We start from the raw sequence: 72,089 nt of genomic DNA on the forward strand, positions 1-72,089 counted from the left end.
AATACAGTTTTCTATTATTATTTCTCTTAGATTAAGAATGAGAAAAATAAAATGCTAATTTCATTTTCATTTATTTTTTCTCCAATGTTCTTTCTTTATAGAGATCTGAGTTTCCAATCTATATTATTCATCTTTCCGAAGGTTTCATTTGACATTTCTTGCAAGGCAGTTCTGCTGGTAATAACTGCCATCAACTTATTGTTCATTTGAGAAAGTCTTTATTTATCCTTCATTTTGAAAAATAACTTCACAGGTTACGAATTGTATGTGGATTGTTTTATTCTCTCAACATTTTAAGTATTTTATTCCACTTTCTCCTTACTTGTGTGGTATCTGTAGAGAAGTCTAATGTAATTCTTACCTTTGCTTCTCCAGATGGCAAGGTGTTTTGTTTTTTTTTTTTCCACTAGATACTTCCCATATTTTTTCTATGATTTTCTATGATTAAAATATGACATGCTTAGGTATAGTTTTTTTTGTTGTTGTTTGTTTGTTTGTTTGTCATTGGTATTCTCTGAGCTCCTTGGATCCATGGCTTGTTACCTGACATTAATTTGTGAAAAATCTCAGTCATTCATGCTTCAAATATTTCTTCTGCTGTTTTCTCATTCTTCTCCTTCTTGTATAGCCATTATGAAAAACTATACCTTTTATAGTTATCTCAGAGATCTTCCATATAATGTTCTGTTTTTTTTCAATCTTTTTTCTCCTTGTTCCTCAGACTTGGAGGTTTGTATTGAGATACACTCAAGCTCATAGAAAAATTTCCCAACTCTGTCTAGTCTATTAATGAACTGTGAAAGACATTTTTCATTTCTTTACATTTAATGTATAGAATTTCTATTATTTTTTCCCCAGAATTTCTATCTCTGTGCTTACATTGCCCATCTGTTTAAAAACCCTATGTATTTAATTGTTTTCTTTGTCTAAATTTATGGGTGCAAGTATTGCAGGAAACTTGGGATGTCACTTTTCTGGACAGAAACCTGTGGCCAGTGGTGCCTTTGCCTGAGTTTTGCTTGGGCCCACTGGGCTCCTTGTGCCCACTCAGCCTGGCAAGCTGTGCTCAGCTCACACTACCAGCCTGGATCCCAAGCTTCCAAGGGCAACTGCTGGAGAGTGAGCAGCAGCCTTCATAAGCTGGAGCTCCTTGCTTTTATTCAGTACAGACATAATGCCAAAAGCCTGGAGCCAATATAATCTGTGGGTAATTAACATTATTGTTCCCCCTTTCTGGGAGCAGTTGCACCGATGATCAAAGATGTGTTCCTGGTTAACGTAAGTAAACAAGCCTGTTTACACTCAATTCCCCTTCCTTGTACCTACTCCTTGCCCTCTGCCTCAGGGTAAGAGAAGAGCTGCCTTCAGCTTATTCTCCACTGAAGCTTTGCAGAGCCTTCTGACCTTTCAAAAGGCCTGCTTCTTTCCTTATAGCTTTTCCCACCACTCTGACCAATCCCCCACTGCTCAGGTCTGGGTGGGGGCAGCAGGTTGGGGAGTCCAGTTCCAGTGCCAGAGGCTGGAGTGCATGTTATGCTGACTTCTTAGTTCTGGTGCAGAGCCCCACTCCTGCTCACGCCTGAGTTCCACAAACTGCAGCCCAAGTCTCCCTAATACCAGAATGGCACTGCTAGTTTTCAGGACGGCCCACAGTTTGTGGGACCTAGGATTGAGAATGGCATCTTAGTGCTTCTGCTTAGACCTGAGAGACTGCATTGGACACTCCCTGGAGAGGTTCTTTTTCACACTCTGAGGCTGCTCCCTAAGTTAGATTCAGGACTTGTGAGAACCAAGGTGCTCTCCTGTGGCCTGAATTGTATGATTCCCCAGTGGAAAAGTGTACCTCAAAAAGATACTCATGCAATCTCTTCTATGTTGGGGATTCTCTCCCAGTTTTCTTTTTGGTTGGTCTTGGTCACATGTGCTGCTTGTTTTCCTTCTCCCTCCCAGAATTTGAAGTTTCCTTTCACTTTTCTGTGAACTCCTGTGTTCCATCTTGGGTAATGAATTTAAAGTGTGATTATCTGCATGCTATTTTGGTTCTTCTAAGTTGATGAGGCCAGCTGGAAATGCTTCTAGTCAGCCATCCTGGAAAAACAAAAATCCTGTGTACTTTATTTATTGGAGCCAGGCATATTAATCATGGTTATGTAATTTTTTCCAGCTTAACTTAAGCTCATATTAAGGGAGGAGACCACCCCTCACATTGTCTTATGCCCAATTTCTGCCCCAAAGAAAGAAGTAAAAACTAAAAGGTAGAAATGAAATCCATAGGCAGACAGCCTGGCGCCTTGCCCTGGACCTGGTAGTTAAGGATGACCTGACCTAACTGGTTATGTTATCTGTAGATTCCAGACATTGTATGGAAAAGCACTGTAAAAATCCCTGTCCTGTTCTGTTTCGTTCTGATTACCGGTGCATGCAGCCCCCAGTCATGTACCCCCTGCTTGCTCAATAAATCAAGACCCTCTAATGTGGACCCCCTTAGAGTTATGAGCCCTTAAAAGGGACAGGAATTGCTCACTCGGGGAACTCGGCTCTTGAGACAGGAGTCTTGCCTGATGCTCCCGGCTGAGCAAGTTCTTTCTTTAACTTGGTATCTGAGGAGTTTTGTCTGCAGCTCATCCTGCTACAATATAGTTACATTAAATTTCCAATCTATTAATTCCAACATTTCTGCCATATCTGGGTCAAGTTCTAATGGTTGGTATGTCACTTCAACTATGTTTTTGCCTTTTGTCTTGTAATTTCTTCTGGATTGTTAGACTGGGTAAAAGAAACTATAGTAAATTGTAAGAATTGTGGTGGTAAGGTGTCAGGGGAGGGGAAGCATTGTATGGTTCCATGATTAGTTTCAGTCTCTTAGCAAGCCTGTGCCTCTAGACTGTGAACTTCACAGGTGCTGTTCAATTACCTCCTTCCCTCTTAGGTGTGACCAGATGGATAGAATGGGCTGGAGTTGAGTATTTCCCTTCCCCCTGATCAATTAGACTCTGGGGAGAAAAACCCAATAGATTAGGCTCTTGTACTATAATTTCTTTTGAGAGCAGGCTTTGTTAAGAGAACAGAATGTTCTGGCATCTTTTAAAAGGCTACATTTCTTCTCCTCCAGCCAAAAGCACAAGATTTTTCACTGATGTTCACAGTGGAGTCCTGGCTGAGCTCTTGGAAGTAATGATGTATAAAGTGTGCAATACTCCCTAAAACTAAGATCCCTTGGAGCTCTTAATTCTCACACTTGTGCACACTGAACCTCCAGCAATTCTTCAATTAAAGTTGAGGTTTCCTACCCTAATACCAGTTCCCCTGGAGGTGTCTGCTCATGGGTTTCTCCTGTAGTAAGTTAGTAAGTAGTTAGTAAGTTAATCTCCATATTTGCCTATCAGTCTCTCCAGTTCTGGGAGATAGCAGTTTGTTCTGTAATCTCACTACTCTGACAGATCTAAGAGGAGTAGCTTTTTCAATGTCTTTGTTTTTTTTTTTTTACTTGTTCTAAGGATGGAAGGATGACTTCCCAGCTCCTTATATGCCAAACCAAACACTGAAAATCTCCAAAAAGAATTTCTTAAAAAACAATTTTAATATAAAATGGAGATTTACTTGGAAATTCAGTTTTAAATACGTAACCGTTTGTTATTCAAGGTTAGTCACTCCTTGTAAATACCATGCAAACCTCAACTCTGAGAAGCCTCTCCCAAATACGGAAAATATCCAAAAGCACTGACTCCAACCATCCCCTAGATAAGACAAGTACTTAAAGAGTTACATGAGGCCCAGGGTTTGTCAAATGACGACAAGGCCCTCTTCCAAGTTGCTGAAACTACGTGGTAGTTTTCATTTGGAACTCAAGGTATTTACTAGTTTATTTCAAAAGTGCTTGGTTACATCAGGTTCTAGGGCTTCCCTGAGGGAACAGAACAAATATGACTAGATTTTGAACACAACGAATCAAGTTATAAACATGTGATCTTATTTGCAATTAAAAGTTCAGTGCATAATTTCATAGTTATCTACAGGGACCATTGCCTAGAAACCTGTATTAATTTGTTTACAATTGTTGAAACAATAAAAATTTATTCTCACATGCACACAAAAAACAAAAAGAATACAGGAAAGTGATTATAAATGTATTAATTATTTTGAAAGAACATATGTTACCAATATACTCTCTGCAGATTGTGGGATTCTACTGCTTTTTGCTTTACAATGACTGTGTGTGTGTGTGTGTGTGTGTGTGTGTGTGTGTGTGTTTTCTGTTTCTAGAGATACAGAATACAATCTCAAATTAAAATATTCATGTGCTAACAATCAGCCATTCATCCAGAGGAGTGAAAGAGTGAAAGAAATGTAAGTAATTGGTAGAAACTGAAAAAATCTGATATCCCACCAGTGTAAGAAACCTATAGTTAGTGCTCTCTGAAGACATGTGCAGCAACCATAGAGGATCCTGAGTTTTCTCATCTTTGTCAGGATCTCTGGAGAGCAGATATAAGTACCAACATTTACAGTTTCCACTAAGCTTAAGGTTCCAGTTCTGCGGTATTGAATGGGACAGTGTGGTGTAAATTTAAACATTATTATGTGACCCTAAAGTGATGTTATTGGGAACTTTAATATTTTTTGCAGGGTGTGATTCAAACATCATCAGTTTTCTTTTTATTTAGCAAAAAATTTATCAGTCCACCCAACTCAATATTATGAATGAATACATCAGGTACTATATGAGTGTAATTATAATCTCTTAATGTTTTGAAGAAATATAAGTAAATGTAAGAAGAGTCAAAGGAAGAAACAGAAGTTTATACAGTAAGTATTAACCAAGATAAACTCTAGAAGTATAAAATTTGTTATTTTTATAACAAAATTATATAAAAATCAGATTTATATTTGTTCACCTATATTTTCTATAATAACAATGTCATACTTTTGAGATTTAAAAAAAAAAGCTCCCAAAAGATACAAATATTTGAGTAATCACAAAAATATTTGTAGTGGGGGAAAGGCCTGGGAAAAGAAGGCAATTCAAACTTTAATACAAGCAAAGAGTAGAAGAACATTGGGAGCATGAAGGGACATGGGACGTGAAACTGGAGTCCTGAGGGAAAATACAGCCGAGGGAAAACATTCTGTGGAGGTAGGTGCGAAAGGGGTGAGCTGGGACCATTGACTCAGGAGCTGACTGCTAGCCCAAGGGATATACAAGTCTCATTGAGCCAGGTAGGGGAAGCAGCCTCAGGTCCAGGATAGGCACACAGGCTCAGGTTGATAGGCAACAGCAGCAGTAGTCCCCAGAGAAAGGCTGAAAAGCCCAGAGCAGGAGAGACCAGGCCCTGGATACAGCTCCTGTTCTTGTCCAACCTGCTAGGAGTCTTGCTGCTGCTGAGCCACTCCCCAGTGAGACCTCAGCAAGCTCTAAAACGTCAGCCTAAATGCTTATTTAATGACTTGATTGTCAGTAGCCTAGATTCCCTCTGCAGGAAAGTCAGGAGGATTTCCAAAGTCCAGGACGAACTCTCACTGGAACCTGTACCACTCTCAGATGAGAGCTCCCACTGCCCAGGTCATGCTGCACTTCCCATTGGTTGTCATCAGAACCACTGCTCACAGGCTCAACTAGGTATCTCATTGGCTGCCAGCTTTCAGTTCCCAGTCTGCTGTGGCTGGTGCCCAAAAGTTTAGACTTTTCCTTTGTAACTTGCCTTTAACATTTAAAAAACATTTTTGTGGGTACCTGGTAGGTATATATATTTATGGGATACCTGAGATGTTTTGACACAGTCATACAATGCGTAATAATCACATCATGTAAAATGGGGTATCCGTCCCTTCAAGCATTTATCCTTTGTGTTACGAACAATCCAATTATACTCTTTTAGTGGTGTTAAAATGTAGAATTGAGCTATTATTGGCTATAGTCACCCTGTTGTGCTATCAAATACTAGGTTTTATTCATTCTAACTATTTTGTTGTACCCATTAACCAACCCCACCTACCCGCTCACCTTCCTACTGCCCTTCCCAGCCTGTCATAGCCATCCTTCTACTCTCTATCTCCATGAGTTCAATTATTTTGATTTTTAGATCCCACAAATAAGTGAGAACATGTGATGTTTGTCTTTCTGCAACTGGCTTATATCATTTAATATAATGACCTCCAGTTCCATCCATGTTGTTGCAAATGACAGGATCTCATCCTTTTTATGGGTAAATAGTACTCCATTGTGTATAAACATCAAATTCTTGTTATACTTTCATCAGTTGATGGATACTTAGGTTACTTCCAAATTTTGGCTATTTATTTATTTATTTAGAGACAGAGTCTTGCTCTGTCACTAGGCGGGAGTGCAGTGGGGTGATCCTGGTTCACTGCAATCTCCACCTCCCAGGTTCAAGTGATTCTACTGCCTCAGTCTCCCGAGTAGCTGGGATTACAGGTGTGTGCCACAACACCCAGCTAATTTTTGTATTTTTAGTAGAGACGGGATTTTAACATGTTGGCCAGGATGGTCTCTATCTCCTGACCTCGTGATCTGCCCTGACCTCTCCTGACCTTGTGATCTGCTTGCCTGGGCCTCCCAACCAAATTATGGATATTGTGAACAGTGCTGCAACAAACATGTCTCTTTGATATTACTGATCTCCTTTATTTTGGGAATATATCCAGCAGTGGAATGGCTGGATCACATGGTAGCTCTACTTTTAGTTTTTTAAGGAACCTCCAAACTGTTCTCCATAGTGGTTATACTAATTTACATTCTCACCATCAGTGTATGAAGGTTCCCGTTTCTCCACATCCTTGCCAGTATTTGTTATTGCCTATCTTTCAGGTATGAGCCATTTTAACTGAGGTGAGATAATATCTCATTGTAGTTTGGATGTGCATTTCTCTGATGATCAATGATGTTGAGCACTATTTCATATGCCTATTTACCATTTGTATGTCTTCTTTAAAGAATGTCTACTCAACTATTTTGCCCATTTTAAAATCAGATTCGATTTTTTTCCTATAGAAAAATCTATGTTTGAGCTCCTTGTATATTAATTCCTTGTCAGATGGATAGTTTGCAAATATTGTCTCACATTCTGTGGGTTGTCTCTTCACTTTGTTGATTGTTTCCTTTGTTGTGCATTAGCTTTTTAATTTGATGTGATCCCATTTGTCCATTTTTGCTTTGGTTGCCTGTGCGTATTGGGTATCACTTAAGAAATTTTTGCCCAGTCCAATGTCCTGGATATTTTCTCCAATGTTTTCTTCTAGTAGTTTAATAGTTTAAGGTCTTATATTTAAGTCTTTGATCCATTTTTATTTGATTTTTGTATATGGTAAGAGGGATCTAGTTTCTTCTGCATATGGATATCCAGTTTTTCAGCACCATTTATTGAAGAGACTGTATTTTCCCCAACATATTTTCTTGGCATCTTTGTCGAAAATGAGTTTACTGTAAGTGTGTGTATTTCTTTCTGGGTTCTCTATTCTGTTCCACTGGTTATGTGTCTTTTCTTATGCCAGTACCATGCTGTTTTGGTTACTATAGCTCTGTAATATAATTTAAAGTCAGGTAATGTGATTCCGTCTGTTTTGTTTTTGTTTTTATTTTTTGGCTTAGGACAGTTTTTTGGCTATTCTGGGTCTTTTGTGGTTCTATATAAATTTTAGGGTTTTTTTTTTTCTTCTATTTCTGTGAAGAATGTTATTGCATTGAATCTGTAGATTGCTTTGGGTAGTATGTACATTTTAACAATATTGATTCTTCCAATCCATGAACATGGAATATCTTTCCTTTTTTTTGTTTGTTTGTTTTCTTCAATTTCCTTCATCGGTGTTTTATAGTTTTCTTTGAAGATCTTTCACTTATTTGGTTAATTCCTAGGTATTTATTTTATTTGTGGCTATTGTAAATGGGATTTTAAAAAATGTCTTCAGATTGTTCACTGTTGGCATAAAGGAATGCTACTGATTTTTGTATGTTGATTTTGTGTCCTGCAACTTTACTGAATTGGTTTATCAGTTCTAATAGGTTTTTTTTGTGGAGACTTTAATTTCTTCCAAATACAAGATCATATCAATTGCAAACAAAACAACAGCCTAAATGTCTGCTTTCTTTTCCTTTAGATGTCCTTTATTTCTTTCTCTTGTCTGATTGCTCTAGCTAGGGCTTCCACTACTATACGGAATAACAGTGGTGAAAATGGGCTTTGTGGTGTTCCAGATCTTAGAAGAAAGGCTTCCAGTTTTTCCCTATTCTGTAACTTACTTTTATTGGAAGAGTCTCACTGAGAATGTCATCAGAGGGAGAGAGAGAAAACACTGCTGAAATAGCAAACAACCTCACTTGACAGGCCCTTCCCACTTAGTAGCCAGGACAACAGGGTGGAGTGAATGGAAAAGCATCAGAAGACATGATACTAGACAAAGGCCTGCAGGAGGCACTCTGCTGTCCTGCACTGTTTTGATGTTGCATTATATTGAGGGAATGCTGTCATTTTTAAATATGAAAACATAATTTTCCTGACTCTCCTTGACATTAATACTTTTTTCACACCTATTTCCCCCTCACTTTTTTTAACCTAACAGAATTCCTGTAATCCTCCATCCACAAAAATGCAGAAGCCATAAATATTTTGGTGGAATTCATTCCTAATTTGCCACAGGAAATTAATATACTTTATGACAGCCAGTTATTATTGAGGAACCTGTAATATTCAAGGGGATTTCTGCCTTTTCTTCTCCCATTTGGTTTAATTTTCTGTACAGTAAATTGTGTCAGAAATTTTAAAAATAAATTATGTAATGATAATTCATCATAGTAATTATTGATTTCTTATATATTTTCCCTTTGCAATCTCTATTATACTTTGCGTGACATCCAAGTCAGTCACCACAGGTTATTAGAAATATGAAAAATCAAACCTACTGTTTGCATTTTCATTTTTCTGTAGGAAACAGTTTTCCCCAAAGCATAATTTGTATCAACACTTTTTGCTGTAGTGTTTTATCTTTTTAATTAAATGGTACAGTGACATTAATCATTTTTAATTATATTTACTTAAAATAATTATAAAGTCTTTACCACATTAACCAATATAACTTTTATACACCTAACACCAGGTACATAAAATGGAACAAAATTATTTCATGGACCTTTTGAATTTAGACCATATGGACATAAAACTACAAATCTTGCAATTTTCTACTTGAGTTAGATACATGGTGTTATTCACATATTCTTTGCAAACAATCCGATTGGACAGAAAATCTATTTCCTTTGGATTTTGTGCCCAAGTAAACATGATTGTCAAAATAGAATTCTTTTATGCGTCTAAGAGATCCAGATATGCATTTTAAGTGATAAACTGATTAGTCCCAACAGAGTATTTCTGTGTGTAATAAGCATGAATTTATTAGCAAAGTCTCTGCTGTGCAAAATAAAAATAAAAATTCTACTTCTTCATTTTTAACAAATGAACAAATACGAAACTCTGCCACTAAATGGGAAATTAATTCACAGAGATTATTTTATTACAGTTATTCCTTTTGAGCTGTATGTTGAATCCTGGGGTCTTAGCACCAAAGCATCAAAGCTCTCAGGGCCCATAGTGCTCAACGGTTCCTACTGCAACACACTGAGGGCTAGTCTGCATGGTCCTCTCATTTGCGGCTTTCTCTTCCTGGGTGCAGGGAAATTTTGCCAAAAGTTGCCATCTATTCTCTAGGGTACTACACATCTCCCACCCTGGAGTCTTCAACTCTCAATGGCACCACCACTGAGCAGTGTACAGCGGAAACCAAGACCTGAACTAGATATAGATATAGATATAGATAGAAAAATCAATCCCTTTATCTGTACTCTCTCTTCCTCTCTTTTTCTTATATCTTGTTAGAGATACTTGGATAACCTTTTGGCTTATCAAGTGTTTGTAAATGATGGGAAAAGTGGCTTTAAGAAGATTCTCTTTGACTGCTCTGTGTTAGTTTGCCCATTTGTGCTAATGATTGGTGTATGTATAAAGGTTGTAACTTTATCAATTCTTGAGAGATGTATAGGCAACAAAAACAATTGAAGTACTCTTAATACATTGCAACGGGGTCATTGGGCTGTGGCTGTGCATTGGCTTTTTGACTTTCAGTGTACTGGAGACAACTGGGGATCTTTCAAAATAATGATGTCTGTCTCTGACACCAGGACATAATGATTTGATTATTTTGGAATGCAACAAAGGCATTGGGATTTTGTTAAAAGCTTCTCGGGGAATCTAATGTGCTGTAACACTGGAGAATCCCCTGGGCGGGAGTAGTGCTTAGTATGGGAGGGGGGACAATGGACCACTGAGGAAGAGTGTCCAGGTTCACAGGATGGCCTTTACTATTTTGTTTCTAACAAATAATTGTGGATCAAAAATCCGGTGAGTCATTCAACAAACTGTTATATCCATATCATGGAATGGTAGTCAGTGATTAAAAAAAAAAGTAACCAATTAATTAACCAACTAATACACACAACTTGGGAGAACCAACATAGAATTGGCTGAGTGAAAAAAGCCAGTCCTCAAAGGTTACATATTTTATGATTGCTTTACAAACTAGTATTCAAACAAAACATTTTAGAATTAGAGAACATTTTTGCCATGGGTTAAGGCTAGAGGATGGAGCATGGGAATGAAGTGAGTGTGACTATGAAGATTCTTGTGGTATTAGGATGGTTTTATATCATGGTTATCATTGTCAATAACCCAGTTGTTATATTTTAGTAAGTTATCATTAGCAAAAAACAGGTAAAGCATAGATATGATTATTTTGCATTATTCCAGATCTTCACATGTGTGATTCTACCTTATCTTAAAATTCAAAAATTAATTTCAAAACTTCCTCAAAGTCCTAAGAGGCACTGGGATTAGGTGTTGGTTAATTGCTGTTGGCAGTCACATAATATAGTAGGAATTCATACAAGATATGAGGTAGTTGGAGAGATATTAATTGTGACATAAAAAAGAGAAGCATACTCACTCTTTAGAACATAAAATTCAAGTGCTACTAAACTATGCCTAAGACTGTCACAAGAAACTGATACGTGTAAGCTTAATTTATTTCACATATAAAACCCCACCATTACCATAACTCTCAATGATGAAGAACTGAAAGCTTATCCCCTCAGATCAGAAACAGGGCAAAGGTGTTCACTTTAACCACTTCTATTCATATAGTATTGGAAGTCATAGTCAGACAAACTAATTAACCAATTAATCAGAAAACACACGAAAATTAGAGAGAAAAAGTAAAATACTGTCTGCCTTCAGATGATATAAACTTATATGTGAAAAGAACAAAGGCTTTGAAAACAAGTGTTAGAACTAATAAATAATTTCTGTAAAGAAGCAAAATAAAAAATCAGCATGCAAAATTGATTGCCAATGAACATCCAGAAACAAAATTAAGAAAACAATTTTATTTTTAATAGCATTAAAAACAATAAGATACTTAGGAATATACTTAAGGAGAACCTACAATGTATTGCTGGAACATACCAAAGAAGACATAAATAGCAGAAAACAGATATATTCACAGATTTTCCTGAATTAAATGACTTAATATTGTTAAGATGTCAATACTACCCAAAGCAATGTACAAAATTAATGTTATCCACATCAAAATTCCAGGGATGTTTTTCTGTAAAAATAGGAAAACCCTTCCTAATATTAATGTGCAATCTCAAGAGACTCCTAAAGAACCAAAACCATCTTGATAAAAAAAGAATAAAGTTGGAGTACTCACCCTTTCTGTTTTCAAAACTTTCTACAAAGATCCAGTAATCAAAAGAATGAACTATTGGCATGAGGACAATTATATAGACCAATTGAATAGAACAGAGAGAATAGAAATTAGTCGCTGTTATTTAGTAAAATGATTTTTGAGAAGGATGTCAATACCATTATGGGAAAAGAACAGTTTTTCAACAAGTGGTGCTGGGAAAACTGGATATACACACACAAAAGAAGGACTTGATCCTCACCTCACACCATATATAACTTTAACTTAAACTGTATCAAAGACAAAATGTAAAAGCTAAAAATAAACTTCTTAGAAGACTCCATAAAGGAAAATTATCCTGACATTGGATTTGTCAATGATTTCATGAATATGACATGAAAAGACCAGGAAATAAAAGAAAACATACATATTTGACAGTGTCAAAATTTAAAACTTTTGTGTCAAAGGATACTACCAAAGAGTAAAATGAAAATTTACAAAATGGTGAGAAATAATAATAAATTATATCCTGGAGAAAGGTTGAATATACTGCACATATAAAAAAGAAAATAATTTTTAGAAAGGAATAATATGAGACACCTAGAAATTCATTTTTATGTAATCCATTATGTTGTAGAACAGCATTGCACATAGAGTATTCTCCAAAGTTCATCAATCTGTATAAAGAAATGTGAAACACCAGTTTTGAGAAGCCTCTTGCAAGCACCTTTTCTTAGTGAAAACACAGCTAAAATCACTTATTCTGACCATCGTGTAGTCCTAGCAGGTGTTGTTTGAAGAGTTATATAACATCAGTGTTTGATGGGTAATGATTGAGACTTCCTCCAATATGAGGAGCATAGATCATGTTTTTTATTGAGAAGAAAGAGGATTTATTAATTTATTTCCAAAATACCATAGTGTCCATCAATCCCTCAGGCTTACTTGAATAGAACAGATCTGGTCTGACTAGGTTTTGTTTTCAAACAATGCATATAATCAAGTGGTACTATTTGCATTTAATATTTACCAATACTTTGAGAGTTTTCTAATAAGCTGATTGCCCCAAAATTGTGTTGACTTGTTTTTAAATTTAAAAAATAAAATTTCTGTTCATGAATTACCACACACAGAGTATGTAGTAAATCAATCATAGAGATAAATTTTTGTGCATGAAAATGTGTATCAGTAATAATTAGATTATCAAATTAAAATATTTAGATAACCAAAACAATTCACCAATCACCAAGAGAGTTCAAAGAAATAAATTGGTAGAAACAGTCCAATTTTCCCCAACTTTAAGAAGACTTCCATAGGTGCTCTCCCAAGACTTAACAGTCAAGCCTCTGTGGTCTCTGTGTTTTCTCAGCCTTGACAGGATTTCTAGAGGGTAGATAAAAGTATGGATCTTTGAAATTCCCTGTAAGTTGAAATCTTAAAGTTTATCCACAGTGAGATGCCATCTCAACCAGTCAAAATGATGATTACTAAAAAGTCAAAATACAACACGTGTTGGTGAGGCTGCAGAGAAAAGGGAATGCTTATTCATTGTTGGGGGGAATATTAATTAGTTCAGCCGCTGTGAAAGCAGTTCAGAGATTTCTCAACGAACTTAAAACAGAGCTACCATTCAACCCAGCAATCCCATTACTGGGTATATACCCAAAGGAAAAGAAATCTTCTACCAAAGAGACACATGCACTTTTATGTTCATTGCAGCATTATTTACAATAGCAAAGATATGGAATCAACCTAGATGCCCCTCTGTGATTAACTGGATAAAGAAACTGTGGCAAATATACACCACAGAATGCTATGCAGCCACAAAAAAGAACAGAAATGTCCTCAGCAGCAACTTGGATGCAGCTGGAGGCCATTATCCAAAGTGAGTTAACGCAGGAACAGAAAACCAAATACCACATGTTCTCACTTATAAGTGGTAGCTAAACATTAAGTATACATGGACATAAAGATGGGAACAATAGACTCTGGGGACTACAAGAGGAGGTAGACAAGTAGGGTGGCATGGGCTGAAAAACTACCTTTTGGGTACTATGCTCACTACCTGAGTGATGGGATCATCCATACCCCAAACCTCAGCATCACACAATATGCCTGTGTAACAAACATGCACGTGTGCCCTCCGAATCCAAAATAAAAGTGGAAAAAAGAAGATTTCAGGTTTATACAATTGTGAATGGGAAATTGCCTTGTAAACCTTAAACATTATTATATACAAGCTTAAAGTGATGTTATTGAAATTTTAATAATGTTCACAGGACTTGGTTTAAATATCATCAGTTTTCTTTCTTTTTTGAGCAGTTGCTCCATCCACTCATCACAATACTGCAGATGCATAAACAAGGCACTATAGAAATCGATCTAATTATAATCTCTAACTGCTTCGAAGAATAAAAACAAAATGGGGGAAGTTAGGAAGAATAGTAAATGTTATACAGCAAGTGTTAATGGAGACAGTCTCTATCTGATGAACTTACATTCCAATTTCACTTTTATTTTGCCTGAATTTTCCATAATGACCAGGACATACCTTTAAATAAGCAAATGACATTTAAATTACAAATATTTTGGTAAACATAAAAATACTCATGGAGGAGGAAAGAAAAAAGAAGTAGAAAATTTAAATTAAAATCGAGCAAAGGGTAGAAGTTGGGAGCATGGAGATGACAAGGGATATGAGGAGTGGAGGTAGGGAGGGTGCATAAGAACTGAGGGAGAAAGTTCTTTGTGGGTAGGTGGAAAAGTGGTAGAACTTGGACCATTGACTCTAAAGGTGAGTAATAGCTCTAGGAAGACATATAGAAAGTAGTCTGAAGCCCAGGTTGGTACATAAGCACAGGCTGTTAGGCAACAGCAGTGACACTCCCTAAAGAAAGACTGAAATGCCCAGAACAGGACAAACCAGCTCCAGCATGCTTAACTGTTCTGGTCCTGTATGCCAGTATTCTGGCTACTGCAAAGTCAGCTTCAGAAAGAACCCCATGAAGTGGGTGAGTGATGAAAAGGTGAAGTTAAGTGGCATTAAATTCCAAGAGACCACAATGTACAAGGATCCCCAGGACAGAATCTCGAGCATCCAGGAGGAGCTTCTGCAGGTATCTGGACAACCCACAGGCAAATGGCCCCCCAATCCCTGGCCATCCCACACTTCTTATTGGTTGCCTTAGGGCAAACAATCAATTGGAACAGCGGCCTGCAAGGCCTGGCTCCACAGCTCTGTAGCTGCCCTTGCTCAGTCCTTACTCCACAGATGTTGATACCTGAAGTTTGGGCTTTTCCTTTGTAATGTACTTTTATTGAAAGGGTCTCAGTGGGACAGTTGGGAGGAGGTAGGACCTGGGTAGGGGGCAGGGGAAGGTGCTGGGAGAGAGGAGGACAGGCACCTGGACAGCGAATTTCGAAAAGTGAGCAAGCAGAGAGGTGGTGCACTGGTTATCAAGCTGCTTTACATGCCAGACAGGCACAGGCACTCTGAGACCTGTTAGGGTCCTCGAATGGAAGACAGAAAGGGCCTTAGATTTAATGACTCTTCTTTTGTCCAAAAGCTAGACTGTGGCCTAAGCAATTAAAAGCGTCTTCCTTCTCTCTCTCTTTTAATGGTTTTAAATGCACTCCAAGACAGCCTTGCTTCACATATTTTTAAATGGGTCTTACAGGGTGTTGAGAGACAAGGGTTGTAAGAGAAAGATGCCTGGATCATTAAAGGAGAAACTGGAGAGGACCAGAGACAAGGGAAGCTACCCCTTCAGACCACTGTAGCTGAAGATCTGATTAATGTTTTCAACATTTGAAGCTGCAATGGATTTTAAAAGTGAAATTTCAGAGTTGAGAATAGTTCAATACCAGAATGGTGTTTAAACTTTACCAAGTCATAGGGTAGTCATAAAGATAAATTGCAAGTTAAGTTAGAATTAGCAAGGGCATCTTTCAAAAGCTATAGAGGCTACTGTAGTCGGTCTAATAGGTTGTATTAAATTCTGAGAAGCCAAGGCAAATTACTAATTATTGTTTTACATTTAATGTAGAGGAAACAGGTTTTGAAGAGGCAATGTGTGAATCCAAAATTACATCTTGTAAGTGCATTGGTGGTATAGTGGTGTACATGGATGCCTTCCAAAATTACATCTTGTAGACTATATGCATAACCTATATTAAATCACTAAATGACCCCATTAAAAGTCATCATGGACAGCAAACACTTGCTTCCTTTTTATAGGATTCACAGCGTGATTTCAAAGTTATTTACTTTTCCTACATTGTTGGTCAGAGTTTGTTTATCTTATTATAAAATAGGGAAAAACAACACAGTTTAGGAAAATTACTAATGCAAATCAAGAAAGAGTAGATTATAGTACAATTTGTGTTTAATTTTCACTTTTTCTGAATAAATTAGTAAAAATGCTCATTAAAAATCTTTGAAAACTAGATGAATTTAACAAGAAAAATGGGAAGTACACATAGAAAATCAATGTTAAATGTCTGGCATTGGGGTGGATGTAGATATAGATGTAGAGTTGTATGTGAATAGAGACTTGAATATGTAAGTCTTTCTACTGGAAAATTTTTGATTATGAAAGAAATTTCCTTATCGTTATCTAGTCGATAATGCAGTTGGAAGTTATCGATCAAAATAGCATTAGAGAGAGTCAAAAGTGCCATGATGCAAGCATTTTGATTGTCATGGAAAGAGTCCACAGACAGGAGAGTGAAGTTAGCAGATCCTTAATAATACTGTAGTACTTCAAGGTGCCCAACTCTAAGTAAGCTAAGTTGTTTAGATGTTAGGATACTTGCTGATTGTCTTTGGTGTTTAATTACATTGAGGCAATGGTTATAATGTGATCCAGGCAAAATTCTGTAATTTTTCTAATCCTCTTTGACATGAATAGTTTTCCTCACCTTCCACCCCTCCTTTTTGACTTCACAGAGATGATGTCATCCACCATTAACAAAGATGCAGAGACCTTAGATATGATGTTGGGATTCATTCCTAAGTTGTCACAGGAGCTGAAGGCAATTCTGTCTGAGGGGCAGCTGTCATTGAGAAAGGTACTACTTTCCTGACCAAAGAGAAGTGAAGCTGATGATGCCAGTAAACTATACTGTGAAGAATGTTGTGACAAAGGGACTTTTCTGCACAAAGTAGGTAATTGTGAACTTCTCACCTAACCTCCTATGTATTCTCCACGAAACATTCACTGATGTCCAATTCAGTCACCACTGATTGTTAGAATGTGAGAAATCATTATTAATGCTTACATGTTTCACTTGCTCTGTAACAATAGTCTTTCCACTATTGTACTTCTATGAAATTGATCTTTTTTCTGCTGAAAAAGTCTTTTTCTTTTTTATTAATAGTATATTTAGATCAATTGCTTTTGAATCTTATTAACTATATAATGTTTATAAAAGCTTTATTACTTTAACCAACATAACTTTTTATACACAACTGACACCAACCACATATAACAGTTATACATTATTGAATCAATTTTGTCAACATACACTACATGAACACAAAACCACACACATTGTAATGTTTTACTTCATTGGAAGTGGGAGGGTTTGGGGCTTAGTGAAATATTATTTGAAAACAATCTGAACTGACAATAAATATATTCAGATTTTTGTGCCCAAATGAACTCAACTGTTTCTTTAGTAGGGCTTTTTTATGCTTCTAAATAAATATATCATCATATAGATAACTGAATAAATAACTCATTTTTTGGTGTTAGAACTGGTAAGGAAATGGATTCAAGTCTACCATTTTAGAACTTACAGAACATTTATGTAAGTAAAATAAACCATGAAATAATATGAGCATTTCTTAGAGTTGGTAAAGCATCATGGTATCATTTTTAAATTTAGTCAGTTTCTTCAACCTCTGTATCCATACATTTTAACTAGCCTCTACAGAGAAAATGCACTTTAGAAAAAATTTACTTTAGAAAAGTAAATTGCTTCAATCAAATGTCTGTAAACAGAATTATAGGAGATGAACACAGAAGTTCCTATATTCCAAAGTTCCATACATGGTCAATCATAACCAAGGCTCGGAGGTTTATCATGTCCTCTCCTAGTCCCTCCTGGAGAGCTTCTTCTCACTGAGAGAGCAAAGAACGACAGAATGTAACTGTTCGCGCAGATAGCCAACATGTTTTAAGAGTTGTGCTTTCATGGTGGAACCCTTGTTGCTCATTGTAACTCTTGCATTCAAACTTACTTATCCACAGTATGCAGCTCACTGTCCATTACAGAACACATTTTCTCCAAGTTTGTCCTTAACTGATAACACTGAGGACTATCACTATTATCTATCTATTATCTACTGACATAGTTGCCTCAATCTGTACCAGTATATACTCCTACTACTAGCCTATCTTTCTCTCCATTTTTCCCTCTCCTTTCCCAGTTGTGTCATGACCCCTACCTTTCTTATTCCCAAAGACTGTTTTTGTGCAACAGGTATGAATTTTAAGGCACGGTCTCTCACATGCAGAAAATATCCACCTTTCTTCTTTACCAAATCAATAGCAATCCCAATTCTGTAACCTAGTAGAGAATTCAACAACATCAGACATTGTTCTAATGGGGACACCCATGAAGGTGTGCACTGAACCCATGGTCTTAGCACTAAAGCACCAAGACCCTTGGGCTGCACTATCCTCAATGGCTACCACTGCAACACTCAGTGCAATCCCACATAGTCCTCTCACTTCTGTACCTGTGTCCCTCAATGGGGACAGAAAGAATGCTGACAAGGATGATATCTCTTCCCTTGGATAGGGAAGTTTCAACCCCAGGGTAGTTTAAAGAAATAATCATATTATCTCCCTTCTGTCTCTTTTTCTGTGTCTGTCTCTGTATTTCTCTCTCTCTGGCTCAAGTCCTATCAGGGTTACTTGCATAACTTTTTACCTGTCTTTGGGCATTTATAAACAATTGGCCGTGCAGTGTCAGGCATCTCCTTTCTAGTATAGCCCTTCAAAAGTAAGCTAGACAGGCAAAAACCAAGGCCCAGGCAGCCTGCTTGAGCTGGGCTAGGGAATGGAAATGTGAGATGGAATAGTATAGTATCACGCCAAACCAGGATAACATCTCAAGAAATTATCCTAACACACACACTGATCACTAACCTTTTCAGCCTTTCCTTCTCCCTGGCATTAGTCCTGGTTTTCTAATATTTTTTCATAAACAAACACCAATCATTTCCCCACCAAACTCTAAAGTATCTCTGAAATTCTATACTTCTCATTACCGCTGGGTCCCACTGTAAATGGGCTTCCCTCTCACACTCTGACTCTGTCAGATGCCACAATGGCCCCCACTGCCCAAATCCAGTGGTGACTCTTGCCTCTTGTTCTCCTTTACTCTTTCATATTTCACCCTGTGTTGCTAATGATTGGTGTACACAGTATATAAAAGTTGTAACATTACGAAATGCAAAGGGATAGACAATAAATGCGATTGAATTACTCCTAAAATCTTCCTACAAGGTCTTTGGGGAATAGCTAGGTAATATTTCTCCTACTTTTAGCACACTAGAAACCACTGGGGATCTTCACAAATACTCGGGACTGGCTCCACACCCAGAGATATGACTTCCTTGTTTCAGAGTGCAACAGCGGGAAAGGGTGTTCTTAAAGGTTCCCATGTGATTCCAATGTGCTGCTATTAATACACCGGAGAACTACTGGGGCGGGGTGTGGGGTGAGTTAGCACAAAGAGTGCAGTGGGGGCCAGAAATGACTGGCTGATTTGAAGGAACAGTCACTTTTTTTTTTTTTTTTTTGAGGAAGAAATGTCAGGATTATATGTGATAAGACTTTATTGGAAAGTTAATTTTTGCTCATCAGGATGTATAGTTCCTAAATCTTGTGGAAATGTGACCATTTGATTATGAATGTGGACAAAATATGCAGGAAATAAGAACCAAAAACTACTAGAAGGAATTTTTTGAAGCCCTAAACATATTCACAAACAGGTAGATCTCAATATATTCCGCCCTCTTTAAAGTAGAAAGCAGGCAAGAGCTAAAGGAGCTACCTTCTCTAGTTCAACACCAGACTAAAGATTATAAAAGGAACTAAAAGATTGGTTTGGTGGTATGAGGAATTAGGCATGATTACCTAGGAGAAACCCCATACACATCTTGAAAGCCCTGCTGCCCTAGATTTTGCCCATAAAAACCCTCTAACTCCCTTTCGGTCCCCCACCTTCTAACCCACAGTCCTCTGTGAATTGTACTTTTATCCATAGTGACTATACCAGTTAACTTCATCAAAGAGGTGAATCACCCTAGGATGGGTCGGGTCCTCCTGTTGCATCCCTGACCTCATCCCTGTATGGCACAGGATCACTAATCATAGAGGCTTTGCCTTTTTCTAGTTCTACTAACCTGAGCACTCAGTGCATTTTTTACTCTGTAGCCAGGTTCTATGGTTCCACCATCCTCCTATCCTCCAGCCCCAGAGTCTGCAAATATCTTGTGATGAAGTGCAATTTCCTTTAACTAATATGATGTGTTGAGCAGCTACCATGTGCGTGCAACTGACCTTACAGCGAGCTCACAGAAGCTCATAGTCAGTCTAGTGTGGGAGGCCAATAAGTAAGGGGGAATAAGGGCTATGATATCAGTAAAGCATCACTGAGAATGTAATGAACACACAGGGAATGGGGTCTACTTTATTTCCATCATGGGAAGGAGAAAACATAGAGGAAGCAACATAAGGGAAGAGAGTTTGTGGTAATTTCCCTAAAGGAAGTAATGTTGGATCTGAATCTTAAAAGGTATCTGAGCAAATGAGAGGGCAACAAGGGACAGGGAAAGACATAGAGAACAACAGAAAGCACAGTATGTGTGAACCTGCCCAGAAGTCAGTAGGATAGGAGGCCAGTTACTGTAAAGGGGATTATCAAGGTATGGCTGGAGATGGAGGCAGGAAGAGGGATTCGTAACTCATCTAGTTCATCCTGGATATGGAGTTTAGATTGCATCCTTATGTGTTCGGGAACCACTCATGATTACAATTTCTCTTGCATAGAAAATGTTTTCCATCAATACTGGACACAGAATGAGAAGGAATCTTGGGACCATTAGGGCAGAGAACCCAGGAATCATAGAATATATTGCACACTTTGAAATAAATCCTCTGGTTTGCCCAAGTTACTCTACCTTCTTCTGTGAGAATAAGGAGTAGGATCAGATATGTTATATGATTTGACATTAATAATGATAAATAAATTATCAATATTTGGGGGATCCTATTCATTTATTCAGCAAACAATTATCAACCTCCTCCTCTTACATGCCTAGCAGTGTCTTATGTCCTTAGGGTTTAATAGTTGGGGGGAAACCCACAAAATTGCTGCTCACATGGAGCTTCTACCTAGACACATAACTGTTTCTCAACTTTCCCTTGCCATATGCACTCTATATATAACCCTGCTATTATTATAAAAATAAGATGTGAGGGAAAATAATAATAGATGAAGTTTCATAATTTTACTAGTGTATATAATTTTAAATCTCTTAACCAAGAAATGTTCAAAGCTTTGCTTCCTGGAGGACATTTGTAAGATATAAATTTCCCTTTATTCTTAGTTTTAATATTCCTTATAAATCAGTGTGACAAATGAAGTAAAAGGACAGACTCCTAGAGTAGCTCTAAGGCCCTACTGTGAGATTCCCAGGTTGGATGTAACCAAGAACCTAAACTGGTTTAAAACAAAAGAAATTTTTTTTCTCATAGTTCTGAATGCTGCAAGTTAAAATCCAGGTGTTGGCAGTGCCAATGTTGTTCTGAAACCTTTGGGGAGCATCCTCTTTTCTTCTTCCTAACTTCACATGGATTGCTGCTGCTTTTTGGCATTCCTTCGTTGCAGCTGCAGCTCTTCAATGTTATCCCTCTTTACACATGGTGCTCTCTGTTCCTTTGTCTTCACATTATCTTTGTGTAAGGATATCCATCCTACTGAATATAGGGCCCAGCTCCAGAGGGACCTCATCCTAACTAACTACATTTGCAGTCACACTAGGGTCTATAAAGGTCCCATTCTGAAATACAGGTATGTATGGTTTCAGTGGATCACTTTGGGGACACAATTCAATGCATAACAGAGCCTGAGGAGAAATCCAGACAGGACAGTCAGGGTGGCTGAAAGAATACACTCATTTACCTCTCTTCCCTCCCTTGATACACAGAAATAAAAATAAACCACTCTTCTGAGAAAACATAGAGGCAAAATTTTCTCCTGGGACTACAAAATGGTACAGCCACCCCAGAAAATATTTTGGTGACTTTTTAAGAAAAACTAAAATGTAACCACCTTACAAAGCAGAGATTACATTACTGAACATTTTCCCAGGAATTTAAAATTAATGTTTATGTAAATTCTGTGCATGAATGTTTATATAGGCTGATTTGTAATTGCCAAACACTGGAACTAAACAAAATGTTCTTTATGCGTGTTAGTTAAACAAACTGTGGTATATCCACGCCATTGAATAAGACTCAACAATAAAAACAGCCAACTAGTGACAAATGCAATAAGCCACATGACTATCCAGAGAATCAGGCTGAGTTTTTTCAATAACTCCAGAAAGTTACATGCTGTATGATTTCATTTATAAAACATTCACAAAATGACAAAATTTAAAAATGGAAAATCTCTTTTTCAAAATTTAAGGACTGGGTTAGGGAGCAGGTTGGAAGTTGGTATGACTTTAAGGAATCCTTATGGTGGTGGAACAGATTTATATCATGACTATTCAACTGTCAATATCCTCATTTTGATATATGCTGTAGTTTCATAGCTGTTACCTTTTGGCAAAACTGGAAAGGGTCTAGTAATTATTTATTATATTGGCATGTGTCAATCTGTAATTATCAAAAAATTTAAAATTTAATTTGTTAAAAATCAGAAACTTCAGTTTTAGAAGTTGTTAGGGATTGAATGTAAATTGTTTGCTGTTGTCAAGTCAGGCAAAACAGTGAGGAATTCACAGAAAATATGAAGTTGTTACTAAGAAATTGGTCATGAAATTAAAAGAGTGGCAGATATGATCTCAAATCAAAATGAGTTTATCTAAGAACCTCTGACTGGATGAAATGGAGACTGGAAGATGGTACAGATAGAAGGCTATGAGCAACAGAATACAAAAAAGAGCTTCAGAACCTCAGAGACCATCAGCTACCTGGGATAAAGCCAGTGAGAGTGCTGTCTGAAATACTGATTCTAATCCAAAAGGATGAGAACAATGCCCAGCAAAGTTAATGCTAGAACAAGACAAACATGCTGCCCTAGAAATAAAAGGCAGCTTCCTAGATCGAGCCTGTCCCTGGCCCATATCCCTCATCTCTTCCTCTGCAAAGTTATAATTCAAGATGATATTTGGGTGGGGGCACAGAACCAAACCATATCAGCAGTATTAAGTAAGTGCACCTTAAGTAGGTAGAAAGAGAAAAAGCCAGAAGAAGGAAGAAAAAAAAATGAAGACTACAATGGAGCTAAATAAAACAGAAGATAGGCAAATTCCTTGAATCCCGGAGCAGCCAAGATGGCGGAACAGAAACGGCTCCACTCTGCAGCTCTTACCTAGAAGGATGAAAATGGAGAGTGAATTCTGCATTGTCAATTGAGGTACCAAGGTTCTCTCACTGGGACTGGCTAGGTAGTTGGTGCGACCCACAGAGGGTGAGAAAAAGCAGGGTAGAGTGAGGGCCCACCTAGGAGCTGCATGGGGCAAAGGGAACTCCCTCCCCCAGCCATCTGGGGCAGTGATGGATTGTGCTACCCTACCCTGAAAACCACACTTTTCCCATGGATCAATGCAACCTGCAGATCAGGAGGTCCACTTGTGAGTCCATGCCACGAGGGCTTTGGGTCACAAGCACAAAGCTGTACACACTCATGATGGTGGCTGGGGTGGGTGGCCAGTAGAGCAGGCACTGAGACACAGGAATATGTGCATACTTCAGCTTTGGAAACTCCCGCGATGCAGGAGGTCCATCCACTCCCATTGGAAGGGAGCGGAAGCCAGGGAGCCAAAAGGTCTTGCTCCCACAGAACCCCACAAGCTAAAACCTGCTGGCTTGGAATCCTCTCTGGCCAGCATGGCAGGCTAGAGACTGCCTAAAAAGACTGAGTTCTTGGGGGTGCTGCCATCACTGTGGCTCCAGTCCACAGTTTTCCCATGCCACTGGTGCCAACGAGACTCAGCAGTCTGAATTGGGAGGGACTCCCCAGAGCACAGCACAGCAGCTGGGTCAGTTTGTAGCCAGACTGCTTCTTTAAGTAGGATCCTGATCCACTCCTCCTCACCAGGCAGGGACCCCCTGTGGGAATCTCAGCATCCCAGTCAGTGGTTCGTGGACAGAACTCTGATATCCCCGAGAGGAGCCCCTGGGAGGAGAAGTGGCTGTGGTATTGTGGATCAGCGATCTTAGTCTTTTCTGCCTGCTGGCTCTGAAGAGTAAGGGCAGCCCAGACGAGGGGGATTCCCACCAGTGCAGCACACCCACCCTGCCAAGGGGCAGTTAGATTGCTTATTTAAGTGGGTCCCTAATCCTGGTCATCTTTTCAAAGAACCAACTTTAGTTTTGTGAAACTTTTCTATTGTTTTGCTAGCCTCTATTTTTAAATTTTTTTGTCTGACTTTTGTTATTTCCTTCTTTCTGCTAAATTTGGGCTTACTTTGTTTTTCTAGTTCCTTGAAATACAATGTTAAGTTGTTGATTTGAGATCTTTTATGACATAGGTGCTTATTACTATAAACTTCTCTCTCAGCACTGTTTTTGCTGCATACCATAAATTTTGGTATGTTGTGTTTCCATTTTGGAGTTTTTGAGATGGAGTCTCACTCTGTCACCCAGGCTGGAGTGCAGTGATGCAATCTCAGCTCACTGCAACCTCCGCTTCCCAGATTCAAGCGATTCTTCTGCCTCAACCTCCTGAGCTGCAGAGATTACAGGTGCCTGCCACCACACCTGACTAATTTTTTTGTATTTTTAGTAGAGACAGGGTTTCACCATGTTGGCCAGGCTGGTCTTGAGCTCTTGGCCTCAAGTGATCCACTCGCCTCAGCCTCCCAAAATGCTGGAATTACAGGCATGAGCCACTGAGCAGCCTGTCTCAAGATATTTTTTAAATTCCCTTTACATTTCTTCTTTGACCTATTGGTAGTTAGGAACATGTTCTTTAATTTCCACATATTTGTGAGTTTTCAAAAATTCCTTTTATTGATTTCTACTTTCATCCCATTGTGGTCAGAAAAGATATTTGATATTATTTTATTATCCTAAATTTATTAGGACTTGCTTTGTAGCATAACATATGATCTATTCTGGTGAATGTTCTGTGTGCATTTTAGAAGAATGTGTATTCTGTTGCTGTTGGATGGAATGTCCCATAAATATCTGTTAGCTCCACTTGTTCTAAAGTATAGTTCAGGTCCCTTGATGAGTCTCTTGTAGGCAGTATATAGTTGAGTCTTGTTTTTTAAATCCATTCAGCCCTGTTTTTTTAATCAAATAACATAATCCATTTACATTCAAAGTAGTTATTGATGGGTTAGAATTTACTACTGCCATTTTGCTAATTGTTTAGTGGTTATTTTGTAGATTCTTTGTTCTTTTCTTTTTCTCTTGCTCTCTTTGTGGTTAGATGATTTCCTGTAGTGGTATGCTTTGATTTCTTTTTTAAAAATCTTTTATATATCTACTATAGGTTTTGCCTTGTGGGCTTACATTTTTTACGTTTTGCCACTATAGTGGGCTTACATTCATCTCAGTATGATTAATATTTTCCTTTCTCAAAAACTTTACCTGATAAAGTTCTGACTAGGACTCATGGCCCACTATAGTTCGGACATAAGTTGTTTTTCAAGGAAGGTGATTAAATTTTACTAATCTATATTATATCAACCATTTAAAAAATCCAATGGGCAGTTAATATAACAGCATTCATAGATGCCACTGGGAAGCAAGGAAAAGATGGGGAAATGGAAAATGAAGAAAAAGACAGAGTCAGAAGACAGAAAAGAAAGGGAGAAAAAAATAAAATTGTGTAGGGAAATGGTAAGATCACTGATAAGCTGGCACCTGTAGCTTCAGCATCCTGAAGCTTATTCCTGAGACAACCCCGGAATGCCCTCTTGTGGCCGATAGTACATCCTTCCACGCCAACACACTAATAACGCAGAACTTCATTTAAAATGATAAAGCTACCTATGCCGATTGTGCTTCGCTTCCATGCCCCTTCCCTACTGAGCAAAATTATCTCACCTAAATGAGCATTTCATGCCGCATGCTGTTATTCTTACAAGGCAAATCCTCTAGGGGTACCTGTCACAAGTTAATTTGGTAACAGACAATCCTCTACATTCTCTAACCGAAAGAACCACATTTCTATCCCAGGTACCTCAAGACAGCATCCCTACTTCTTTTTTCCGGAGATTGAGGCTAAGGCCTATGCCTCCCTGTGAACCAGTAGGATTTTTCTGAAGAAGCTTTGAACCTGACTAAATGCACATGCCCATATGCAACACACAAACGTTTCACCACATATTTGATTGCCAGCTAAATGCTAGCCCCCGGGGTACAGTGGAAAGCAAGAACAGACGCAGGCCCTGCCTTCATGAAGCGGGGGGTCTCAGGAAAGAGGTCACACGCCCACAAATGGAAACAGGTCGATTAACACCGTGAAAGAGATGAGAGGGGGTTTCTGTGAGGGAGACGAAGCTTCATTAACAACCCGGCAAACAAGAACGGGAAACGCAATCCAGGTGGAGGGAGCAACACCTTTCAACGTACGTTATCAGGTCACAGGGGTCCTATGCTCTCTCGCTTGGTGAGGAATCTCCCATTGGGGAACGAAAGAAAAATGAATCAAACCGGAGGGTAGCGGGGTAGTGAGGGGATTTTGGCTTTCATTTTAGGAGCCAGGGCCTGCTACCTTCGACCACCTGAGACCCCTGGGAAGGCGGGAAAGCCTCGGCGCCGCCAGCGCGCGCCTTCCCTTGACGTTCTCGCGAGGCCCCCACGCGCTCGGAATTCCGCAGGGTTTGTGCGCGCGGCTCGGCCTGGCGCAGGCGCAGAGAGGGAGCAGGGTCAGGCTGACCGCCATTGCACAACGCGGAGGACTCGCCTGCGGTCACAGGAATGCTGAGGCGCTTCTGCTTGTGCATGCTGTGGCTTGGACTCTTGCTGGTTCGGTTTTCCCGTGAACTGAGCGACATCAGCAGTGCCAGGAAGCTGTGCGGCAGGTACTTGGTGAAAGAAATAGAAAAACTCTGCGGCCATGCCAACTGGAGCCAGTTCCATTTCGAGGAGGAAACCCCTTTCCCACGGTTGATTGCACAGGCCTCGGAAAAGGTCGAAGCCTTCAGCCCCTACCGGTTCGAAAGCCCGCAAACCGCTTTCCCGGCCCGGGGAAGAGGCACAAACCCAGGTAAAAATCTAAACCGAAGGCATGTTTGTTCACCTCTGTACATTTCTTATTCCTGTATTTGCTTTGCCAGAAGGTAAGCTTCCCCAGGAAGTGGAATTTGTGCCTAGTATACAGCTTTTTTTAAAAAATGTAAAAAACAGTGTATTGAAAATATACAAGACTTAAGCGAAGCCCTTTTTTTTTGTTTTTTTAAACTTAGAGGAAATAAGTGTACACTTGTAAGTCTACAATTTATGTAAGAATGTTGTTCCTTTCAGGAGTGCCTGTCATCTGGCAAACTCCTTTTTGTCCTTCAAAGCCCAACTTAAGTATCATTTTCCCTGTGAAGTCATCATTGACCTTTTCATATCCAATAGCTCCATTGTCCTTTCTACCAAAGTATCTAGCACATAGTTCTATTTGACTGTCGTCACTGGCTACAGAATGAGCCAACCTTGTGGAAGATAAAAATGCAGATACCTTGTTCAAAAAAGCAGGAAAGGGCCATTAAAATAAAGGTGGTAAAATATAAAACTGTTTTGTTTACTTGTTCATATCCCCTGGTCACGCACCAGGAGATAGGCCTGGTTCATTCTATCAGGCTTCATTTAAAAGTTTACGTACTTGTATTTCATTCACTTACAGTTTCAAAGGTAAATTTATTGAGAATTTATACTACAACAACGGAACATTTAAACCAAATGCAAGGCCTGTGTGACTACACAGGTTTCAGTCCCATGAAGTCAGCCTTATATACCATACTATATTATAGGGACTATTTCATGCATATTTTTGTCTGAAATGCCTGGCAGATGGCCTAGCACGTAGCATGTGTTTAATATGTGTTGAATTTATACTTAATGCTTTCAAGCAGTCTGCAGGAAGAATATTCTTGTTTCAGATTCATTGGTATCATCTTACTGTGTTTTTACATTTGTGACAACATATTTTAGTCCCAATATGATTTGCCATTTTAAAAGAAATTGCACTTTGTTTATAGTCTATCCATAGGAAGAAAATTACTGCCTTTTACAGTAATTCAGTTTATTTGATTCGGACAAAGGTTGCAAAAGTGAATATTTCTGAAATTAAGGAAACGAGTAAACTATCATGCCAAAAAGAGACCCTAATGTAGAGTACTGAAAAAAGTCAAACAGTGCACATTGTAGGCACTCATTAACTTTTTTGAAATAAATGAATACAATTTATAAAATCACTGTTGCTGAGAGAATGAAAACTTTTAAAGACAGAAACCATGAGACTGATTCTTGATCATTTTCAAACTGACCGTCAAACTAACCCACATACAAACCTCACCTTGTCCTTCTGTTAGAATGAAGGAAGTGTCTCTCCCCAGTCTTCTACTTTTACTTTAGTTCAGTGACTCTCTCGCGTATGAATCATTTGGGAATCCTGTTAATTTACAGCCTCTGAGTTGGTAGGCCTGGGGTGGGGCCTGAGATTTTTCATTTTTAACTAGCTCCCAGGTGCTGCTTGTTGGTGGCCCACACTTTTGAGTAACAAGGTCCAGCTTACTCTCTCTCTCTCTTTTTTTTTTTTTTTTTAACTCCTCTTTCTTATTCTTTTCTCCCAGGAGTGCAAGAAGAGCCTTCCCTTTCTGCTTTATGTTGGGTGGGCATTTCTCTTACATCAAATACTGTGCTCTCACTACCTGTGCTATAATACTGTAGTCAAAATTTTATTTTTAGACCTCCAAGCTTGAGGCTGTTATTTAAATAGAGGTTGGAATGCCTTTTCTCAACAAAGTGCTCTAAAGACAATTTTCTTAATAAAAATGTTCAACTTTAAAACTCAGCTTGTTAATGATCCCTTTGTTTTAGGTATTATTCACACTCCCCTGGAAGAATAAATGTCATTAACAATGAGCAGGGAGCTGCAATGAAACAAGACTTGTAGAAAATAAAAATGTGTCTGACAATATTTGAAAATTGTTATACACACAAAACCTGCTACTATGGAAACTATGTAAAAGACAATTTGCTGAAGTGGAAATACGGTGTAGCAGTAAAACCACAGTTGTATTGAAATATGTAGAGAAAGGAAAAATGAGTTAGGTTATCAATATGAATTGTATTATTTTAATAAGGGAAGATGACATTTATTCTGTCCTGTTAATTTCTAGGAAATAATTTAGAAGTTGCAGAGATGTATGTGTTTCTAATATAGAATACATAATTATGCCGTCATTTTTATATATGAATGTGGCTGGAAAGTTGGTTACTTTTTATTTCGCTTTTACCAGCAGGACAAGTTGTTGTGTTAAATCAAGTCAGTTGTCTGAAATTTTAATATTCTGATGATCTATTTGAGTCTGACACAGAAAAATATAATTTGCTACGCCGCTATTAAAAAATGCTTTTTTTCAAAGCTACTCATACATAACTTGAATCTGTAATTGTGTGCTTCTTGTTAATGAACCCTGAAGGTGGAGGCAGTATCTCCAAGACCTACCCATAATGTGGCACCATGAAGTTGACAACATATTTCTAAATTACGACTGAGTATTGTGCTTCCCAGATATTAGTGCCAGGTGAAATCATTAATGTTTCAAAATCAGCTTTTCATAATCTGTAACCTCTATTCCAGTTAGATTAATCATATTCTCATATTCTTGGTCTTCATGTCACATATTCTTGTTTTTTTTGTTTCTTTATGTTTCAGATATCACAACTAATCTGTAAACGGCCTTTCCCTTTATATATTAGTTTAACAAAATTTGAGTGCCTATTATGTGTTAGGCATTTTTCTTGGTGCTTGGGATGTTAAACAGTGAAGGCTCCTACCCTCATGAAGCCTACAGAATAGTAAAGATAGACAATAAACATAAGTAAATTATAATTTACAGAAGATGATTGTCCTCTCTTAGCCCCTCTCTGCACTTCCATTCTCCTCCTGTCATTGACAGTTGTAATGTGTTCATTATATATTTTTTGTCTGTATAAGTTTTTGCAAATTATGCTTCTTTCCTGTGCGTATGTTTTTAAGATATATCTAAATGGCATTTAAGATCTACATCTTATTGTTGCCATGTGAACATTTAGTCCATTGCTTCTAACTACTGCGTAGTACTCATGTGCATTCCTCACATTTTACTGATTTATTCAATTATGAACACCTAATCTATATAGCCTTGAACTCCCTACCACTATAAATAACACTGCCATGAACATCATTGTATGTGTCCCCTTATGAACCTAGAAGTGTTTCTAGGATACACATCTAGAGTGGAATTACGGTGTCATGAAGTATGTGTATGTTTAATTTGCTTGAGGAGTGTCAGATTGCTCTTCAGAATGACTACACCAACGTATAGTTGTACCACTAATCCTATGTCCTCGTATCTATGTCAACAATGAGCATTATACAGTTATTAACTTTTACCAGTGTAATAGACATAAAATGACATTATATATCTATTTTAACTTGCTCTGGGTCTGAACATCTTTTCATATATATGTTAGCCTTTTGGATTTTCTCTTAAAATTTCCTGTTTATATATTTTGCCCAATTCTTGTTGGAATTGTTATCATTTTCCAGTTGATTTGTAGGAGTTAATCAAATCTAGATACAATAATAACTAGTTGTTGGTTTTAGATGTCACAAATGTGTTCTCCCATTTTGACATCTGTCTATTGGTATTGCTTGACTGAAAGCCTTAACTTTTATATAATTAGGCAGTAAGTGTTTTGCCTTATGTATTAGAGGTCCTTTTCTGTCCTTCTGTTAACTTTTCAGTTTTACTTTTCACATTAAGTCCTTAATTATTAGGCCAGTTTTTAGTTCTGGTGTAGGTAGGAATATTACCTCAGTTTCTCAATAAGTCTTATTTTTCTCTACATAGGGAGCTAGTTTTCTGAACACTTTCTACTAATCAACTATTTTTCTCACTAATTTGTGGGATTACCATTATTGATAAGTTTGAGCTTCCTATTTTAATTGGTTATTTATTTGACCTTGTATCATTACTATTTTTGATACTGTGACTCTGTAGGATGTGATTTATCTGGCAGGACAAGTCTTCAATGTTTATTTTTTCCCTTAGGATTGACTAAGCTAAATCTTCAACCTTTATTCTTTCATATATATTTAAAAGTATGCTTATTGAATTTCTTTTTAAAAAATCCACATGGTATTTTATTTGGGATGCATGGAATATTATCGGGGGAAACTGCCCCCAATATTTCAATGTAGGTTCTGTTTTCCATAAGTGTTGGCCAGCTGAGAAATAAAGAGAGAGAGTATAAAAAGAGGAATTTTACAGCTGGGCCGCCAGGTGTGACATCACATATTGGTAGGACTGTGATGCCCATCTGAGCCTCAAACCAGCAAGTGTTTTATTAAGGGTTTCAAAAGGGGAGGGGGTATAAGAACAGGGAGTAGATCACATGCTTCAAAGGGCAAAAAGCAGAACTGCTAATAAGGGTCTAACAAAGATCACATGCTTCTGAGGGAACAGGACAAATGGCAAAAGCAGAACTACTGATAAGGGTCCAACAAAGATCACAAGGCAAAGGGCAAAAGCAGAACTACTGATAAGGGTCTATGTTCAGTGGTGCACGTATTGTCTTGATAAACATCTTAGATAACAGAAAGCAGGATTCGAGAGCAGAGAACCGGTCTGACCATAGATTTACCAGGGTGGAGTTTTTCCCCACCCTGGTAAGCCTGAGGGTACTGCAGGAGACCAGGGTGTGTCTCAGTCCTTATCTCAGCTACGTAAGACAGACATTCCCAGAGCAACCGTTTATAGACCTACCCCCAGGAATGCATTCCTTTCCCAGGGTATTAATATTAATATTCCTTGCTAGGAAAAGAATTGAACGATATCTTCCCTACTCGCACGTCCGTTTATAGGCTCTCTGCAAGAAGAAAAATATGGCTCTTTTTGCCTGACCCCGCAGGCAGTCAGACTTTATGGTTGCCTTCCCTTATTCCCTAAAAATTGTTTTATTCTGTTCTTTTTCAAGGCGACTGATTTCATATTTTCAAACACACATGTTTTACAATCAATTTGTACAGTTAACACAGTTATCACAGTGGTCCCGAGGTGACGTACATCCTCAGCTTATGAAGATAACAGGATTAAGAGATTAAAGACAGGCATAAGAAATTATAAAAGTATTATTTGGAAACTGATAAATGTCCGTATTAAAATGAAATCTTCACAATTTATGTTCCTCTGCCGTGGCTCCAGCTGGGGTCCCTGACTTCCCACGACATCTCTCCCTTTTTATATAAATGTGTCATGGTGATGAAGGCTTGTTCGTTCTCTTGGTTTTGACGCAGGATTCTTTGACTGGTCCAGCACACTAAAAACAAGCTGATTAAACAGAGAAACATGATTCCAAAATTTACTATGATGGAGCCCCCAGTAGACTTAATCCAAGTTGTGGGGTTTAGTCCAGAAAGACTTTCTGCCACCCTATCTAACGCCTCAGCTCCAGGCACAATGGATAAATGAGCTGAGAGACTTCAAAAATTTGTTTCTTTAATTTAGTTAGTCCAAAGATAAATTATCTTCCCTACCTAGAAGGTGTCCTTTGACCATTTCCCATGAATGGTCAGTCTCATTGTAGGAATATGGTGTGATACAGAAATCAAAAGTATTCCAATTGCACTGCATTTGCTTGCAATGTTCGAGACTCATTAGCCAGTCTCCAAGCCAAATAACAGACTGTCTTAAATCATTAATTTGATTAGCTAATATTTGATCGATGCCCTGCTGAGAATTCCACATTTGGGTGGAATTGCCTTGCCATTCCTTAACAAAGTGAGCCATTTGAATAGATTGGTGTAATGCCACTCCGGCAGTGGTGGCCAGCGCAGTCACTAGGCCCATGATCACAGCAATTAAAGTGAAAACAAATCTCTTGATCTTTTGAGAATTTGTTGTAACACGTCATTAATTAAATTACTGAGGGGGAATATTCCTAAGGTCTGGGTAAAGTTACCAGTATCCAGATTCCTTCTTAAGCTTGAACCAACATTACAGTTTTCCTGAAGTCAAAATGGGAGTTAACACAAGTGTATGAATGACAATTAATGTATTGGACAGTTTGATTTTTCGTCCAAATTTTGATATTTCCCACTAACAGCATGTAAGGAGGCTTAACACAACTCTGTATAGGAGTGGTCAGGCTGGAGGTAAACAAAGCAGAATGTTTGAATCTACATTGATACTGAGGGAGAGGAGCGGCGGTGGCAACACCCAATGTTCTCCACCGTAAAGAAGCAATCCGAGGTGCCCGGGGATGCCAAAGAGGTAGAGGGGCATACCTGGGTCGAAAAGAATTATAAGGCCAATTGGAGTCCCATAAAGGAGGATCGGCATCAAAAAGAGGGTAAGAGTTCAAAGGGGATTTATCATGGGGTTCAGAATCACGTATGTGAGGGGCGATAGTTGGGACAACAGACAGAAAAGCTTCCAATTCCCATACTCGCAGTCCAGACATGGCAATAGCCAATTTCCACAGTTCTGGATGTTCTGGACTCAGAATGGGGAATATCATATGAGGCCTTGGCGGGGGTGGGGGGTGTGTGGGTAATGCCATTATCTTCCCGTTTTAAGGGAAAGAACGAGCTGAACCTTCTATGCAAAGTAGGATGATGATCCTTGTCCTCCCAATAAGAAATAAAATAAGTAGCCTCTAGGCATTCCTTTCAGCCAGAGGAGCAACTGTTTTTAAATAGCCCTTTAGTGCCCAGTCTATTACTAAACCATATGAATCATTTTTTAAATACTACTGCATGTGAACTAACAGTCTTCACAAATTAAAGTTTTAGATAGGCTTTCAAAATTTTTAGAACATGGTTTTCCTACAGGTTTATATTGAAAATATGGGGATCTCCTATTACTCCCCTTTTCATTTGTCTTAAAGGAGAAAGGGAGAGGCCGGGGACCAAATGTCCCCATTCCCCTGTGGCTAATCTCTCTGGAAGATAAGCAGCCCAGACTTGAGTTTCTAGATGGATACAACCAGGTGCATTTCTGAGGCACAGATGAGGGTATTTATAACCCACAGTAACATTAAATGCAGTGCCTTCTTCTCCTCGTTGAGCAGGGCAACGGTCATCTGTAGCTCCAGGCATCCACACACTATTGTTAGTATACCTTTCTGCAGGAGCATCCATCCAGGTGAGAGGTTGGATAAGTGGAGGAAAAGGCACATAAGCCCAATAAGAATAATTTTGTGTAGCAGGTAAATCAGTTTGAGGGAAAACTGGTGAGACAAAGGATAAGGAAGAGAATTATTAAGTAAAACCTATTGTAAGCGAGATCTAGTGCTGAAGGAGGAACAGAAGAACAGGGGGATATTATTTTCAGGCTAGTAGAAATGGTGAGATTTTTTAGGTTCGTAAGGAGAAAAAGGGAATTAGGAGAAGTGGGATTAGTTAGAGGGGTCTCTGTTGCCATTAGGGAGGATTGAACCAGACCCATTTTGATTTGGTGTGCCAGTTTATGAGGAGTTGGCACAGATCTCACCAGGTATGAGGGTGGTCTCTGATGCAGACGTCTCTTCCCTGTGGTTTTCATTGTCAGTATTCACACGAAGTTTAAGTCTTTTAGTGGGCACCCAGACAGGGGATTGATGATCTCCTGGTGAAACATAAGCATACCCTCTTCCCCACATTTTAATTGTTCCAGGTTCCCAGGTATTGGTTTGGGAGTTTTTCCATAACACTGGCTTGCCTTCATTTAGGGAGAATATTTTTGCCTGTATAATGGTGTTCAGCTGCAGTCAGAGTATTGTATCCAGGAACATTTAGAAAGTTTAAACAATGCTAAATGTAATTGAGGTAAATTTTGTCATTGGAAGCAACACATGGCCATTTTACACTCACAGTTCGCAATCTCAAAAGCTAAAATATGAAGGAGAAAACCTTGAGCGTGCTCATCAGAGACAGATTTTTCAACAGCATCTTGTAATTTAGCCAAAAAATCAGGGTATAATTCATTGTGACCCTATTTAACAGTGGTGAAAACAGGAGCTTGGCCGGAGGTGTGTAATTTATCCCAAGCTCTCATACACACCTTTGTTACTTGTTCTGTGGTGAGAGCATCGAAGCCTAATTGGGCAGTAGTGTCAGAGTAATAGCCAAGCCTGTGAGCTGAGCCTGAGTCATTGGAATGCCATCAGCCCGATTTAGCTGAGCCTGCAGATGGGCCTCCTCTGACCACCAGGTACAGAATTGTAAATGCTGAGATGAAGTTAGAACAGCTTTTGCCAAAAGGTCCTAGTCTAAAGGAAGCAAAGTGACCTCAGTACAAAGAGTCTGTAATACCATTTTAGCATATGGAGAAGTAGGACCATACTGAGTACAAGCATCCTTGAATTCTTTTAAAAAGGTAAGATTGGCACATATCAACACACTTGTGCTCCTTGAGCATTGGGAGGTTCCAGTGCGACGGGATAAGCCCATGCCTCTAATCCACTTGTTTCTTTGTTCTGGTGTAATAAGTGTTGCATGGTAGTTTCAAGAACAGGCACATGAGACAGAGTCGGCATAGAAGTGACAGGAAAAGTATATGTAGATAAGGGAAACTGAGGTTGAGGAGGTCAGACCGGTATGAGAGTGTGAGAAAGGGGCATTGGGGGAGAAGAGGCAGATGCATACTGATGATTATTGTCCCAATCCTGTGCAACCAGAATGGCAGGGGCATCCATGTGTGAAGAAGGGTAGAGGAGCAGGTTGAGTGGATGGCAAAGTGACCGGTTGAGGGACTGAAATGACAGGAGGGTGAGGGGCTGTGGAGGATGGGGGAGGGCCTGCAGAATTACAGGTAAATTGTAGTTTGGTCCCGGAGCCATTAGATGGCTCTGGAGGCAAAGGCTGCAAAGGTTTGAAGAGGGAAGAGTTAGCATAGTTATGGTCCCGGGCTGTCCAAGTCAGGGCCATGGGAGCCCTTATTTCTTTCTGAAAAGAAATAAGGTCATCAGGGGGTGACGTTAAGCCAAAGTCACCAGAGTTAGATATTGAATCCTCAATATCCTCAGGTCGGGGAGGAGTAGGTGAAGGGAGAGGCTGAGCACATAACGAAGGCCGAATGGGAGAGGAAACCTGAGAAAGAGGTAGAGGGTCACCAGATTCAGAAAATTGTAACTGCAGGGGATCATGGGATTGGTATGTCATTAGGATGGCACGTACCAAGGCCCAATCACTCCAAACAGTGACAGGAACATAATTCCCTGTTGGGACCAGTTCCCGGAATTTTGTACCAACACGATCCCATAGTTCCACATCTAATGTTCCCTTTTCAGGAAACCAAGGACAGTGTTCCTCCACCGCCCTGAATAGGGTGACCATATTTTCCATGGGCTCTTGAACTCCTGCCTGTTTTAACAGGAGGTTAATATAGCAGAGATAAGCATAATGTTTAGACTCTTCATGACCCATAGTTACCCCGGACAATACACAGACAGCTCACCAATTGTCAGGGATCCAAACAAGCATTTCTGTGGACTGGACTGATGAATGTTTCTAGGCTCTCTGCAAGAAGAAAAATATGGCTCTTTTTGCCCAACCCCGCGGGCAGTCAGACCTTATGGTTGCCTTCCCTTGTTCCCTAAAAATCGCTATTTTTCTGTTCTTTTTCAAGGTGCACTGATTTCATATTGTTCAAACACATATGTCTTACAATCAATTTGTACAGTTAACACAATTATCACAGTGGTCCTGAGGTGACGTACATCCTCAGCTTACGAAGATAACAGGATTAAGAGATTAAAGACAGGCATAAGAAATTATAAAAGTATTATTTGGAAACTGATAAATGTCCACATTAAAATGAAATCTTCACAATTTATGTTCCTCTGCTGCGGCTCCAGCCAGTCCCTCTGTTCAGGGTCCCTGACTTCTGGCAACATAATGTATACACTAATTTGAAGAGGATTGACTTCTTTTTTTTCCTTCACCTTTTAAGTTCAGGGGTACATGTGCAGGATGTGCAGGTTTGTTACATAGGTAAATGTGTACCATGGTGGTTTGCTGCACAGATCATCCTATCACCTAGGTATTAAGCCCAGCCTCTATTAGCTATTCCTCTTGATACTCTCCATTCCCCCAGGCCCCCTGTCAGGCACGCCCCATTGTGTTGTTCCCCCGCATGTGTCCATGTGTTCTCATCATTCAGCTCACACTTACAAGTGAGAACATGTGGTGTTTGGTTTCCGTTTCTGCATTAGTTTGCTGAGGATGATGGTTTCCAACTCCATCCATGTCCCTGCAAAGGACATGATCTCATTCTTTTTTTATAGCTGCATAGTACTCCATGGTATATATGTATTGAGTTTTCTATATTCAGTCTATCATTGGTGGGCATTTAGGTTGATTCCATGTGTTTGCTGTTGTGAATAGTGCTGCAGTGAACATATGCTTGCATGTATCTTTATAATAGAATGATTTATATTCCTACACCCAATAATGGATTGCTGGGTCAAATGGTATTTCTGCCTCTAGGTCTTTGAGAAATCACCACACTGTCTTCCACAATGGTTGAACTCCACCAACAGTGTAAAAGTGTTCCTTTTTCTCCACAACCTTGCCAGCATCTGTTGTTTTTTAACTTTAATAATAGCCATTCTGACTGGCATGAGATGGTATCTCATTGTAATTTTGATTTGCATTTCTGTAATGATCAGTGATGTTGAGCTATTTTTCATGTTTGTTGGTCACGTATATGTCTTCTTTTGAGAACTCTCTGTTCATGTTGTTTGCCCACTTTTTAGTGGGGTGGTTTTTTTTCTTGTAAATTTGTTTAAGTTACTTATAGATGCTGGATATTAGAGCTTTGTCAGATGGATAGACTGCAGAAATTTTCTCCCATTCTTTAGGTTGTCTGTTCACTCTCATGATAGTTTTTTTTTTTTTTGCTGTGCAGAAGCTCTTCAGTTTAATTAAATCCCTTTGTCAATTTTTGCTTTTGTTGCAATTGCTTTTGGTGTTTTTGTCTTGAAATCTTTGCCTGTGCCTATGTCTTGAATGGTATTGCCTAGATTTTCTTCTAAGGTTTTTATGGTTTTGGATTTTACATAAGTCTTTAATCCATCTTGAGTTAATTTTTTTGTAGGGTGTAAGAAAGGGATCCAGTTTCAATTTTGAGCCTACAGCTAGCCAGTTCTTCCAGCACCATTTAATAAATAGGGAATTCTTCCTTCATTGCTTGTTTTTGTCAGGTTTGTCCAAGAGCCTATGGTTGTAGGTGTGCGGTGTGTGGTTTTGAGTTCTCTATTCTGTTCCATTGGTCTATGTGTCTGTTCTTGTACCAGTACCAAGCTGTTGTGGTTATTGTAGCATTGTGGTATAGTTTGAAGTTGGGTAGTGTGATGCAGAAAACCACAGAGATGGTGGCTGCCTCTCCCCACAGGAGCTTTGTCCGAGAGTGAGATCAGAGTTCTGTCTGTATAACCCTGGCCAGAGTGGCTGAAGCCTCCACATGGAGGTCCTGCCCAGTGAGGAGTAATGGATCGGTGTCCTGCTTAAAGAAGCAGTCTGGTCACAATCTGCCAAAGCAGCTGTACTGCCTTCTGGGGAACCCTTTCTCATGCCAACTGGCAGGCTGGAACAGCTGAGTAAAGGGAACTGCAGAGATGGTGGCAGCCCCTCCTCCCCAGGAGCTCAGTCCTAGGGAGAGATCACGTCTCTGTCCCTGTGCCCCTGGCTGGAGTGGCTGAAGCCCCCACAAAGAGGTCCCACCCAGGGAGGAGGAATGGATTGGGGTCTCACTTAAAGCAGCAATCTGAGCGTGGTGGCTCACGCCTGTAATCATGGCACTTTGGGAGGCCAAGGCGGGCAGATCACTTGACATCAGGAGTTCGAGACCAGCCTGGCCAACATGGCAAACTCTGTCTCTACTAAAAATACAAAAATTAGCTAGGCATGGTGTCACGTGCCTGTAATCCCAGCTACTCGGGAGGCTGAGGCAGGAGAACCGCTTGAACCTGGGAGGTAGAGGTTACAGTGAGCTGAGATCACACCACTGTACTCCAGCCTGGATGACAGAGTGAGACTCCATCTCAAAAAAGAAAAAAAAAACCATTCTGGCCACAATCTGACACAGCAGCTGTGCTGAACTGTGAGGTACCTTCCTCCTCTGGACTGTTTGGATTCTCCAAAGTCGGGAGGCTGAAAAGGCTGAGTTGACCTTTCCCAGAGATGGCGGCTGCCCCTCCTCCCAGGAACTCTGTCCCGTTTCAGGCAGACTCCAGCTTTTGCCTTGGCTGGCTGGAATTCCAAATCAGGTCTTAACTTGTGAGGTACTGTGGAAGTGGGACGTGCAGAACAATGGCTTGGCTCCCTGGATTCAGCCCCCTTCCTTGGGATATGCACTGTTGTATCTCCCGCCTTGCCGGGATGCCGGGGCCAGAGTCTGTAAAACTCCTGGGCCTCGGTGTGTGCCTGAGCGTCTGCTCTGCTGAGACTCCACACAGCTCTGTGTATCGAATCCAAGGCCCTAGTGGCATGGGCTCATGATGGGATCTCCTGATCTGCAAAGATCAGGGATCAAAGATGGGATTTCCTGATCTGGGTTTCAGAGATGTCTGGGAGAAACGTGGTTTCCCGGGCGGGGTGATGCAATCACTCACCACTTTCCTTGGCTGAGGGTGGGGTTTGGCTCCCTGCTGTTCCCTGGTGGGCCATTCATTGCTCCACCCTGTATTTCTTCATTCTTTTTGGGTCAAGTCATTTGCCTAGTCAGTCCCAGTGTGAGAACCTGGATCTTTCGGTTGAAGGTGCTGAATTCACTCTTTTATTCCACTCCCTGAGTGCCACGGATCACAGCTGCATCTAATTGGTCATCTTGTTCCCCTCCCCGCTATTGATATCTTTATTACATAAAGTCATCCTAATCAAAGTCATGAAATTACTTATATTCTATTATTAGGATTTTAAAGTTTTCTTTATGGAAACTTTTATGGTATTGGGCAAGTTCATGCTTAATAATTTTTTTTTCAGCTATTGTAAATACCTGTGAATTATATTTGCTAGTTAGTGACTTGGCTAGAGAAATGCAATTTACTTTTATAGGTTGATCTTTATCCAGCAACCATGCTGAACTATCTTCATAGTTCTAATAGTTTGTTGATTCTGTAGTTTTTTTTTTTATCATTTGAAAATGATAGTTATATCACTTTCTTTCTGAACTTATACCATTTTTTTGCTTCGATTTCTTGTGTTATTCCCAGGCTTAAAGGGCGTACATTAAAATATCTCCATTAGGTATGATGTTTGTAGGTTTATGCTATATAATCTTCACTAAGGTAAGGAAGCTTGCTAAGAGTTTTTTTTTAATCATTGTAAATAGGGCTGTACTTTATTAAGGTCTTCTTTTGGCATACTTTTGCATAGTCTTACGATTTTTTCTTTCATTAATTAAGCAAATACTCATTGGGTACCTACTAAGCACCCAGGCACAATTTTAGATTCTTGGGAATATATCAGTGGACAAAACAGACAAAGATCAAAGGCTTTATGGAGCGCTCTGAAGTAATAAACATAATAAGTAAATATTAGAATGTAGTAAGAGCTACAGAAAAATGAAAAAACAGTATAAGGGAGATAAACAGAGCAAGGAGTTGAAAAGTGGGGTATAGTATTAAACAGTGTGGTAAGGGTAGACCAATTATTGAAAAGGTGAGATATGAGAAAAGAAGTGGTAAGGGAATTAGCCAAGCAGATATCTGAAGAAAGCACATTCACGCAGAGGAAACAGTGGAGCAGATACCCTTCTGCTTGATGTATACGGGGAATACCTAAGAGGCCAAGTGTGGTTGGAGCAGAGAAAGTGAGGAAAGTAGTAAAAGATAAGGTACAAGAGGTAATAGGCAGACATGATAAAATAGAGTATTTTAGGCCAGTAGTCCCCAACCTTTTTGGTACCGGGAACCAGTTTCATGGAAGACAGATTTTCCTTGGACCAGGAAGGGAATGATTTTCAGATGATCCAAGTGCATTACATTTATTGTGTACTTCTATTACTATTACATGATAATGTATAATGAAATAGTTATACAACTTACCATAATGTAGAATCAGTGGGAGCCCTGAACTCGTTTTCCTGAAACTAGATGATCCCATCTAGGGGTGATGGGAGACAGTGATAGATAATCAGGCGTTAGATTCTCATAAGGAGCATGCAACCTAGATTCCTGGCATGCGCAGTTCACAATAGGGTTCACGCTCCTATAAGAATCTGATGCTGTCCCTTGTCTGACAGGAGGTGGAGCTCAGGTGATAATGCGAGCATTGGGGAGCAGCTGTAAATACAGATGAAGCTTTGCTCGCTCCCGTGCCCACTGTTCACCTCCTGCCATGTGGCCTGGTTCCTAACAGGCCATAGACCAGTTAAGTCCCCAGGGGTTGGGGACCCCTGTTTTAGATCATTTTAAAGACTTTGTTTTGGGGTGATGCAAGGAGTCATTAAGATTTTTTAGCAGAGAAGTGACATAATTGACATCTTAAATGGATCACTCTGGCTACTGTGTTGAGAATAGACTGTAGAAAGGCAAGAGTAGAAACAGACTTGTTAGGGAGGGTCTTAGATAAGGATGATAGAAGTGGAGGTAGTGAAAACTTAAATTCTGGTTATACATGGGCCATATTTGATGTGAGATATGAGGAAGATAAATCAAGAATGACTCCAAAACATTGTTGATTCTAAAATTTTGTATATGGAACACCTAGAAGGATAGGATTGTCATAAATGAGATAGGAAAGGCCTCAAAGTGGAACAGGTTTGGAAGACAGTATCAGTAGTTCAGTTTTGGACATGTTGAATTTCATGGCGTTTTTTAACAATGTTGAGTTTGAAACATTAATGTGGAGATGTTGAGTAGGAAGTAAGGTATATAAATCTGGAGTTTGAAAGAGTAATCTTGTTTGCAGGTAGAAGTTCAGGAGTCATAGGTAGATACGTAATTTTTTGAGCCGTAAGACTAGAGGAGATCACCAGAAGAGTAAGTGTACATAGAAAATAGTACTAAGAACTGAGTCCTCAGAAACACCAACATTAAAAAGTTGGGGAGTGAGAATTGTAAAGGAGACAGAAAAGGGACAGCTACTTAGGTTGGAAGAAAAGAGAGTGTGGTGCTGTGGAAACCAAATGATGAAAGTATATCGGGAAGAGGTGTATTTGATAAATCAATTAAGATGTGAATGGCTGTTGAATTTAGCAATATGTTTGTGACCTTCATAAGAGAAGTTTCGGTAGAGTGATGAAACAAAAGCCTGATTAGAGTGGGTTTAAGACAGTGAGAGAAGAGGAACAAGTTAGTAAATGTAGAAAACTCTTATCAAGGAGTTTTGTCACAGAAAAGAGAAAATAAATACGATGGTAGCTGGCAGGGTAAGTGGGGCCAAGAGAAATATGTATGGGTTTGTGTGTGTGTGTGTTTTTGTAAGTGGGAGAAATAACAGGTTTTCTGATAAGAGTGATTCAATAGAAGTTAAAAACTGATGAAGAATACAGAGAAGGATTGCTGGAGTAGTGTCCTAGAGTGGGCAAGAGGAGATGAGATGTAATATGTAAGTGCAGAAATTGGCTTTAGAGTGTATAGTTCATCTGTAGAAATAGGTAGAAAGGGAGAGTATATGGGTGTACATGTTAAGAGATGAATTTAAAAATTTGGCAAAGGGAGTTGATGCAAGTTCTTTTTCAGATTGCTTCAATTTTCTCCTGAAGTAGAAAGCAAATCCAGCTGTGAGTGAGGATGGGAGTCTATTAACATGGTAAACTACATTGATAGATTTTGTGATCTTGACCTATCCTTGCATTTCTGGGATGAACCCTTTCATTCTTTTTTTTTTAATTTTAATTTTATTTTTAAGTTCAGCGATACATGAGCGAGATACGCAGGTTCATTACATAGGTAAACGTGTGCCATGGTGTTTTGCTATGCCTATCAACCCATCACCTAGGCATTAAGCCTAGCATGCATTAGCTATTTTTCGTAAATGCTAGCCCTCCAACCCCACCCTCTGACAGGCCCCATTGTGTGTTATTCCCCTCCCCATGTTCATGTGAGCTCATTGTTCACCTTCCACTTATAAGTGAGAACTTGCGGTATTTGGTTTTCTCTTACTGCCTTAGTTTGCTGAGGATGATGACTTCCGGTTCCATCCATTTCCCTGCAAAGGACATGATCTCATACCTTTTTATGGCTACATAGTATTCCATGGTGTATATGTACCACATTTTCTATATCCAGTCTATTATTGATGGGCATTTGGGTTGAATTCATGTCTTTGCTATTGTGAATAGTGTTGCAATGAACATATGCATCTTTGTAATATAATGATTTATATTCCTTTGGGTATATACCCAATAATGCTATTTCTGGGTCAAATGGTATTGCTGGGTCAAATGGTATTTCTGGTTCTAGATCTTTGAGGAGTCACCACACTGTTTTCCACAATGATTGAACTAATTTACATTCCCACCAACAGTGGCAATTAGTTCCCATTTCTCTGCAACCTCAAAAGCATCTGTTGTTTCTTGACTTTGTAATAATCGCTATTCTGACTGTTGTGAGTTAGTATCTCATTGTAATTTTGATTTGCATTTCTCTAATGATCAGTGATGTTGAGCTTTTTTTCAAATGTCTGTTGGCCGCACGAATGCCTTCTTTTAAGAAATGTCATTTCATGTCCTTTGCCTGCTCTTTTTTTTCTATCTTTTGAGATGGAGTCTTGCTTTGTCGCCCAGGCTGGAGTGCAATGGCATGATCTCAGCTCACTGCAACCTCTGCCTCCTGGGTTCAAGCAGTTCTCCTGCCTCAGCCTCTCCAGTAGCTGGGACTACAGGCACACGCTACCATGCCTGGCTAATTTTTGTACTTTTAGAAGAGATGGGGTTTCACTACATTGGCTAGACTGGTCTCGAACTCCTGACCTCAGGTATCTGCCCACCTCGGCCTCCCAAAGTGCTGGGATTACAGGCGTGAGCCACTCACTGCACCCGGCCTGCCCACTCTTTAATGGAGTTGTTTGTTTTTTCTTGTAAATTTGTTTAAGTTCCTATAGATTCTGGATATTAGACCTTTGTTAAATGGATAGATTGCAAAATTTTTTGCCAGTATTTTATTGAGGATTTTTACATTGATATCATTCAGGAATATTGGCCTGAAGTTCTTTTTGTTGTTATATCTCTGTCAGGTTTTGGTATCAGGATGATGCTGGCCTCATAGAATGAGTTAGGGAGGAGTTCCTCCTTTTTGATTGTTTGAAATAGTTTCAAAAGAAAGAATATCAGCTCCTCTTTATACTTTTGGTAGAATTCAGCTGTGAATCCATCTGGTCCTGGGCTTTTCTTTGGTTTGTAGACTATTTATTACTGCCTCAATTTCAGAACTTTTTATTAGTCTATTCAGGAATTCAACTTCTTCCTGGTTTAGTCTTGCAGGGGTGCATGTGTTCAGGAATTTATCTATTTCTTTTAGATTTTCCAGTTTATTGGCATAGAGGTGTTTATAGTATTATCTGATGGTTATTTGTATTTCTGTGGAGTCAATGGTGATACCCCCTTTATCATTTTTATTGTGTCTATTTGATTCTTCTTTCATTTCTTTATTAGCCTAGCTAGTGGTCTATTTGATTAATTTTTCCAAAAAAAAAAAAAAAAAAAAAAAAACCAGCTCCTGGACTCATTGATTGTTTGAAGGGTTTTTTGTGTCTCTGTCTCCTTCAGTTCTGCTCTGAGCTTGGTTTTTTCTTCTCTAGTTTTGGGGTTTGATTGCTCTTGGTTCTCTAGTTCCTTTAGTTGTGATGTTAGGGTGTCGATTTGAGATCTACCTTTTTGATGTGGGCAGTTAGTGCTATAAAGTTTCCTGTTAAGGCTGCTTTAGCTATGTCCCAGAGATTCTGATATGTTGTCTCTTTGTTCTTTGGTTTCAAAGAACTTCTTGATTTCTGCCTTAATTTTACTGTTTACCGAGGAGTCAATCAGGAGCAGGTTGTTGAATTTCCACGTACTTGTGTGGTTTTGAGTGAGTTTCTTAATCTTGAGTTCTAATTTGTTTGTGCTGTGGTCTTAGAGTCTGGTTGTTATGATTTCAGTTCTTTTGCATTTGCTGAGGAGTGTTTTACTTCCAATTATGTGATGTGCCATGTGGTGCCAAGAAGAATTTATATTCTCGTTTGGGGTTGGAGAGTTCTGTAGATATCTATCAGGTCCATTTGATCCAGAGTTGAATTCAAGTCTAAATATCTTTGTTAATTTTCTGTCTCAATGGTCAGTCTTGTGTTGACAGTGGAGTGTTAAAGTCTTCCACTATTATTATGCAGGAGTCTAAGTCTCTTCGTAGGTCTCTAAGAACTTGTTTTATGAATCTGGGTGCTCCTGCATGTTTGCATATATATTTAGGATAGTTAGCTCTTCTTATTGAATTGACCTGTTTACCATTATGTAATGCTCTTCTTTGTCTTTTTTGTCTTCGTTGGTTTAAAGTCTGTTTTGTCAGAAACTAAGATTGCAACCTGTGCTGTTTTCTGTTTTCCATTTGCTTGGTAAATTTTCCTTCATACTTTATTTTGAGTCTATGTGTGTCTTTGCATGTGAGATGAGTCTCTTGAATTCAGCACACCAATGGATCATGACTCTTTTTCCAGCTTGCCCTCTGTGTCTTTTAATTGGGGAAGTTAGCCCATTTACATTTAAGGTTATTATTGTTATGTGTGAATTTGATCCTGTCATCATGATGCTGGCTGGTTGTTTTGCAGTCTTGTTTATGTAGTTGCTTCATAGTGTCACTGGTCTGTGTACTTCAGTGTGTTTTTGTAGTGGCCGATAATAGTTTTTCCTTTCCATATTTACTGCTTCCTTCAGGAGCTCTTGCAAGGCAGGTCTGGTGGTGATTAATTCCCTCAGAATTTGCTTGTCTGAAAAATGTTTTATTTCTTCTTTGCTTATGAAGCTTAGTTTGACCAGATACAATATTCTAGGTTAGAAATTCTTTAAGAATATCAGCTTGGTGCAGTGGCTCATGCCTGTAATCCCAGCACTTTGGGAGGCCAAGGCAAGTGGATCACCTGAGGTCAGGAGTTTGAGATCAGCCTGGCCAACTTGGTGAAACCCTGTCTCTACTAAAAATACAAAATTAGTTGGGCATGGTGGCACATGCCTGTAATCCCATGGACTTGGGAGGGTGAGGCAGGAGAACTGCATGAACCCTGGAGGCTGAGGTTGCAGTGAGCTGAGATGATGCCATTGTACTACAGCCTGGGTGACAAGAGTGAAACTCCATCTCAGAAAAAAAAAAAAAAAAAAAAAAAAAGAAAAAATATCAAATAAATATTGGCCCCTAGTCTCTTCTGGCTTGTAGGGTTTCCACTGAGAGGCCTGCTGTTAGTGTGATGGGCTTCCCTTTATAGGTGACTCGACCTTTCTCTCTGGCTGCCCTTAATGTTTTTTCCTTCATTTAGACCTTGGAGGACTGATAATTATATGTCATCGGGCTGATCCTCTCATGGAGTATCTTACTGGGGTTCTCTGGATTTCCTGAATTTGAATGTTGGCCTGTCTTGCTAGTTTGGGGAAATTCTCCTGCATGGTATCTTGTAGTGTGTTTTCCAACTTGTTTCTGTTCTCCCCATCTCTTTCAGGTACCCCTATCAGTTGTAGGTTGTCTTTTAACATAATCCCATAGTTCTCAGAGGTTTTATTCATTCCTTTTCATTCTTTTTTCTCTAATCTTGCCTGCCTGCCTTATTTCAGCAAGATAGTCTTCAAGCTCTGATATTTTTTCTTCCACTTGGTTTGTTCAGTTGCAGACTTCAAACTTGCATTTGCATCATGAAGTTCACAGGTTGTATTTTTCAGCTCCTTCAGGTTATTTGTCTTCCTCTCTAAACTGGTCATTCTTGTTAAACAGCTCCTGTAATGTTTTATCATGGTTCTTAGCTTCTTTGCAGCAAGTTAGAACATATTCCTTTAGCTCAGGGATGTTTGTTATTATCCATCTTTTGAAGCCTACTTCTGTCAATTCACCTATCTCTGACTCAGCCCAGTTCTGTGCCCTTGCTGGAGTCATGTTACAGTCATTTGGAGAAGATTGAGTTTCCAGCATTTTTGCATTGATTATTTCTCATCTTCATGGGTTTATCTACCTTTGATCTTTGAGGCCAATGACTTTTGGATGGGGTTTTTGTGAGGTCTTTCTTGTTTATGTTGTTGTTGTTGCTCCCTGTTTGTTTTTCTTTTAGCAGTAGGGCCACTCTTCCATAGGGTTGCTGCAGTTTGCTGGGAGTCCATTCCAGACTTTATTCACCTTGGTTTCTTCTGTCCCTGGAGGTATCACCGTGGAGGCTGCAGACCAGCAAAGATGGCAGACTGCTCCTTCCTCTGAGAACTTTGTCCCAGAGGGGCACTGATCTGATGCCAGTGGAACACTCCTGTTGGGAGGTCTCACCCAGTTTGGAGGAATAGGATCAGGGACCCACTTAAATATAGCAGTTGGCTGCCCCTTGGTGGAGCGAGTGTGCTGTGCTGGGAGAAATCTCCCTCTCCAGAGCCAGTAGGCAGAAAAGACTAAGATGGCTGATCCATGATAGCACAGCCAACCCCCCTCCTAGACCCTCTTCTCAGGGATATCAGAGTTCTATCCATAAACCCTCCACTGGGGATGCCAAAATTCCCACAGGGAGGCCCTGCTCTGTGAGGGGGAATGGATTGGAGTCCCACCTAAAGAAGCAGTCTGGCCACAAACTGTCCCAGCTACTGTGTTGTGCTGGGGAACTGCACCCCATCCAAACTGCGCTGGCATCATGGTAAGGGAAAACAGTGAACTGGAGTGGAGACACAGTAATGGCAGCCGCCTCTTCCCCCCACCAGGAACTCGTGATCTCAGTGCCTGCCCACCCGAGCAGCCATTACCAGTCTGCACAGCTTAATGCTTGGAACCCAAAGCCCTGGTTCATGAGGGGAGCTCCTCATCCCCAGGTTGCAAGAATTCGTGGGAAAAGCATGGTTTTCAGGGAAGGGTAGCACAATCCCTCTCTGCCTCCCTTGGCTGGGGAGGGGAGCTCCCTTTGCCCAATGTGGCTCCCAAGTGGGCCCTTGCTCCACTCTGCTTTTCCTTGCTCTCTGTGAGTCACACCAACCTCCTAGTCAGTCCCAATGAAAGAACATTGGTAACTCAATTGAAGATGCAGAATCCACTTGCCATTTTCGTCCTTTTCAGTGGAAACTGCAGAGCAAAGGTGTTTCTATTCAGCCATCTTGGCTGCTCCCCCGAACCCTTTCTTAATATATTTGTAAAACATGTTTATGGATTCAGTTAACTAATATTTAGGAGTCTGAAATCAACATTTGAAAGTGAAATGAGTTTTTAAATATTTTAAAATCTCATATTGTTCTTATCTAGTTTTGGAATAAAGATTATGCCAACTTCATAAAATGAGCTGGGCAACTTTTGCTCTTTTTCTGGAACAACTTGTATATGATTAGTATTTCCTATTTTTTAAAAATAGGTGGAACCATCCATATATGTGATTTTTTGAAGGTGATAACTGACTAACCCTTTTCATTTATTTGAATGTTGTTGGTACATTTAGGTTTCCTGTGTCATTGTGTACCAATTAAGGCATCTTGTATTTTTCTAGGAATTCATCCATTTAATCTTTATTTTTAAATGTATAAGCATTCATAATATTTATTTTAAAACTTTATTATGTTTTAAATTAAAACAATATTTGTTTTAAAAATTTAAAAAACATTTGTTAAGATATTTGCTTTAAAACTGTATGTACTTATTTCTTTTTTTCTGCTGTATTTTGTTCATTTCCATCTTTTTTGTTCCTGATTAGTCTGGATAGAGTTCTTATTCTTTTAAACAAGCAACTTTTTAATTAAATAAAAAGTTATTAAAGAGTGCTCTAATAGGCCTCTAACTGCAAAGGACATAGATTCACCTAAATAACCTCAAGATAAAAGGGGATAGTAGTTATTACAAAAAAAAAAAAAAAAAAAAAAAAAGGTATAGAAGTGAACCTAGAAAGACTTGGTAAAGCCTGGGGAATCATATTAGCTCTAAAAAACAAAAGCAAAAAACTTCTGCCTTCGTCTCTCTCCCTCTCTGAATCTTTTCTTTTCTATGTTCCTTTATGATTTTAGCTTGTCATGACAAACCTCGTAGAATCCTTTTAGCTTTGGTTCTCACTAACTCATTTTTTTATTGTTACTTATTCTAGTTTCAAACTGAGGAAATCTAATTGGGTCGATTCATGTTTTTCACATGACATGGCTTGCTAGCCATTGTGACAGATTGGTTTCTTTGGGTCAGGTGCCAACCTCTAGTTTGTTCAACTGTGGCTAGAGAATAGAGTCACATGGTTCAGAACATGGCTGCCTAAGAGCTGGCACTACAGTAGAGGCTATTGGCAAATATATTCTCCTAGAAGGTACTGTATATGAGCAAGGGCCATAATGGAAGCACAGTAAGTCTTCAAATAATTACCTTCTGGAGTTATTTTGGTTTCCAGTATCCAGTATTGCTAAGTGAGTTAAGAGCAGCATAACAGTGACAATCAGTTCATTGTACCTAGAGCATATTACCACTTCTCTATTTCTTTATTAAAATAAAGAACAAAATGGTTTCTACTGCTCAGTTATAAGATGTGCATAAGAAGACAAATGATAAAATTTGAAAATGGGCAAAGGATTTGAACAGACATTTCTTCAAAGAGGATATATAATAAGCATATGAAAAGATGCTTAACATCATTAGCCATGAGGTAAATGCAAATCAAAACTACAGTGAGATACCACTGTGCATCTGTGGGGATAATTATAATCAAAAAATGGAAAATGTCAAGTTTTGATGGGGATGTGGAAAAATTGGAACTCTACTATATTGATGCTGGGATTGAAAACTTGTGCAGCTGCTGTGGAAAAGTTTGGCAGTTCCTCAAAACGTTAAACAAAATTATATCATGCAGTGCTCCTTCCATCCCTAGGTTACACCCCAAAGAATTCAAAACATTTGTTCACACAAAAACTTGTATGTGAAAGCTCATAGCAGCACTATTCTTTTTTTTTATTTTTTGAGACAGTCTTGCTCTGTCATCTAGACTGGAGTGCAGTGGCGCTATCTCAGCTCACTGCAACTTCTGCCTCCCGCGTTCAAGTGTTCCTCATGTCTCAGCCTCCCAAGTACCTGGGATTACAGGAGTGCACCGCCACGCCTGGCTAATTTTTTGTGTGCTTGTAGTAGAGACAGTTTCACCATGTTGGTGAAGCTGGTAGTGAACTCCTGACCTCAAGTGATCCTGCTGCCTCGGCCTCCCAAATTGCTGGGATTACAGGTATGAGCCACCATGCTGGGTCATCAGCACTATTCATAATGACCAAAAGTGGAAACCACTCAAATGTCCATTGATAAATGAATAACCAAAATGTGGAATATCCACACAATGGAAAATTATTCAACCATAAAAAGATACATGCTACAATGTAGGTGAACCTTGAAAATACTATGCTAAGTGAAAGAGACCAAGCACAAAAGGTCATGTATTGTATGCTTTCATTTATATGAAATATACGGAATAGGCAAATCCATAGAAACAGAAAGTAGATTGGTGATTGCCACGGAATAGTGGGAGAGTGAAATGGAAATGACTGCTAATGGGCATAGGGTTTCTTTTTGGATACAGATGTTCTGGAATTAGATATATAGTTTCACAACCCTGTGAATACACTAAAACCCACTGAATTGTATACTTTAAAATGACTAATTTTATGGCATGTGAATGATATCTCAACTTCATTTGTTAATACAAAATGTACAAACGCGTACAGCCTTTTTATAGGAAAACACTACACCTGCTTTAGTTAAAAATAAATATTGCTTTTGAATAACCATACTTTCCATTCTTTATTTAAAATGTGATTGTTTTTTAATAATTAGCTGATTTTACTGATCCAATATTAAATTTTCATCTAAAGGAAGATTTTAATAAAGGAGCATTTCTTTTCTTCTCTCTCAACAGTGTCTACTTCTGCCTCTTGGGAAGAAGCAGTAAACAATTGGGAAATGCAGTCACTACCTGAGTATCAGGATAAAAAGGCATATTCACCCCTTGATAAGGAAAGAGAATTTTCTTCATCACATAATATCAATCTATATATTCATGAGAATGCAAAATTTCAGAAGAAAAGTAGAAACAAAATTAAAACCTTAAGCAATTTGTTTTGGGGGAATCATCCGCAAAGAAAACGCAGAGGATATTCAGAAAAGTGTTGTCTTACAGGATGTACAAAAGAAGAACTTAGCATTGCATGTCTTCCATATATTGATTTTAAAAGGTTAAAGGAAAAAAGATCATCACTTGTAACTAAGATACACTAACCATTATAGAAATTTTTCTAACCTAATAAAAGCTTAATACATTTATTTTACTCTTTTTATTTTTTTGTAATTGTGCTTATAAGTGATATGCTGTGAACAGTGTCTGAATGCACTTGCAAGCACTTGACCATACCTTACAGTGGTAATAGGAATCTTAGTATTTTATTTGGTGACCCTGTTGTTTTCCTTAGTTTTCATATGCTTTTTGAAGATGTTTCTGGAGGTGGTTTGACCCATGCAGACATCTAAGAGTTACCTGTTCACTTGTCATTATCATTGAAACTCTCTTAAACCGTATTTTAAGAAGGATTATGGAACCTTCTGCTTTCCATCTGTATGACATGCAAACTGATGCCCATGACAGTTAGGCCTACCCCAAAATGCTGACCCATCTGTCCCACCAAGTTAAAAATAACGAATCAACTACCATTCCTGGTAGAAGCCCTCGTACTGTAATAGTAGTTACACTTCTGATTCCTTGAGTTTTATTATAGTAATTTCTCTTCACAATTTCTACTGAGGACTTAAAAGAGAGTTTTGTGAATCTAAACTAAAATCTCTCCAACATACCCTGTCTTTGCTTTGAATCAACGTATAAATCTCAATATTTGATTGAGAAATCTGTAGAAAAGGTTCTTAAAGTGTGGTCCCTGACCAAATCGGCAGCATCAGCATCACATGGGAACTTGTTAGAAATGCAGTTCTAAAGTCTCATCTCAAACCTACTGAATCAGAAACTCTAGTTATGGGGGCCAGCAATCTGTGTTTAATAAGCCTTCTAGGCTATTCTGAAGTAGGTTAAAGATCAAAAACCACTGGTAATAGAGTTAATGTATGCATATTGTTGAAGTCCTACTATTCAAGTGCTTGCATATCTCAAGTCAGTATACAAGTTATAATACTAAATTTTTGGTGTTTTTTTTTTTTTCCTGTCCACACATGTAATAATTTTAGTACTGCAAATTAGAGCAAAACAGAGCCCAGTGAACCCAAAATGGAATTCCTACTTCATACCCATTAATTAGTTGATAAGCAGCATTTGAGATTTTTCTCTAGTTTCTTTCCCAAATATGTACAATAATGTTCTTAAATTTTTTATTTCTATTTGGCTTTGTTAATTCTTAGGACAAAGGTTCCACTTATATCTATGTCATACATACTTTGAATGCAATAATAAATATTTTTGGGAGGGAGCGCCCAAGATTGCCAAATAGGAACAGCTCCAGCCTCCAGCTCCCAGCATGAGCAACACAGAAGACGGGTGATCTCTGCATTTTCAACTGAGGTACCGGCTTTATCTCACTGGGCCATGTGAGACAGTTGGTGCTGGTCAGTGGGTACAGCCCAACCAGCAAGTGCTGAAGCAGGGCGAGGCATCACCTCCCTTGGGAAGTGCAAGAGGGAAGGGAATTCCTTTTCCTAGCCAAAGGAAACCGAGACGCACAACACCTGGAAAATCGGGTAACTCCCACCCTAATACTGCGCTTTACCAAGGGTCTTAGCAAATGGCACACCAGGAGATTATATCCCACGCCCGGCCCTAAGGGTCCCACACCCACGGAACCTCCCTCATTGCTAGCACAGCAGTCTGAGATCTAACTGCAAGGTGACAGCGAGGCTGGAGGAGGGGTGCCTGCTATTGCAGAGGCTTAGTAGGTAAACAAAGCCACCGGGAAGCTTGAACTAAGTGGAGCACACCACAGCTCAAGGAGGCCTGCCTGCCTCTGTAAACTCCACCTCTGGGGACAGGGCATAGCTAAACAAAAAACAGCAGACCTCTGCAGATGTAAATGTCCCTGTCTGACAGCTTTGAAGAGAGCAATGGATCTTCCAGCATGGAGGTTGAGATCTGAGAATGGACAGACTGCTTGCTCAAGTGGGACCCTGACCCCTGAGTAGCCTAACTGGGAGACATCCCCCACTAGGTGCAGACTGACACCTCACACCTCACACGGCAGGGTACGCCTCTGAGATGAAGCTTCCAGAGCAAGAATCAGACAGCAACACTTGCTGTTCAGTAATACTCTATTTTGTGCAGCCTCCACTGCTGATACCCAGGCAAACAGCATCTGGAGTGGACCTCAAGCAAACTCCAACAGACCTGCAGCTGAGGGTCTTGGCTGTTAGAAGGAAAACTAACAAACAGAAAGGACACGCACACCAAAACCCAATCAGTATGTTACCATCATCAAAGACCAAAGGCAGATAATACCACAAAGGTGGGGAAAAAGCAGTGCAGAAAAGCTGGAAATTCAAAAAATCAGAGTGCATCTCCCCCTCCAAAGGAACGCAGCTCATCGCCAGCAACGGAAAAAAACTGGATGGCAAATGACTTTCACGAGTTGAGAGAAGAAAGTTTCACTTGATCAAGCTTCTCAGAGCTAAAGGAGGAACTATGTACCCAGCACAAAGAAACTAAAAACCTTTAAAAAAGAATGGAAGAATGCATAACTAGAATAATCAATGCAGAGAAGGCCATAAACGAACTTATAGACATGAAAACCATGACACAAGAACTACGTGACAAATGTACAATCTTCTGTAACCAACTCAATCAACTGGAAGAAAGAGTATCAGTGATTGAAGATCAAATGAATGAAATGAAGCAAGAAGAGAAGTTTAGAGAAAAAAGAGTAAAAAAAAATGAACAAAGCCTCGAAGCAATATGGGATTATGTGAAAAGACCAAATCTGTGTCTGATTGGTGTGCCTGAAAGTGACAGGGAGAATGGAACCAAGTTGGAAAGCACTCTGAAGGATATTATCCAGGAGAACTTCCCCAACCTAGCAAGGCAGGCCAGCATTCACATTCAGGAAATACAGAGAACACCACAAAGATACTCCTCAAAAGAGCAATTCCAAGACATGTAATTGTCAGATTCACCAAAGTTGAAATGAAGGAAAAAATGTTAAGGGCAGCCAGAGAGAAAGGTCAGGTTACCCATAAAGGGAAGCCCATCAAACAGCAGATCTCTTGGCAGAAACTCTACAAGCCGGAAGAGAGTGGGGGCCAATATTCAACATTCTTAAAGAAAAGAATTTTAAACCCAGAATTTCATATCCAGCCAAACTAAGTTTCATAAGTGAAGAAGAAATAAAATCCTTTACAGACAAGCAAATGCTTAGAGATTTTGTCACCACCAGGCCTGCCCTACAAGAGATCCTGAACGAAGCACTAACACGGAAAGGAACAACAGGTACCAGCCATTGCAAAAACATGTCAAAATGTAAAGATCATGGATGCTAGGAAGAAACTGCATCAACTAACGAGCAAAATAACCAGCTAATATTATAATGACAGGATCAAGTTCACACATAATAATATTAACCTTAAATGTAAATGGACTAAATAGTCCTATTAAAAGACACAGACTGGCAAATTGGGTGAAGAGTCAAGACCGATCAGTTTGCTGTATTCAGGAGACCCATCTCACAGGCTGAGACACAAATAGACTCAAATTTAAAGGATGGAGGAAGGTCTACCAAGCAAATGGAAAACAAAAAAAGGCAGGGGTTGCAATCCTAGTCTCTGATAAAACAGACTTTAAACCAACAAAGATCAAAAGAGACAAAAGAAGGCCATTACATAATGGTAAAGGGATCAATTCAACAAGAAGAGCTAACTATCCTAAATATATGAACCCAATACAGGAGCCCCCAGATTCATAAAGCAACTCCTTAGAGACTTACAAAGACACTTAGACTCCCATACAATAATAATTGGAGACTTGAACACCCCACTGTCAACATCAGACAGATCAACAAGACAGAAAGTTAACAAGGATATCCAGGAATTGAACGCAGCTCTGTACCAAGCAGATCTAATAGACATCTACAGAACTCTCCACCCCAAATCAACAGAATATGCATTCTTCTCAGCACCACATCACACTTATTCCAAAATTGACCACATAGTTGGAAGTAAAGCACTCCTCAGCAAATGTAAATGAACACAAATTATAACACACTGTCTCTCAGACCACAGCACAATCAAACTAGAACTCAGGACGAAGAAAATCAAAACCGCTCAACTACATGGAAACTGAACAACCTGCTCCTGAATGACTACTGGGTACATAATGAAATGAAGGCAGAAATAAAGATGTTCTTTGAAACCAATGAGAACAAAGATACAACATACCAGAATCTCTGGTACACATTTAAAGCGGTGTGTAGAGGGAAATTTATAGCACTACATGCCCACAAGAGAAAGCAGGAAAGATCTAAAATTGCCACCCTAGCATCACAATTAAAAGAACTAGAGAAGCAAGAACAAACACATTCAAAAGTTAGCAGAAGGCAAGAAATAACTAAGATCAGAGCAGAACTGAAGGAGACAGAGACATAAAAAACACTTCAAAAAATCAGTGAAACCAGCAGCTGGTTTTTTGAGAATATCAACAAAATTGATAGACCACCTGCAAGACTAATAAAGAAGAAAAGACAGAAGAATCAAATAGACACAATAAAAAATGATAAAGGGGATATCACTACCAACTCCACAGAAATACAAACTACCATCAGAGAATACTATAAACACCTCCATGCAAATAAACTAGAAAACCTAGCAGAAATGGATAAATTCCTGGACACTTACACTCTCCCATGACTTATCCAAGAAGAAGTTGAATCCCTGAATAGACCAATAGCAGGCTGTGAAATTGAGACAATAATTAATGGCCTACGAACCAAAATAAGTCCAGGACCACACGGATTCACAGCCAAATTCTACCAGAGGTACAAGGAGGAGCTGGTGCCATTCCTTCTGAAACTATTCCAATCAATAGAAAAAGAGGGAATCCTCCCTAACTCATTTTACGAGGCCAACATCATCCTCATACCAAAGCCTGACAGAGACACAACAAAAAAGGAGAATTTTAGACCAATATCCCTGATGAACATCGATGCAAAAATCCTCAGTAAAATACTGGCAAACTGAATCCAACAGCACATCAAAAAGCTTGTCCACCATGATCAAGTGGGCTTCATCCCTGGGATGCAAGGCTGGCTCAACAAACACAAATCAATAAATGTAATCTAGCATATAAACAGAACCAAAGACAAAAACCACATAATTTCAATAGATGCAGACAAGGTCTTTGACAAAACTCAACAGCCCTTCATGCTAAAAACTCTCAATAAAATTCGGTATTGATGGAACGTATCTCAAAATAATAAGAGCTATTTATGACAGACCCACAGCCAATATCATACTGAATGGGCAAACACTGGAAGCATTCCCTTTGAAAACTGGCACAAGACAGGGATGCCCTCTCTCACCACTCCTATTCAACATAGTGCTGGAAGTTCTGACCAGGGCAATCAGGAAGAGAAAGAAATAAAGAGTATTCAGTTAGGAAAAGAAGAAGTCAAATTGTCCCTGTTTGCAGATGACATAATTGTATATTTAGAAAACCCCATCGTCTCAGCCCAAAATCTCCTTAAGCTGATAAGCAACTTCAGCAAAGTCTCAGGATACAAAATCAATGTGCAAAAATCACAAGCATTCTTATACACCAGTAACAGACAAACAGAGAGCCAAATCATGAATGACCTACCAATCACAATAGCTTCAAAGAGAATATAATACCTAGGAATCCAACTTACAAGAGACGTAAAGGACCTCTTCAAGGAGAACTACAAACCACTGCTCAGTGAAATAAAAGAGGACACAAACAAATGGAAGAACATACCATGCTCATGGATAGGAAGAATCAATATAGTGAAAATGGCCATACTGCCCAAGGTAATTTATAGATTCAATGCCATCGCCATTAAGCTACCAATGACTTTCTTCACAGAATTGGAAAAAGCTGCTTTAAAGTTCATATGGAACCAAAAAAGACCCTACATTGCCAAGACAATCCTAAGCCAAAAGAACAAAGCTGGAGACATCACACTACCTGACTTCAAACTATACAACAAGGCTACAGTAACCAAAACAGCACGGTACTGGTACCAAAACGGAGATATAGACCAATGAAACAGAACAGAGCCCTCAGAAATAGTACCACACATCTACAGCCACCTGATGTTTGACAAACCTGACAAAAACAAGAAATGGGGAAAGGATTTCCTATTTAATAAATGGTGCTGGGAAAATGGGCTAGCCAGAAGTAGAAAGCTGAAACTGGATCCTTTCCTTACTCCTTATGTGAAAATTAATTCAAGATGGATTAGAGACTTAAATGTTAGACCTAAAACCATAAAAACCCTAGAAGAAAACCTAGGTAATACCATTCAGGATATAGGCATGGGCAAGGACTTCATGTCTAAAACACAAAAAGCAACGGCAACAAAAGCCAAAATTGACAAATGCGATCTAATTAAACTAAAGAGTTTCTGCACAGCAAAAGAAACTACCATCAGAGTGAACAGGCCAAACACTGCATGTTCTCACTTATAGGTGGGAACTGAACAATGCAATCATTGGACACAGGAAGGGGAACATCACACACTGGGGCTAATGTGGGGAGGGGGGAGGGGGAAAGGATAGCGTTAGAAGATATACCTAATGTAAATGACGAGTTAATGCGTGCAGCACACCAACATGGCACATGTATACATATGTAACAAACCTGCACATTGTGCACATGTACCCTAGAACTTAAAGTATAATAAAAAAAATTTAAAAAATTTTTGAATGTTTTTAATCAGTTCCAGGGTACAGTCTGCATTCCGTTATCTGTAAATATAGGGAGCTCCCCATGTAGATATAAAAACAGATAATATTATGGTTCAGTGGTAGAGAGGTCTGCTAAGCGTTAGATGAAAATGCTGCATGTTGTCTATGTTTTGGCTAAAATACAGCCATGTACATGATTCAGTTTGAAAGGGTGTGGTTCTGTACTTGTAGTTGAAGAATAAAGTTAGCTTACTTATATACACACATCAGAAGTCCCAATTAGAAAATTATATTAACCAAGTGTGTTATTTGCATAGCTATATACTTCCCTACACACTAATAATTTGTATTTTGGGTTCTATTTAATTTGCTTTTTGGTTTGACATCTGCCTTTTAATATTTAAAATTGCACTAATGATGTGGTACATTTTGATAGAATACTTACATTTATAGACTCCTTAGAGCAATCCCAAATTGAAAAAAAGAAATCTGAGATACCTTGATATTAAGCAACTTATTGAGGCTCCATGTTAAGTTACTTGTTAGTGGTAGAAGTGGATCAAGATTTTAATCCTAACAGGACTACTGCTCAGGACTACTGATGTCAATAAAATCTTAAGTAGAAATTATCCTTTTTTTTTTTTTTTTTTTTTTTGAGGCAGGATCTGTTGCGTAGGCTAGAATGCAGTAGTGTGATCACAGCTCACTACAGCCTCAACCTCCTGGGCTCAAGTGATCCTCCCGCCTCAGCCTCCTGAGTAGCTAGGACTACAGGTTCATACCACTCCACTACCTGGCTAATTTTTTACATTTTTTTGTAGAGACAGAGTCTTGTTGTGTTGCCCAGGCTGGTCTGTGGGCTCCTGGCCTCCCACCTTTGCCTCCCAAAGTGCTGGGTTTACCTTCATAATTTCTTTTTCATATTGTTTGCTCTTGATATATAGAAATGGTAGTTATTTTTGTCTATTGATTTTGTATCCTGCAACTTTACCGAATTTGTTTATGAGTTCTAATAGTTTTGTGTGTGTGTGTGTGTGTGGAGTCTTTAAGTTTTTCCCAATATAAAATCATGGCACCTGTAAATAAGGATGGTTTTACTCACTTCTTTCCAATTTGGATGTCCTTTGTTTCTTTCTCTTGTCTGATTGCTCTAGCTTGGACTTCCAGTACTATGTTGAATAACAGTGGTGAAAGTGGACAACCTTGTCAGGTTCCAGATATTCAAGGTTTTCAGTTTTTCCCTATTTCCTATTTCATATTCCCTATTCAGTGCGATACTAGCTGTGGGTCTGTCATATATGGCTTTCATTATGTTGAGGTATGTTCTTTCTATACTCAATTTTTTGAGGGATTTTAGCATGAGAGGTTTTTATTTTTATCAAATGCTCTTTGTGCATCAGTTGAAATGGTCATATGGTTTTTGTCCTTCATTCTGTTGATATATCACGATGATTGATTTGCAGATGTTGAACCGTTCTTGCATTCCTGGAATAAATACTCCTTGGTCATGATGAATGATTTTTGAATGTGTTGTTGCATTTGGTTTACTAGTATTTTGTTGAGGATTTTTGCATCAGTGTTCATCAGAGATAATGGCCTATAGTTTACCTTTTTTTAATGTGCCTTTATTTGGTTTTGGTATCAGAGTAACATTGGTCTCATAGAATGAGTTTGAAAGTATTCCCTCCATATCTACTTTTTGGATTAGTTTGAGTAGAGTTGGTATTAATTTTTCTTTAAATGTTAAAATTAGCAGTGAAACTATTGGTCCTGAGCTTTTCTTTGCTTGGAAAGTTTTTATAGTAGCTTCGATCTTATTACGTGTTACTGGTCTGTTCACAGATTTTGGATTTCTTCATGTTTTAATCTTGGTAAGTTGTATGTGTATAGGAATTTATCCATTTCTTGTAGGTCTTCCAGTTTGTTGGCATATAGTTGCTCATTGTGGCCTCTAATGATCCTTTTAATTTCTGCAGTATCAGTTGTAATTTCTCCTTTTTTATCTCTAATTTTATTTATTTGTGTCTTGTCACTTTTTATCTAAGTTAGTCTGGCTAAAGGTTTGTCAGTTTTGTTTGACTTTTAAAAACCAACTTTTTGTTTCATTGATCTTTTGTATTCATTTCAATTCCACTTATTTATGCTATTATGTTTATTATTTATTTTCTTCTATTTAGGTTTGGCTTGCTGTTGCTTTTCTATTTGTTTAAGATGTATCATTAGGTTGTTTAAGTTTTGCCTTTTTGATGTAGGCACTTCACTTTTAGCTGTATTCTTCTCTCTTAGTACTGCTTTCACTATATCACATAGGTTTGGTATATTGGGTTTACATTATTTTTGTTTCTGGAAATTTTAAAATTTTGTTTTTAATCTCTTCGTTGACCCACTGGTCATTCAGGAGCATGTTGTTTATTTTCCATGTGTTTGTATAGTTTCCAAATTTCCTTTTGCTTTTGCTTTCTAGTTTTATTTTATTGTGGTCAGGGAAGATACATGATATAATTTCAGTTTTTTGGAATGTTTTAAGATTTGTTTTGTGGCCTAATTTTTTTTTTTTTTTTGAGACAGAGTTTTACTCTTGCTGCCCAGGCTGGAGTGCCGTGGAGCGATCTCAGCTTACTGCAACCTCCACCCCCTGGGTTCAAGTGATTCTCCTGCCTCAGCCTCCTGAGTAGCTGGGATTACAGGCACCCACCACCACACCTAGCTAATTTTTGTATTTTTTGTAGAGACAGGGTTTCACCATGTTGACCAGGTTGGTCTCAAACTGCTGACCTCAGGTGATCCACCCGCCCTGGCCTCCCAAAGTGCTGGGATTACAGGCGTGAGCTACCACACCTGGCCACATGTGGTCTGTTCTTGAGGATGATCCACGTGCTGAGGAGAGGAATGTATTCTGTAGCTGTTGGATGAAGTGTTCTGTAAGTACCTATTAGGTCCATTTGTTCTATAGTGCAGATAAAGTCCAATGTTTCTTTGTTGATTTTCTGTCTGGATAATCTGTCCTGTTGATCTTCTGTCTGGATGATCTGTCTAGTGCTGAAAGTGGGGTGTTGAAGTCTTGAAATTTTAATGTATTTGGGGGTCTCTCATTACCTCCAACAATGTTTGCTTTATACATCTGGGTGCTCCAGCGTTGGATGCATATGTGTTTACAATTGTTATATCTTCTTACTGAATTGACCCCTTTAATATTATATAATGATCTTCTCTCTTTTTATAGTTTTTATTTTGAAACCTAATTTGTCTGCTGTAAATATAGTTGCTCCTGCTTGTTTTTGGTTTCCATTGGCATGGAAGATCTTTTTCTATCCCTTTATTTTGAGTCTATGTATGTCTATGTACATGAAAGTGTGTTTCTAGTAGGCAAAAGATTTTTATATCCTTTAAAAAAAAAAAATCCATTCTGACACTCCATGTCTTTTAAATGGGGAGTTTAGATTCACATTCTTTTTGTTTTTGTTATTGTTATCACATAATTTTGTTATTGATAAGTAGGGACTTACTCCTACCATTTTGTTGTATATTTTCTGGTTGTTTTGTGATCTTCTCTGCCTTTTCTTTCTTCCTATCTTCCTTTTAGTGAAGGAGATTTTCTTGGTTGGTATATTTTAATTTCTTGCATTTTGATTTTTTGTGTATCTGTTGTATGTTTTTAGATTTTAGGTTACCATGAGGCTTGCAAATAATATAATCCATTACTTTAAAGTCATGACAATGTAATACTGATGCATAAACAAACAAGCAAAAGGAAAACTAATAATTCTGCACTTTAACTTGGTGTACTCACTCATTTTTTGTTGTTTCTATTTATATCTTATCATACTGTCTGTGTCTTGAAAAGTTCTTGTCATTATTTTGATCATTTTATCTTTCATCTTTCTACATATGAGTAGTTTGTACACCATAGTAACAGTTATAATATTCTATTTTTTTCTGTGTACCTACTATTACCAATTAGTTTTGCATGTTCTTCTTGGTCATTAACATCCTTTTAGGTTGAAGAATTTTCTTATTTTTTGTGGGACAGATCTTGTACTGATGCAGCTCCTCAGCATTTTTTTTCTTCTTGTATTTTTTTTGGCTGGGAAGGTATTTCTCCTTCATGTTTCTAGAATATTTTGGCAGATATACTCTTATAGGGCAAAAGGTTTTCTTTCCTTCGACACTTTAAATATGTCATGCCACTCTCTCCTGGCCTGTAAGGTTTTCACTGAAAAGTCTGTTACCAGACGTGTTGAAGTTCCATTGTATTAATATCTTGTTTGTTTCTTTTCTCTTGCTGCTTTTGAGACAGCGTGCTGGCAGCCTTTGCCAGCCCTCACCCGCTCTTGGTGCCTCCTCAGCCTCAGCGTCCACTCTGGCTGTGCTTTAGGAGCCCTTCAGCCTGCTGCTGCACTATGGGAGCCCCTCTCTGGGCTGGCCAAGGCTGGAGCCAGCTCCCTCTGCTTGTGAGGAGGTGTGGAGGGAGAGGCGCAAGTGGGAACCAGGGCTGGTGGGCCAGCATGAGTTCCGGGTGGGCATGGGCTCGGCAGGCCCCCGCACTCGGAGCCACTGGCTGGCACTGCCAGCCCTGGGCAGTGAGGGGCTTAGCACCGGGACCAGCAGCTGCAGAGGGTGCACCGGGTCCCTCAGCAGTGCTGGCCTGCCAGCACTGTGCTCAAATTTTCCCCGGGCCTCAGCTGCCTCCCCACGGGGCAGGGCTCAGGACCTGCAGCTTGCCATGCCCGAGCCTCCCCCTCCCTCTGCTGTGGGCTCCTGGGCAGCCCGAGCCTCCCCGACAAGCACCGCCCCCTGCTTCACGACGCCTGATCCCATCAACTGCCCAAGGGCTGAGGAGTGCATGTGCACGGTGCAGGACTGGCGGGCAGCTCCACCTGTGGCCCTGGTGCGGGATCCACTAGGTGAAGCCAGCTGGGCTCCTGAGTCTAGTGGGAACTTGGAGAACCTTTATGTCTAGCTAAGGAATTGTAAATACACCAATCAGCACTCTGTGTCTAGCTCAAGATTTGTAAATACACCAATCAGTACTCTGTATCTAGCTAGTCTAGTGAAGACTTGGAGAAGTTTTCTGTCTAGCACTCTGTCTAGCTAAAGGATTGTAAACACACCAGTCAGCACTCTGTGCCTAGCTTAGGGATTATAAATGCACAAATCAGCACTCTGTCAAAACGGACCAATCAGCTCTCTGTAAAACAGACCTATCAGCTCTCTGTAAAATGGACCAATCAGCAGGATGCGGGTGCAGTCATACAAGGGAATAAAAGCAGGCTGCCCGAGCCAGCAGTGGCAACCTGCTCAGGTCCCCTTCCGTGCTGTGGAAGCTTTGTTCTTTCACTCTTTGTAATAAATCTTGCTGCTGCTCACTCTTTGGGTCTGCACTGCTTTTATGAGCTGTGACACTCACTGCAAAGGTCTGTAGCTTCACTCCTGAGGCCAGCAAGACCATGAACCCACCGGGAGGAATGAACAACTCCAGACGCACTGCCTTAAGAGCTGTAACACTCACCGCGAAGGTCTGCTGCTTCACTCCTGAAGCCAGTGAGACCACGAACCCACCAGAAGGAAGAAACTCTGAACCTGTCTGAACATCAGAAGAAACAAATTCCAGACACACTATCTTTAAGAAGTGTAACACTCACCGCGAGGGTATGTGGCTTCATTCTTGAAGTCAGTGAGACCAAGAACTCACCGATTTTGGACACACTTTTAGGACCCTTTATCCTTGACCTTTGGGAGTTTGATTGTTAAATACCTTGAGGCAATCTTCTTTGGTTTTAATATACTTAGTGTTCTGTAACCTTCTTGTACTTGAATACTGACCTCTTTCTATAGGTGTGGGAAGTTATCTGTTATCTCTTTGAAAAACATTCTACACTCCGCCCCCTCCTTTTAAGGCCAAGAACTTTTAGATTTGCCCTTTTCGGGCTATTTTCTAGAGCCTGTAGGCATGATTTATTTTTTTAAATTCATTTTTCTTTTGTCTTCTCTGACTCTGTATTTTCAGATAGCCTGTCTTCAATCACACTAATTCTTCTGCTTGATCAAGTCTGCTATTAAGAGACTGGCGCAATCTTCAGTATGTCAACTGCATTTTTCTACTCCAGAATTTCTGCTTTATTCTTTTTATTTCAATTTCTTTGTTAAATTTATCTGTTAGAATTCTGAATTTCTTTTCTGTTTTATTTTTAATTTACTTGAGTTTCCTCAAAACAGCTCTTTTGAATTCTCTATCTGAAAGGTCACATACTTCTGTCCCTCTGGGATTGGCCCCTGGTGCCTTATTTAGTTCCTTTGGTGAGCTCACGTGTTCCTGGGTAGTCTTGATGCTTGTGGATGTTCATTAGTATCTGAGCACTAAGAGTTAGGTATTTATTGTAGTCTTCGCAGTCTGGGTTTATTTGTACTAGTCCTTCTTGGGAAGTCTTTCCAGTTATTTGAAGGAACTTGGGTGTTTCACTTTAAATTTTAGCTTATTACAAATTTCTTAAGATTTTCTCCCACATTTTTTTCTGGAAGTTTTATAATTTTAGCTTTTATGTTAGGTCTGTGATACATTTGAGTTCATTTTTCTGTATGGTGAAAATGGAAATCAGGGTCTTGTTTGTTTGTTTGTTTCCTACAAATTCTTAACCAGTAGTTCCAGTAAATTTATTATAAAGGCTATGCCTTACAAAAGTCGGTTGACAATATATGTGAGTGGGTTTATTTCTGACATTCTTTTTTTCATTAATCTTTACATTAATATTTATGTCAATACCACACGTTCTTGATTACTGTAGATTTATATTACATCTTTAAATAGTGTAAGTTCTCCAACCCTTTTCTTCTTTTCCAAAGTTGAATTGGCTATTCTTGGGCCTTTGTATTTTCATATAAATTTTAGAAACAGTTTGCTATTTTTTACAACACTTTTTGGGGATTTTGATAGGGATAGCATTGAATCTACAGATCAATTTGAGGAGAATTGAGCCTTGAGATCCATGAACATGGTATTATATATTTTCCATTTTTGCAGGTCTTTTTTTGGTTATTTCATATTTCCATGTTCTTCTCTATTTCTTTTATTTATATATATATTCATGTATTTATTTTATTATACTTTAAGTTCTAGGGTACATGTGCACAACGTGCAGGTTTGTTACCTATGTATACGTGAGCCATGTTGGTGTGCTGCACCCATTAACTCATAATTTACATTAGATATATCTCCTAATGCTATCCCTCCCCCCAACCCCCTCCCCACAATAGGACCTGGTGTGTGATGTTCCCCTTCCTGTGTCCAGGTGTTCAGTTCCCACCTATGAGTGAGAACATGTGGTATTTGGTTTTCTGTTCTTGCGAAAGTTTGCTGAGAATGATGGTTTCCAGTGTCATCCATGTCCCTACAAAGGACACGAACTCATCCTTTTTTATGGCTGCATAGTAGTCCATGGTGTATATGTGCCACATTTTCTTAATCTAGTCTGTCACTGATGGACATTTCGGTTGATTCCAAGTCTTTGCTATTGTGAATAGTGCCGCAATAAACATATGTGTTCATGTGTCTTTATAGCAGCATGACTTATAATCGTTTCGGTATATCCCCAGTAATGGGATGGCTGGGTCATATGGTATTTCTAGTTCTAGATCCTTGAGGAATCGCCATACTGTTTTCCACAATGGTTTACAATCCCACCGACAGTGTAAAAGTGTTCCTATTTTTCCACATCTTCCCCAGCACCTGTAGTTTCCTGATTTTTTAATGATTGCCATTCTAACTGGTGTGAGATGGTATCTCATTGTGGTTTTGATTTGCATTTCTCTGATGGCAAGTGATGATAAGCATTTTTTCATGTGTTGTTGACTGTATGAATGTCTTCTTTTGAGAAATGTCTGTTCATATCCTTTGCCCACTTTTTGATGGTTTTTTTTTCTTGTAAATTTGATTGAGTTATTTATAGGTTCTGGATATTAGCTCTTTGTCAGATGAGTAGATTGCAAAAATGTTCTCCCATTCTGTAGGTTGCCTGTTCACTCTGATGGTAGTTTCTTTTGCTGTGCAGAAGCTGTTTAGTTTAATTAGATCTCATTTGTCAATTTAGGCTTTGTTGCCATTGCTTTTGGTGTTTTAGACATGAAGTCCTTGCCCATGCCTGTGTCCTGAATGGTATTACCTAGGTTTTCTTCTAGGGTTTTTATGGTTTTAGGTCTAACATTTAAGTCTCTAATCCATCTTGAATTAATTTTCACATAAGGAGTAAGGAAAGGATCCAGTTTCAGCTTTCTACTTCTGGCTAGCCCATTTTCCCAGCACCATTTATTAAATAGGAAATCCTTTCCCCATTTCTTGTTTTTGTCAGGTTTGTCAAAGATCAGGTGGCTGTAGATGTGTGGTATTATTTCTGAGAGTTCTGTTTTGTTCCATTGGTGTGTCTCTCTGTTTTGGTACCAGTACCATGCTGTTTTGGTTACTGTAGCCTTGTTGTATAGTTTGAAGTCAGGTAGTGTGATGTCTCCAGCTTTGTTCTTTTGGCTTAGGATTGTCTTGGCAATGTAGGGTCTTTTTTGGTTCCATATGAACTTTAAAGCAGCTTTTTCCAATTCTGTGAAGAAAGTCATTGGTAGCTTAATGGTGATGGCATTGAATCTATAAATTACCTTGGGTAGTATGGCCATTTTCACTATATTGATTCTTCCTATCCATGAGCATGGTATGTTCTTCCATTTGTTTGTGTCCTCTTTTATTTCACTGAGCAGTGGTTTGTAGTTCTCCTTGAAGAGGTCCTTTACGTCTCTTGTAAGTTGGATTCCTAGGTATTATATTCTCTTTGAAGCTATTGTGATTGGTAGGTCATTCATGATTTGGCTCTCTGTTTGTCTGTTACTGGTGTATAAGAATGCTTGTGATTTTTGCACATTGAATTTGTATCCTGAGACTTTGCTGAAATTGCTTGTCAGCTTAAGGAGATTTTAGGGTGAGACGATGGGGTTTTCTAAATATACAATCATGTTATCTGCAAACAGGGACAATTTGACTTCTTCTTTTCCTAACTGAATACCCTTTATTTCTTTCTCTTGTCTGATTGCACTGGTCAGAACTTCCAACACTATGTTGAATAGGAGTGGTGAGAGAGGGCATCCCTGTCTTGTGCCAGTTTTCAAAGGGAATGCTTCCAGTGTTTGCCCACTCAGTATGATATTGGCTGTGGGTTTGTCATAAATCATTCTTATTATTTTGAGATAGGTTCCATCAATACCAAATTTATTGAGAGTTTTTAGCATGAAGGGCTGTTGAATTTTGTTGAAGGTCTTTTCTGCATCGATTGAGATAATCATGTGGTTTTTGTCTTTAGTTCTGTTTATATGCTGGATTACATTTATTTATTTGTGTATGTTGAACCAGCCTTGCATCCCAGGGATGAAGCATTGGGATCATGGTGGATAAGCTTTTTGATGGGCTGCTGAATTCATTTTGCCAGTATTTTATTGAGGATTTTTGCATCGATTTTCATCAGGGATATTGGTCTAAAATTCTCTTTTTTTTTGTTGTATCTCGCTTTGGTATCAGGATGATGTTGGCCTTGTAAAATGAGTTAGAGAGGATTCCCTCTTTTTCTATTGATTGGAATAGTTTCAGAAGGAATGGTACCAACGCCTCCTTGTACCTCTGGTAAAATTTGGCTGTGAATCCGTGTGGTCCTGGAGTTTTTTTGGTTGGTAGGCTATTAATTATTGCCTCAATTTCAGAGCCTGGTAATGGTCTACTCAGGGATTCAACTTCTTCCTGGATTAGTCTTGGGAGAGTGTAAGTGTCCAGGAAATTATCCATTTCTTCTAGGTTTTCTAGTTTATTTGCATGGAGGTGTTTATAGTATTCTCTGATGGTAGTTTGTATTTCTGTGGGGTCGGTGGTGATATCCCCTCTATCATTTTTTATTGCATCTATTTGATTCTTCTGTCTTTTCTTCTTTATTAGTCTTGCAGGTGGTCTATCAATTTTGTTGATCTTTTCCAAAATCCAGCTCCTCCTGGATTCATTGATTTTTTGGAGAGTTTTTTGTGTCTGTCTCCTTCAGTTCTGCTCTGATCTTAGTTATTTCTTGCCTTCTGCTAGCTTTTGAATGTGTTTGCTCTTGCTTCTCTAGTTCTTTTAATTGTGATGTTAGGGTGTCAATTTTAGATCTTTCCAGCTTTCTCTTGTGGGCATGTAGTGCTATAAATTTCCCTCTACACACTGCTTTAAATGTGTCCCAGAGATTCTGGTATGTTGTATCTTTGTTCTCATTGGTTTCAAAGAACATCTTTATTTCTGCCTTCATTTCATTATGTACCCAGTAGTCATTTAGGAGCAGGTTATTCAGTTTCCATGTAGTTGAGTGGTTTTGATTGAGTTTCTTCGTCCTGAGTTCTAGTTTGATTGCACTGTGGTCTGAGAGACAGTTTGTTATAATTTGTGTTCATTTACATTTGCTGAGGAGTGCTTTGCTTCCAAATATGTGGTCAATTTTTGAGTAAGTGCGATGTGGTGCTGAGAAGAATGTATATTCTGTTGATTTGGGGTGGAGGGTTCTGTAGATGTCTATTAGGTCTGCTTGGTGCAGAGCTGCGTTCAATTCCTGGATATCCTTGTTAACTTTCTGTCTTGTTGATCTGTCTGATGTTGACAGTGGGGTGTTCAAGTCTCCCATTGTTATTGTATGGGAGTCTAAGTCTTTTTGTAAGTCTCTAAGGACTTGCTTTATGAATCTGGGTGCTCCTGTATTGGGTGCATATATGTTTAGGATAATTAGCTCTTCCTGATGAATTGATCCCTTTCCCATTATGTAGTGGCCTTCTTTGTCTCTTTTGATCTTTGATGGTTTAAAGTCTGTTTTATCAGAGACTAGGATTGCAACCCCTGCCTTTTTTTTGTTCTCCATTTGCTTGGTAGATCTTCCTCCATCCCTTTATGTTGAGCCTATGTGTGTCTCTGCATGTGAGTCTCCTGAATACAGCAAACTGATGGGTCTTGACTCTTTATCCAATTTGCCCGTTTGTGTCTTTTAATTGGACCATTTATTCCGTTTACATTGAAGGTTAATATTGTTATGTGTGAATTTGATCCTAATTAGCTGGTTATTTTGCTCGCTAGTCGATGCAGTTTCTTCCTAGCATCAATGGACTTTACATTTTGACATGTTTTTGAAATGGTTGGTACCTGTTGTTCCTTTCCATGTTAGTGCTTCATTCAGGATCTCTTGTAGGGCAGGCCTGGTGGTGACAAAATCTCTAAGCATTTGCTTGTCTGTAAAGGATTTTATTTCCCCTTCACTTATGAAACTTAGTTTGGCTGGATATGAAATTCTGGGTTTATAATTCTTTTCTTTAAGAATGTTGAATATTGGCTCCCACTCTCTTCTGGCTTGTGGAGTTTCTGTGGAGAGATCTGCTGTTAGTCTGATGGGCTTCCCTTTGTGTGTAACCCGACCTTTCTCTCTGGCTGCCCTTAACATTTTTTCCTTCATTTCATCTTTAGTGTATCTGAAAATTATGTATCTTGGAGTTGCTCTTCTCGAGGAGTATCTTTGTGGCATTCTCTGTATTTCCTGAATTTGAATGTTATCCTGCCTTACTAGGTTGGGGAAGTTCTCCTGGATGATATCCTGAAGAGTGTTTTTCAACTTGGTTCCATTTTCCCCGTCACTTTCAGACACATGAATCAGACGTAGATTTGGTCTTTTCACATAATCCCCTATTTCTTGGAGACTTTGTTCATTTCTTTTTACTCTTTTTTCTCTAAACTTCTAGCTTCATTTCATTCATTTGATCTTCATTTGCTGATACTCTCTCTTCCAGATGATCGAGTTGGTTACTGAAGCTTGTATATTTGTCATGTAGTTCTCGTGTTATGGTTTTCATCTCTATCAGTTCTTTTAAGGACCTCTCTACATTGGTTATTCTAGTTAGCCATTCATCAAATCTTCTTTCAAGGTTTTTAGTTTCTTTGTGGTTACGCAGTTCTTCCTTTAGCTCTGAGAAGTCTGATCGACTGAAGCCTTCTTCTCTCGACTCGTCAAAGTCATTCTCCCTCCAGCTTTGTTCCATTGCTGGCGATGTGCTGCATTCCTTTGGAGGGGGAGATGCGCTCTGATTTTTTGATTTTCCAGCTTTTCTGCACTGCTTTTTCCCCATCTTTGTGGTTTTCTCTGCCTTTAGTCTCTGATGATGGTGATGTACTGATGGGGTTTTGTTGTGGGTGACCTTTTGGCTTGTTAGTTTTCCTTCTAACAATCAGGACCCTCAGCTGTACGTCTGTTGGAGTTTGCTTGAGGTTCACTCCAGACGCTCTTTGCCTGGGTATCAGCAGTGGAGGCTGCGGAAGATAGAATATTGCTGAACAGTGAGTGTTGCTGTCTGATTCTTGCTCTGGAAGCTTCGTCTCAGGGGTGTACCCAGTTGTGTGAGGTGTGAGGTTTCGGTCTGCACCTAGTGGGGGATGTCTCCCAGTTAGGCTACTCAGGGGTCAGGGACCCACTTGAGCAAGCAGTCTGTCCGTTCTCAGATCTCAACCTCCAGGCTGGGAGATCCACTGCTCTCTTCAAAGGTGACAGACGGGTGTATTTATCTCTGCCAAGGTTTCCACTGCTTTTTGTTTAGCTATGCCCTGTCCCCAGAGGAGGAGTCTACAGAGGCAGGCCAGCCCCTTGAGCTTTGGTGGGCTCCACCCAATTCGAGCTTCTGGGTGGCTTTGTTTACCTACTTAAGCCTCAGCAATGATGGGCACCCCTCCACCAGCCTCCCTGCCGCCTTGCAGTTAGATCTCACGCTGCTGTGCTAGCAATGAGGGAGGCTCCGTGGGCGTGGGACCCTCTGGTCCAGGTGTGGGATATCATCTCCTGGTGTGCCATTTGGTGAGACCCTTGGTAAAGTGCAGTATTAGGGTGGGAGTTACACGATTTTCCAGGTGTTGTATGTCTCAATTTCGTTTGGCTAGGAAAAGGAATTTCCTTCCCCCTTGCACTTCCCAGATGCAGAGGTGCCTCGCCCTGCTTCAGCTCTTGCTGAACGGGCTGCACCGGCGGACCAGCGCCAACTGTCCAACACGACCCAGTGAGATGAACCCGGTACCTCAGTTGAAAATGCAGAAATCACCTGTCTTCTCTGTTGCTCATGCTGGGAGCTGGAGGCTGGAGCTGTTCCTATTTGGCCATCTTGGGCACGCCTCTCTTGCAGGTCTTCTTTAATTTCAGCAATATTTTGTAGTTTAATGTACAATTTAATACATATGTTGTTAAATGTACCTCTAAGTATTTTATTATTTTACTTTATTTTTTCATTTTTTGAAACAGTCTTGTTCTGTCACCCAGGCTGGAGTGCAGTGTCGCAATCTCAATTCACTGCACCTTCTGCCTCTCAGGTGCCAGCAGTTCTCCTACCTTTAGGTATTTTATTTTTAATGCTACCATAAATGGTATTTTTAAAATGTAATGGTCTCATTGTTGCTGTTAGTACTTCTCTCCTGCAACATTGTAAATTCACTTATTCTTGTAACTTGTTAATATTTGATTAGATTGCTTGGGATTTTCTTTACAAACAGTCCTGTTATTGTAAGTAGATACTTTTATTTTTTCTTTTCCAATATAATGTCTTTAATCTCTTTTTATTAACTCATTGCATTGCCTACGACTTCCAGTGCAACATTGACTAGAGAATGCAATATTAACCAGGGAAAGTTTTGGGGTTTTTGTTGATACAGTTTCTCTGACTGAAAACATTTCCTTTTATTTTCTGTTTGCTAAGAATTTGTTTTTAACCATGAGTAGGTGTTGAGTGTTGTCCAATACTTTTTCTGCATATATGGAAATCTTTATATGGGCTTTCTTCTTTATTCTGATCATTTGAGGAATCCAGATATGTTTGCTAATAGGCATGGGGTTTTGCATCAATATC

General features: G+C 39.2%; 1 protein-coding gene across 2 annotated transcripts; it reads left to right on the plus strand.

Moving 5' to 3' along the window:
• Positions 1-16,778: 16,778 nt before the first annotated feature.
• On the plus strand, positions 16,779-51,599 carry INSL6 (insulin like 6). 2 transcript variants are annotated; one of them, XR_013404853.1, is made up of 2 exons: positions 16,779-16,908; positions 51,196-51,329. XR_013404853.1 is itself a non-coding variant. In XM_001082439.5 (2 exons), exons 1-2 carry the CDS (start codon positions 26,928-26,930, stop codon positions 51,552-51,554), a joined length of 648 nt encoding a protein of 215 aa, XP_001082439.3. In that variant the 5' UTR covers positions 26,805-26,927; the 3' UTR covers positions 51,555-51,599. The 2 variants fall into 2 exon arrangements, 1 of the variants encoding a protein (XP_001082439.3); XM_001082439.5 differs by lacking the exon at positions 16,779-16,908 and adding an exon at positions 26,805-27,216 and having other exon boundaries at positions 51,196-51,599.
• The last annotated feature ends 20,490 nt before the right edge of the window (positions 51,600-72,089 follow it).

This window comes from Macaca mulatta, chromosome 15, assembly GCF_049350105.2.
Source record: "Macaca mulatta isolate MMU2019108-1 chromosome 15, T2T-MMU8v2.0, whole genome shotgun sequence".
NCBI classification, from domain to species: Eukaryota; Metazoa; Chordata; class Mammalia; order Primates; family Cercopithecidae; genus Macaca; species Macaca mulatta.

Coding starts and splice junctions, on each gene's coding strand:
- INSL6 (XM_001082439.5), top strand. CDS start 26,928: ATGCTGAGGCGCTTCTGCTTGTGCATGCTGTGGCTTGGACTCTTGCTG. Junction 27,217..51,195: donor GGGAAGAGGCACAAACCCAG/GTAAAAATCTAA, acceptor CTCTCTCAACAG/TGTCTACTTCTGCCTCTTGG.